We start from the raw sequence: 72089 nt of genomic DNA on the forward strand, positions 1-72089 counted from the left end.
TGTAATGACCCCATTTCCAAGATCAAATTTTATAGTAATAATCATAAAGTTAATATGAGATAGATAAATAAAAAATATTAATGATTCCTGATTGAATTTAATAAAGAATAATAAATAAGAAATAATAATAATAAATTAAATATATAATAATGATAATACTAATAATATATTATAACTAATTAAGTGATTACAATAATATATAAAGAATATATTAATAATGTTATTAATAAATACATAATAAATGTTACAATATATAACTCTAATAAATATTCAATTATAAGTAAACAGTTTTAAATCTCTATTAAGTAACCAAGTGAACTCACGACTAAATGATAATATATCACTACTTGAATTATTTACCAAATCGATGATTTATTAAATCGGGGTTTCCAAAGGCATGAGATGTGATTATTTACTAATAGGAATACAAATTTACCATCGCAACCCATCATATCTCAAGATATAATATGGTACTTAGGGGAGAAAGGAGGAAAAAATTTATTCAGGCATGAGAGACAATTTTTATTGCAAATACTAGAGCAAATGATAAAGAAATTGAAATTTAGGAAAGAAATAAGCATCTGGTCAAGCAATGAAGACTTATACATCAGATTAACCTCTGCCAGGCACTGATAATCATCAGCAATTCAAGGCATCTTTTCATCATCAACAGGGAACGTCTGAAAGCAAGCTCTCAGTCAATATATATATATCCAGTATTGAGATTACGAATGAAGTGATTGGCATGCATAGAAAGGAAGTAGTGACCAGGGTTTAGAATGAAGGAAAAAATTAGAGTCGCTGACTATAAGGAGCATGAGTAAGAAGCTTGACATGATTAGGAAGGACTAAAGGAACAATCATCACCAGGCATACAATCATCATGCAATTACAGCCAGTGATCCTTGACAGAAAAACATTATAAAGAGTGATAAGAAATTCCAGTAACACATTCACAAGAAAATAGCAAAGTAAAAGGGAAAGAACAAGGGACAACAATAATCATTTTTTTTAATATTATAGGAGTGTAAGAAGACCAGTCAAATATATTTTCTCAACATTCTTTCCCACCATGATAGAATCCATTGAGTGAGATGTGAGATATAATTTTGCATTACTACACTAGTGTACAATATCTAAAGAATTCCTATCTTACGTGGTCCTTAAATTTCACTTATTAAATCATTTGATATTTTCATTCTAAATACCATTACCCAAACTCATCCAGAATCAGTATCCAAGTACCAGTCGGTGACTATAACAATATTATTGAATACACATTTTTAATTGGAAAAGTTTCGTCACTTGAACAAGATCACCATCCTATACATACTCTCCATATCAAAGTCGGGATAGGGAACATAACAGTGGTATCAGAGCATCCATCTTCCCATCTTATGAGTGAAGGTTTATGGAAACTTACGAGAGACGGACAAATAAAACTACAATGAACAAATTAGGAAATAAAGTGAGAACATATATGGAGCAAACCAACCAGACCAACCAAACTATATGGAATCAAATGGAGAAATCAAATCAAGCCCTCCTACAAGCATTACAGAACATGGGGAACTCCTTTATTAACCTAAGGAATAACTCTTCCCACAGGAAAGATATGAGTTCAAATGAACCAGATGTTAATGAGTCATCATCATCTAGAATTCTAAGACCTCCCTTCTTACCTAGAGAAGAAACTCAAAGGGAAGAGGAGGGAATACACCAACCTATCAATAGCACAGTGGAGAATGCAAGAGCCTATGCAAACCTTGAACCATAAATTAGGGAACTCATAACTTTTGCAGATTTTTGTGAGGGTCAAAAACATGAAGTTCCTAAAAGAATAAGAAGATATGTTAATAAAGAGCTAAAAAAAAAGGTAAACAAAGTGATATTGCCCAACTTTGATGGGTCAAGAAAAATGACAAACCATGCTTGGCTTCAAAAATTAAACACATATTTTACTCTTAGCCCAATGACGGAGGAAGATGCACTCCACTATACTCGACTTAGAAGGTATGGCACATGAATGGTGGCACAATGGGCTTCTCTCCTTAGGACATCAAAACATAAACTCATATCAAGAATTCTCCCCAAAAATTGATCAAACGATTCAACCAAGTTGAACCTGAATGGTACTTCAAAGAACTAACCCATTTAAAGTAGTATAGAACAGTGGAAGAATTCTCTAATGAAATCCAAAAACTTGTAGTCATGGTCCCAGATTTATCTCAAAAGAGGCTTACATACTTATTTTTTGAAGGCCTAAAGGATTCTATCAAAATTATAGTTAACCCACTAGAAGTGGAAGAACCCATTCACAAGGCTAGAAAAGTGGAATCTAATTCATCAAAAGAAAGATCTAAGAATTTCTCGACTAAGATGAAGCATACAAATGAAGACTCATGCAAAGACCAAAAAGAGAAAGAATGTTATTTTTGCAAAGAGAAATGGAGCAGCGGACACTAATGCCAGATTAAGGAGGCCCAAAAGAAAAAGGAGGATAAATTGAAGAAAGGCATATGTTTTAGTTGCAGAGGCCCTTGGGAACCTAGACATAAATGTGACAAGAAAAGTCAACTCCATCAAATAGAAGCAACACACAAAATAAATAATGAAGAGGCTTTAGAACAAGAGTGTGAATAGTGATCAAAAGAGGATATGGGACTAGAGAATTATTGAAGCTTTAAGGAAGTTCAACTTTGGTCATACTTTGATCTGGAAATGTAAATATTAGACAATACATATATGTAAATACTTTAATAATTATTAATAGAACTTTAATATTTAATAAAAGGAAAGGGTGGCAATTAAGTGACAATTGCTCATGACACACTATTGTTAGCACCTTCCTAAGAGGGCAATAAGGGAGAATAGCTAGGGCACCTATTGTAGCAGTATGTAGGGAGAACTGTGGTAAGGACAACCTATTACACTGTAATTAATGGAGAATCACTAGGGCACCCCATTGTAGAATTAATTAAGGGAGAATAGCTAGGGCACCCTATTGCAGTGGTATGTAGGGAAAACCATGGTCAAGACACCCTATTGCTCTGTAATTAAGGGAGAACCACTAGAGCACCCTATTATAGGAATAGTTGAGGGAGAACTGCTAAGGGCACCCTATTATAGTGATAGTAAAGGGAGAATTGCTAGCAAGGCAACCTACTACACTATGATTAGGGAGAACTACTAAGGCACCCCACTACAGAAATTTTTTATAGAGGCCTTAGGGTGAGATAAAGTCTCTCCCAAGGATTATAAGATGGATGCATCCTAAAAGAGGTGTTCATAGAGGCCAAGGAAGAGACGAAGTCTCTCTTATGGATTAAAGAGATAAATGAGACCTTAAAGGATATCGATAAGATCTTGGACAAAGATAAACTCTCCCAGAGGAATTATAAGTGTGTTAATTAGGACTCATCATGGGAGGAGCCAATGCATAACATGGAGCATAGAAGTACTAAAATATATCAAGATAAGTTCTACCCTTTGAATCATTCATAAAATTCTACATTTAATATTATATTTTAAATTTGACGTTTCTGATCTCAAATTTAACATTGTTGTTACAGGACGGACAATAAAAGGAGAAAATATTGAATTGCTTGAGGACTAGAAATTTTGGGAAGGGTGGACTATAATGACCCCATTTCCAAGACCAAATTTTATAGTAATAATAATGAAGTTAATATGAGATTGATAAATAATAAATATTAATGATTCTTGATTGAATTTAATAAACAATAATAAATAAGAAATAATAATAAATTAAATATATAATAATGATAATACTAATAATATATTATAACTAATTAAGTGATTACAATAATATATAAAGAATATATTAATAATATTAATAATATTATTAATAATATTATTAATAAATACATAATAAATGTCACAATATATAGCTCTAATAAATATTCAATTATAAGTAAACAGATTTAAATCTCTATTAAGTCACCAAGCAAACTCACGACTAAGTGATAATATATCACTACTTGAATTATTTACCAAACCGATGATTTATTAAATTGAGGTTTCCAAAGCCATGAGACGTGATTATCTACTAATAGCCATACAACTATACCATCGCAACCCATCATATCTCAAGATATAATATGGCACTCAAGGGAGAAACAAGGAAAGAATTCATTTAGGCATGAAAGACAATTTTTATTGCAAATTCTAGAGTGGATGATAAAGAAATTGAAATGTAGGAAAGAAATAAGCATCTAGTCAAGTAGTGAAGACTTATACATTAGATTAACCTCTGTCGAGCATTGATAATCATCAAAAATTCAAGGCATCTTTTCATCATCAACAAGGAATGTCTGAAAGCAAGCTCTTAGTCTATATATATATATATATATATATATATATATATCTCTCCAATATTGAGATTATGAATGAAGTGATTGACGTGCATAGAAAGGGAGTAGTGACCAGGGTTTGGAATGAAGGAAAAAATTAGATTTTCCAACTGTAAGGAGCATGAGTAAGAAGCTTGATGTGATTAGGAAGGACTAAAGGAACGACCATCACCAGGCAGACAATCATCATAGAATTACAGCTAGTGATCCTTGATAGAAAAACATTATAAAAAGTGATAAGAATTTCTAGTAACACATTCACAAGAAAATAGCAAAGTCAAATGGGAAGAACAAGGGACAACAATAATCATTTTTTTTAATACTACAAGAGTGTAAGAAGACTAGTCAAATATATTTCCTCAACATTCTTTCTCACCATGATAGAATACATTGAGTGACACGTGAGATATAATTTTGCATTACTACACTAGTGTACAATATCTGAAGAATTCCTATCTTACATGGTTCTTACATTTCACTTATCAAATCATTTGATATTTTGATTCTAAATACCATTACCCAAACTCATACAAAATCAGTATCCAAGTACTAGTTGGCGACTATAACAATATTATTGAATACACATTCTAAATTGGATAAGTTCTATCACTTGAACAAGATCACCATCCTATACATACTCTCCATATCAAAGTCGGGAAAGGGGACATTATATTACTCAATACAAAAAACTAAACCAAGACCAATGTCAAATTTCCAACGATACCCTCATGAACATAAACATGACAACATAATCTTAACGATTTCAACCAAAGAGATAACATGTTTAATATGAACATACCATAGCATTTGAAAACTCTAAATTCATCTGAAGACTATACCATTACATTACAATAAAACCATCCTAACACCAAGGATAACATGTCAAATGAAAGCATAAACCACACCTTTACCAAAAAATCCATGAGTCCTCAAGATGCAACCATCTCCACACATAATGAAGATAACAGGTGCACCATGGAAATATCAAAGATGCTTCTATAATATTAGGATCTAAGATATCCTCTAACATTTTCAAACACTCAATAAATATATCATTACCAATGACTCTCATTCAACCATAGTACCAAGTCAACTATGAAATCATAAAATCCATGTCCTATATGAAGATCCTCTAGGTCTACACTGTTAGAGTAATTATTTGTTCTAACTTATTAATTAAATCAATTTGATTTAATTAATTAAGTTGCCTATTACTCTAGTTTTCTTAAGCTATCTTGTAGGTGCATATAATTAATATTTTATTAATTATATTGTGCAACCCTAGCTTTCTTAGGCTTTAGTTTCCCTTTTTGGGTTTCGTGATTCCTTTATAAGGATTCACCTCTTTGTATTTTAAACATTCACTTATTGGATTATATGTGAGATTGCTCTTTGCATGTCCATAAGATGGATCTGGCATTTTGGCCTCCTTGATTTTTCCTTGCCTCTGTTCTTTGCTTCATCCATGTGACAAGTTTATGCATGCAAGTGTTCTTGGGAGATTAGTCTAACACCTATTCTAACATGTTATCAGAGCAAGTTTGCTGCTCGCTATTTGTGGTTTGTTGAAGCATTTCAGAAGTTGCATTTTTCAGAGGGTTTCAATTTTTAGAGTTATTTTGTATTGGATTTGGAGGGGTCATTTTTTCAGTGCATTTTGAGCCCAAATGGACCTCACCGTTGGATTCGTAGCACCCAAAAACCCTTGTTTCCATATAAAATTTGTCCAATTTGGACACAGTTGAAATTTGATGCAAAAATTTGTTACCAGATTTGGGCACGCTTTCCGAAGAAAAGATTTATTTTTTTATTAAAAAAATAAATCATAAAATCAAAAGGCTTTATTAAAAAAGGGCTCATGAGTTTTTATTAAAAAAAGCGTTTGCTTTTTTTGCAAAAATTCTTCAAAGTTTTTTGTTTTTTGTTTAAAAAAGCATTTTCAAAATCTTCCAAAAAAGGATGCTGCATCAGCAAAGTATGATAGAGAAGTGACATCAGCAAGGTACTGAAGCAGGTCTAACAGCCACAGGTGCTGATGTCATCCATCTTTGGGCTGAAATTTGACGGCTTTCAAATCATCATTTCTATAATTATGTTTTGTTTTAAAAGCTGTTTGTGGTTTTTTGGCCATATCTTTGTCATACGGAGGTATTTTTTGATGAATCTTATATCGTCGGAAAGCTCTTTCCGAGCCCATCATGATGGTGCTAGTTATTTGGACTTTTGATATAGTTTGGTTGCCTATTTTGGCAGTCAAAGCTGGATGTTCTATTTTGCACTCTGGGAGGCGTATCTTGAGCTTCCGATCTCCGATTTTGGACTTCTTTATATTGTTGGAAAGATCTTTCTATGCTCTTTCCAGTGATGCTGGTTGTTGTTCCAAATTCTATTCCAGGCACATCCTATTCAGTCTTTTGCATTTTAGCATTCTGGTGGATATCCTGTTTGTTTAAGGTCTGGGGATCGATTTTGTTGCTTCAGTTGCTTCGTTTTGGGCTCTACCTTCTGTTGTTTCAGCCTTATGTCTTTTCTGATAATTGTTGATATTCATTGTAAGCATTTTTATGCAACACACTGAGATAAAGTGCCACTCTTGCGTTTTGGGATCCGTTTCATCATTGTGATTTGTTGTACTCGCACTATTATATAAAGTGCCATGGGGGGGATAGTTGTTTGCCGCTTATAGGCCCTCTTTCTCTAATTCCTCATGCAGTGTCAATGACACATGCCTTTATTTTTGTTTGTACGTCACTCTCAATGTGTTTGGCTCCTATGTTGTAGGAGATTTTTGGCCCATCTTTTCAGCTGCATGTCACCTCACCTGCCTTAAGAGGAGGTTATATTGTTGTTCTATGCTTCTTTGGTTGATGGTTCATGCCTTCTATTTCCATGGAGGTTCCTTTGGTTGATGGTTCGTGCCTTCTATTTCCATGGAGGTTCTACAGATCAGCATTTTGACAGAGTTTTGCGGTTCTTCATGCTTCAATGATTCTCTTCTGATCTCTTTGTTCCTTCTTCTGGAACATTCTTTGCTATCTTTTTTTGGAGTAGGGTTTTTCCCATGTGGTTTTCTCTATTTCTCCTCTTTATAGAGATTTTTTTGTGATTGGGTACCTGATCTGGCCTTGTTACCGGGACCCAATTCTCTTTCATAGCTGTGCTAGGTTAGCTTCCTCCCAAGCTTCGCTTAAGGGGGGGTGTTAGAGTAATTATTTGTTCTAACTTATTAATTAAATCAATTTGATTTAATTAATTAAGTTGCCTATTACTCTAGTTTTCTTAAGCTATCTTGTAGGTGCATATAATTAATATTTTATTAATTATATTGTGCAACCCTAGCTTTCTTAGGCTTTAGTTTCCCTTTTCGGGTTTCGTGATTCCTTTATAAGGATTCACCTCTTTGTATTTTAAACATTCACTTATTGGATTATATGTGAGATTGCTCTTTGCATGTCCATAAGATGGATCTGGCTTTTTGGCCTCCTTGATTTTTCCTTGTCTCTATTATTTGCTTCATCCATGTGACAGGTTTATGCATGCAAGTGTTCTTGGGAGATTAGTTTTTCACCTAATCTAACATACACTGACACAACTAAAGTGTCAATACCAAGTGAAACTAAGATCTCCAAACCAAGAAGATAGAACCTAACGAAGAACTAATCATGTACTAAAACCTTGCCACTATCACAAGATCCCACTAAATTGTGTATCCAATTTATCCATGACATCATGATGAAAAACACCATCATCTAAGCATGAGAATCAACCAACATATCAAACCATAAAAGAAATCAAAGTGCACACCATAAGCTCCTAAAAAATCAAGTAACATAATCCTCCACCAAGAAGATATATACCACCATAATCAAATCAAGAATATGAATCAATGAATATGAAGAATGTACCTATATATCCAACACTTTCATGCCAAAATCTATAGCACCATGATCACATCCATGAATCAAGCAACCAACTCTCAAAGTGTCCAACCTATCAGCATAGAATAGTCAACCAAAATCCTCTGCCATGACTATACCTAGTAACAACATATCATTGCTTCTACATAAATACATATCATAAAATCATGTGACTAAGGGCATAGACAACCCAAATCCAAGTTACCACTATGAATATGTATCAATAGTAAAATATCAATGGGAAAAGAAAACCTTATCCAAGCTATAAATGCAACTTGTAAGTATAGATTGCTTACAAAACTGTGCAACTTGTAGACCCAACAAGTCATCATACATATCCAAATCACACATTGATATCCATATCATCATGAGACTAGTCTAGAATATATTATGAGTATACAATGATATCAAATCTCAAAATCTTGAAAACATGCAATGTCATAAACTCACAATGTTACCATAGACAATATATATCATATACCATTCAAGTCAATATATCACTAAATAAATCATGCAAAACTTGTACCAAATCTAAACCAATGTGTAGATCACTCCTAGATATTTCCTTTGATCACTCGAAATCCAAACTCTAACTCTATATGTGCAAGTTATGCCAAAATAAATAATATCTAACTTTTTGGTTCTTAAAATATGAAATAATTTCATAATCATAGAACCAAACTTATACAAAGTTGTAGAGCTTTAAAATAGCTTTCCAATGATTGTAAGACATCCAGGATTTGATATCCTAAGAGAAAGTAATGGTCGTTTTACCAAGACAACATTTTTACCATTTTCACTCTAATTTTTTTTGTGACAAATATTCTAACAATATTAAATTTTATTGTCATCATGGGTTGAAACTAAAAAAATGTTTCATTTTTCTCTCAACATGACCAAACTAGAGCATATTATTTATAAAAATTTATGGAAACATCAATTGGGATCCAATGGTGAGGTCTGTCTTTTCGTAGGAGATCATTTCTACAAGCTCCTCGATAAAAACCCTCATTTAAATGAAATAGCTAGAAGACTCTTTTGACTGGCAATTTCATAGGCCCAAACTTTGCCAACATTCCATCACAACAACAAATCCAAAGTACCTAGATTTGCAATAAACAACCTACAAAACCTATATATCTTCCATTTTTTTAATTCTCTAATGCATTCCCATGGATTCAATCTTGGTTTATGACAACAAAACCATAGCTTTGATACCACTTCTAAGGAAACTTACAACAAAAAATATAACCATTTCCACATAACCCATAATAGATCTAAAATAAATATGTAATAGAAATCCACATGCAAGAGAATAAACAATATATGAAAAATGTGATGCAAGATATACCATAGGAAACCCTCATTCAAGAGAAAGCCAGCCTCTAAAAGCATCGATCACAATGTATTATTCAGCAAAAATATCAATAAAATTAACCATGGAAGCCTCCAAATCCATATCCATGACCGACCAATCCATGTGAACAAGCATGAACTCACACATCTCATGTCATGCTTCTAACCTTCAAAAATACTCCCTTAGCTAACCTATTAAGCCTTGTCTTATTCAACTTTCCCTTTTTCATCTTGTCTCTACAACTACCCTTATGGCTGCTTATATAATAGCAAGTCTCACAAAACCACCAAGTGGTATTACATAAATCATGTGCTAAAATCATGTGCTACCTAATCCATTGACCCCACATTTAATATTGGACATTTAATTAATTTTTCCAATATTAAATAATTATATCAAATATTATCGCAATGTTATAATACAACCCATCAAGTATATCACATGAGAATGTCTCCATGTTGCATGTAAATCTAGGTGATCCTAGGTGCAACATTACATAATAAAATAAAATTGAATACAAAATAAAAATGTTATGCAATGTGTGCAACAGACACAATCTCAACACATTCTTGATACATGTCCTTTTTGTGGGCATTCTAGATTTATTTAAATGGTATTGTAGAAGGGCTAAAAAATTAATGGGTTTGGATCCACCATTTTTTCTACATTTTGCCTGTACCTTTTTTCATGACATTTTGTACTCCTTTGAGATAACCCTAGGTTTCCCGTATCTTTTCTGCAACTTTGACACTCTTTCAAAAGCTTAGATGTACTAGATGTGATGCAATTCTCTTTGTTACACAAGAATATTAATTTTTCATATGTGACTTATCAATGGGGTAGAAACTCTATTTATCATCACTTTTGTACTTTACGAACATTGTATTCTTCTCCTTAATATTCTTCCACATACTATTGTGTATTTGAATATATCATTCAAAACGTTTTAAAAATGTACTCAATACACCATTACCATGGAAGTTAAACAATTGGCATACGTATTTTCTTATAGTTGAATCAAAATTATCAAATTCCTAATCCACTATGAACTTTCATACTTCTCAAATCCACACAAACATCCATAATGAAGTACAAAATTTCCAAGTTGTCTTCATTGATTCAAGAAATCCATTTAGTATCATTCGAATATCAATGGTTAAATAATGGAATGAAAATTTACTTTTTCCTCAAATGCTTTTCACATAATCTCTACTCTCAAAAGTGCAAACAAGTGTACACTAGTGTAACAAAACCTCCTCTAAAGAAAAACAATTACAATACCTCATAAAATTTAGAATGTACCAATAGTCATTATAAAAACTATTGTATAAAGCAAGATTTCCTCTCTAGATCTACAAAAACAACAAATTTTTAAATCAGCTATTTAAATCCAAAAAATACTCTTATTTTCCAAGATGCTCTAGTGTTATATGTATATCATCACTTAAAAAGACAACACAGAAAATTGTATATGCATATAACAAAATTAAACTTTAATTAGTAAATATATTATAAATGTCAATTTAATAATTAAATACAATGGAATGTCTTATGATTTATCACACACCCTGTAAATTTTCCAAAAGTTGAGCCCTCACATGCCAATTTTCATTTTGAGAAGTGCTGAGCATAAGCACAATTAAGAGAAACCGCTTAAACATCACATACTAAGCTTAATTCCTATACCAAACATGTTAAATAGTCAACTTAATTCTTCCCTTAATATGTGATGTTTAAGGGTGACTAAAATACATCTCCCAGTTGTTAATTGACGTCAACATGCCCGTCACACGACGTCCATTCTTTTTTGGCCGTCAAGTACAGATTGAATTTAAGCGCAAATAGCATCCACGTCAAAATTTGCCGGAAACAAATTGTTCGTGGATGTCGCTGATTTTACGTATTTTGTGTTGAGGATAAAGTGTACAGGATGATTGCAAAGGAGTACAAATGTAGATTATGCCGTCAAGTGTTCAGTAGGCCTTCAGAGATTAGAGGACATATGAGAAGCCATTGGCCTCCTGCACGCCATTTAATAGACCCTAATTCAGGCAAGTGCAGCGCAAATGGATATTTTTTGTTTTGTTTTCAGGGATTTCTTATCGAATGTTGTTTCTTGAAGTTTGTGGAAAGATCAGGACCGTGTTATGTGTATTCATATCAATTTTGAAATTTTCATTTTGTCTAGAGTCCTGCTGGTCTGATTTTCTTTTTCCTTAAAGATTTGAATCAGCATGAAATTCTGACTCTGTTTTACGGTGGATCTTAATTTGCATGATATTTTCTTTGATGTTTTCATGAATCTAACAGAAAAATATAGAGAGAAAGTTAAAGCCGCCTCTAATCTTCAATCAGAGCAGCATCTTTCAACAGTTCCGTGAGTACTTGATACGTGACAATGCAACATTTTATTTTATTTTATTTTTCATAAATACAAACCTCATTTCTGATTCTTTGAAAATGAAATGAACGGCGGGCACGGGGAGACAGCGAGAATGCTGTTTTGAACATGCGACATCCCATTCGCTTTATTCAGCATAGCTGTGGAGAAAAACCGGGTCCTTCCACGACATTTACAGGTACCGATTATCAATATTTTAAACCAGAGTAATTTCAAAGTTTTGCCTCGAATATTTTCCATTCTTGATACTCAAATTTTCTTTTGTATCGAATGCTCAAATTTCTTTTACAATCTGGAATCGTTTAACTCTTCTTTCAAATCTTTGTTATTTTGGTTCCAGTTTAAACAAATTTAAGATGTGCTTCGATTCGATTCATCTTTTTAATAAATTAAAACTTGTATTGTTTGTTTGTATTGTATTGTTTTTTCCTCTGTTTACAGGGCTGGCTTCGCCTCCGTCTCAATCCAAGGGCAATTTACTCCCATTTTCTTGGTCTGCATATGCAAAGGGTAAAAGAACTAAATTAAGAGATATTTCTGTGATTTCCGGCCCTGATTCGCTACGATTTCCGCCAAAAGATTCTCGGCCTTGGGGATCTGACTTGGAATTAGATCTAGCCTTTGCTGTTCATCAGAGCGACAATTTAAAGCCGGTCGTTATTAAGTACAGAGCATCTCGCAAGCATAAGAGTAAGGGCATTAACTTGAAACCGCCACAAAAACGAAATCTGATAGTACCAAATCTTTTGGATCTTTTGAAGAAAGAGGCACAGAATTTTCAACAGGAAGAAGATATGGATTTGATCTATTTCCCTGTCGATAGCATTCAGAACAATATCAGGAAAGATTCGCTACAATTTCAGCAGCAACGAGATCCTGATTTGGAACATTTATCTTCGCATAGCCTTCACAATCTTATCAGAGATGACGAGGAACAATTTCAAGAACCGGCTCAGAAGAAGGTTTCGAAGGATGATTCTGAAGAATATGAGAAACAACTTCTACATTCTTCCTATGATTCTCAGCACGCACAGGATCTCGTTTTACAACAAGCACCTACTGCTAACGTTGAAGATTTCCCTGGGGTCATTCCAGAACAAAATGAGCAACAACTTCTAGATTCTACCTATGATTTTCAGCTAGCAGAGGATCTCTTTTTGCAGCAAGCTCCTTCTGGTAACGTTCAAGATGTTCTTGGGGTCATTGCAGAAGACTTTCAGCAGCAGCGTGATGACGTTTTCGAGAGTGGTCTTAACGAAATTTTCGTGAATGGCTTTCTAATATTTGAGCAAGCGAGGGATCAAAATGTTGGGGAAGAGAGGCAGGATGGAAATGTTGGGGAAGAGAATATAGATCAATATTTGAACTCGAATGGTTCGGAGGAGGCAGAACAGAATGACGACCTTTCTCCACCTTCGGTTACCAGTTAGCGCACAGATTCAATTATTTTCCTGTTAAGCATTGTGCAGTTCCCATGGAAATATGAAGCATGGAGTCCATTGTTTGGGAATTATTCCTTACGCCTAGTGCAATGATGATGACATTTGAATATCCTTCAGCTGAGAAATTTGATGAATTGTAACAAGACTCTGTCTTTTTACGAAAGGTAACTAAAAACTCTAATTTATAACCATCATTTCTTTTGACCACATTTTAATTAGATTGAAGAGGTTGACAAAACGTGCAATGTATTGTTTGCCAGCCGAAGGAAAAATTGGAGCCATGGATGTGCATTATTCAATAGATGTAGTCTTAATCTTTTAATAAAATTTTGTGTTGGCTTTGTCGAGATGATGTAATTTATAACCATTTTTATATTAGATGTGTGTAATAATCATGTTAATTAAATGAATTAAAATTTGTTCGAAAAGTTTGGCAAAATGTAGTTATGAGTTTGAAGTTTATACATCAAAATAAATAATCTCCCAAGTATTATAAATAATTATTTAACTTATTATATTATCTTATATTAGAAGATGATGGTTGTTTATTTGAGGTATGGATATAATATAAGAAAAGATTTATCTATATGCGAATTAAGAATATTTAAACATAATTAACTATATTAATCATCTACAATCTATAAGAGACACAAGCATGTCTTATTTTGAAAAGTGGAAAGACATCTAGAAGGCCAACAACAAATTTCACATTAGACGATAAAGTTTAACCTCTTTAATTAGAATGGGAAGAAAAAATATTTTACTTAGATAAAAACTCATTTATTGACACATGAGAAGAATTGGTTTTGCTTTTCTTTAAGAGTGTGTAAGGGTGTCCATATTTGATTCTCTCTCAACTTATATAATGAGAAAATTGCAATGAAAATATGATTGAAATGTGCAACATATTGTTTGTCAGTAAACAAAACCAAATCATGATTTGCCTTGTTTTAACCATGTGTGTGTGCACCCTATTTTAATTCATGTATAAAAATTTTTATTTTCTTTTAATGATAAATTAAAATACGTTATATTTTTTGAGCATAAGTATTACATCATGGCAATTAAAACTACATTTGAAAGATTATACTAAATGTAGTCAAGTTTTAAATTTTCAAAAAAAAATCAAATAACTTTATATTAAAGTAATTGTTTCATGTTAAAATATTCATCAAATTATAAAATTGATTATATTATAATAACAGTTGGTCATGGTTGATATTTTGGGTAAGGATAAAAATATTCTAAAATATTTTAAATATCTTAACCATTCACAATTTATAGGAAGTAAAAAGGTAACTAGGACCGAAACAACTATCATTTGATAATAAAAGTATCACATCCACTTTATAGGTAAGAATTAAAGATTAAAAGTATCCCCTCCATGTCATAGATGAGAATAAAGGAATCAAGGATTGTTCTTATGTATGGAATATTTCGTTGATATATGGAAAGAAATTATTCTTCAGGTTCACTATCCACTAAGATTCCAAATAGTGCATGATATATTCCCTTGGGGCCCATTTGGTTGCTGGAATAGGACTGGAATAGGAAGAGAAAATTAGAATATGCTATATATTCATTGTTTGGTATGCTCAATCAAAATTGGGAATAGGAAGACATATTCCAGTTTTGGCCCTAAAATGAGCATATGCCTATGGCAAAAAATATCTGTTATTGGAATAGAACATTTCTATTTCCAATTCGGTTTTTTTGTTTTTTGTAAATTTTAAATTGTTTTAAAAAGAATTTTGTAATAATTTTTTAAAATTTAAATTTTTTTTAAACAATTTTTTTGTAAACAATTTTTTTATATATCGGTAAATGGCCTAAGGCTTTGATATATTTTATTAATAAAAATAATTTACAATCCTCCATTCAAACATGCACTGGTAGGAAAGAATGGGGAAGAAAACCTCCAATCTTGCTCGAGACATAAGTCCTAAAAAGTACATTCATTACTGGGGCATACCCTAGATACTTACAAAGCTTGGTGCATATCAAAATAATATTACAAATTAGCCCTTCAAGAGGATTCTGAACAATTTACATTTATGAAAAAGAGGTGATCTCTGAATTCTTAAAAGGAGAAAGCTTTAATATAGGTGGAGGAAATCCTTCTTGTATTTGCTTCACTTTTTCTTGTAAAACCGCAAAGCAAAAAACCATTGCACAAAAAATACTATATGGGAAGATGGTAATAGACTAGTTAGCCTAAGAAGAATATGGTATATTCTATTAAAAAAAATGCAATCAAGTTACTTGAAGTAAGGACAAACTTTATAAATACCATATAGAAGCAAATCTTCTGAGAAGCTAAAAATAACCATCTAATCACATCCAGCACCAAAAAACTATAGGGAAAGAGAGTGTTGTTAAAGGAAACGAAGTGCACCAAGAAAAAAATGCAACATGATAAAGTGAATAAAATCAAGCTAATGAGCCTGAAACTTTACCATATAAGTTGAGAGGGAATTAAAACCATAAAAGAGTAGTAGTTGAAAATATCATATGAGTGTGATATAGATATGCTTAAAAAAAACTCTATTCTTGTTGGTCTCAGATTGGTTTTGACAATTGAGTGTCAACATACTTAACCGATTCTTAAGTTGATGCTGAGTATAACATAGATGCCAAGCTACAGTGTGTGCCAAGCCAGAGATTCAATAGGTGCCGAGTGAAGTTCATGTGTTAAGTGATAAGTGATGCCAAGTCACTATAGATGCCAAGCAAAGTATAGATGTTGAGCAAAATAGAATTCCTATAGGAGCCAAGTGAGACAAAATTCTTATATGTGTCGAGCATTAGCAACTAGTAAGTGCCGAGTAACATAGAATCAACATATGAGTTATTGCCTTCACAAACTCAGATGTAAACTATTTTTGAGCTGACTTAGGATGAATCTCGAAGGATCTTGAAGATAAGATTGAATATTTTGCATTTGCTATGAAATCAACATGAAGCCAATATGAAAAATGGAGAAGGCATGCAAAAAATTAGAAAAGTGAATAAATTGAGTAGGAAATGATGAATGAATATTGATTGTAGATTCATACCTAACCCTAACTCTTCAAAGCCTTTATAAGGAGGAGGAAACCCAATTGTATGTGTGTATGTGAGAAGTGTATGGGCGAATTATAGCAAAGTGTAGAGGGGTGTTTAAAGACTTAGAGAGCAAAATAACATTGCAGAATTCAATTTATCAGAATAGAGTAATTAAGATTTCAAGGAGAGATATATCAGATCAACTAAGGATCAGAGAAAATAGAGCAAAAAGAGGATTTGGAATCAGCAATTGAAAATTACAAGGCATTAGGTCAAGACATTCTTCTATACTTTCTAACCATTGTATTGTGAGAATGGAAATCCTATGTTGATAGGTTATCCTAACAACTATATTGGTTTAATAGCCATGTTGTAAGCCTTTCAATAAGGTACTAAATCCTCTAATAGGGTAACATTCCAAGTGAGTGTTTGTAAATCCTTTAACTAGGTCACTCTTAACAGGTTGTAAAGTCTTTAATAGGACAAGCTTTTCATAGGGAAGACCATTGGAAGTGGTCAAAATTTGTAACCTTAAACAGTTACATATTACTGTAGTGATACTTTGTGGGTGTCATCCCCACCCCAGTGTTACCTTCTCATTTTTGGAGGGTTTTTAGGTTACCAAATCTTGTGTTGTCTATTTCCATGCATGTCATTACTTTCTTATTTATTAGATGAATTAGATGCATGCGAATGTTTTCAGTTAAAAGGTTTTGAAAAGGTTAAAAATAGTTACTTCTGATTCATGTCCCACCCCCCCGCCCCTCTCATAAGTAAATCTTCCCACTTGTAAATTTCAACAATTGGTATCAAAGCCTAGTTCTCACAAGGAGGAGCCTTACAACTTGGAGAAAAGATCTATAAATGGAAGTCTACAAACTTGGGAAGATCATACAAAATTTGACAGTTGATATAAAACTTTCTTTACATACTTTGGAAGAAGCCAGGGAAGAACTGAGAAAATATTTAAAGAGAAGAAGAGACATTGCCATAGCTGATAATGATACACAATACAAGGAGATTGACACCTCAAAATTGTTTTCAAATGGAGATTCCAAAGAGTTTGATGTAGAAATAGTAGACCTAATGGAGAAGAATAGAGCTCAAGAAAAAGAAATCAAAACACTCAAGGTTGAACAAGAATCACAAGCCATGATGCTTTGTGAAGTGACCGAACAGAAGAAAAGAGCCATTGAAGATAAGGCTATGCTAGAAAAAGACAAGAGAAACCTTGCCAACAGACAAGAAGAAAAGTTAATTAAGCTTGCAAGAATTTCAAACATGAAAATAGACACCCTAAGGAAGCTGATGAATGTACATCATGAACTAAATGTCAAGGACATTGAGATCTCTATACTGAAGATACAAAATGAACAACTACAAAGTGACCTGAAAAGAGAGGAGATTATAGAGAACTTAAACAAACAAAATGAGGCCATCAAGTACTTTGAGTAGCTACTGAAATCACCAAGAGCCAACAATGATACTTTAGGACTAGGATACAACAACACTAAACGAGGAAAGTCATCCAAGACTACAAAAGAAAGAAGTAACAAAGGTAAGAACACTAAACCTACTTGTCATCTCTATGATAAAAAGGGACATACCTCTAATGTGTGTAGGAGCAAAAACACCCATTAGCATGACAAACCTAAGAATGTGAGTCACTATCATAAGTGTAATAAGAAAGGACATCAAGCACAAGAATACAGGACTAGGACTATTAGAACACCAAGATTTGAAGGTCATTGCTACAATTACAAGAAGTATGGACATATAGCTTTTGAGTGCAGATCAAAGTCTATATGTACACTTAATCAGCCAACAAGAGGAAATAACCATGGACATCATTACAATTGGGACTACAACACCAAGTATAGGTATCATTACTATCAGGAATATGGACACATTCCTAAAAATTGCATAAGAAGACATTTTAGAGGAAACTACAGCAGATGGCTCAATCAAACCACATGTTTTAGTTGTTTGAAGACTAGTCATATCAGCAGGAATCGTCCAACAAGGTCAAAGGCACCCAACTCAAAGATTAACAAAGGAAAAGAGAAGGTGGATGTTGAACACATTAGAGGAGAAATGAATAAGACATGGGAGAGGAAAGATGGGAGTTGCACATCAAATGAATGGATCACTTCACCCAAAAGGTCAAGTGATCACACTTCAGCAAACTAAGCACAAGAAGGCATATGGAGCTGATTTACAAGACTTTATCACACATAAGTTCCTAAACAAGAAAGTACTGAAAAGAAGAGATCAACATGAAAGGAGATGCAAAGATAAATTTTCAAGATTTCATAAGTGTTGTTGAGTTGCCCTGAAATGTCGAGTAAAACTTCAATACATGCCGAGTTGATTGTTAATGACAATAGAAGCTAAATGATTAGATGAAGCCAAGTTGGTAGTGCAAGCCGAGTGAGGGATACTTCTATAGATGTCGAGTGGTGGAAAGACAATGGATGCTGCATAATGTAGAAATGCTTAAGTAGCTGAGTAGACAACTGTAAATGCACTAAGCATTTAATGCAATGAAAATAGGGTATATTATCGCATTTTAAATCCATTTTCTTCATCGTGAATGAAGAGAAAACATGAAAAACGGTGTAGAACAACTTCCAAGTAGACTACCCAACATTTAACCATATTTCTATAAAAATTCAAAACAATTTCATCGAATTCAAGGTATTTACATTTGTGTCGAGTTACGTAGTTTCACATTTTCTTTATGTTAAAACCCTAGATCACACAAATGGTTTCTAGCTCTAGGAAAACATAGGAAAAAGAACCATTTGAGGTACAACTAGTGTCAAATGAAGTAAAACAACTAGATTTCTAGCCAATACTAGAAGTGGCATATAAAAATGATCCAGTTGGAGCCCTATCTATAATACCCCCTGAAGTAGTTATGGTCCAAGATGTTAAACACTATTACAACTATAAAATTGGAGCCATAGGAGACATGGAGATGAGGGAGGCATATGAAAAATTGTGTGAAAATAAAGTATTGAAGGAGGAATATCAAATTGTTGAGAAGAAGGGTTTGATGCGTGCCGTAGAATTCCCAACAGTTTTCAAAACTAAATGGATCAAGATACTACTTAGTAGGATTCATGATAGAAGCTTATGGCTAGAGGATGGTCTAATGAAAATAACCAAAAGGGTTGTACATAGAGTGATAGGGTACCCAACCCTAGATCAGCCAAAGACCCTTAGAAGTGATGCTAAGGAAGCAATTAAGAAGAACACTAGTGCCAAATGGAACAAGAGAGGAATGAAAATAGACACCATTCAAGACCCTCTTGTTGACTTTTCTAGTAGGGTTATTGCACACAAATTCTATCAATCTAGTAGACTTAATAGTGTGCCTTGCATTGTAGTGGATGTGGGTTACAAACTAGTGAAGAAGGATCATACTTATGATCTTGCAGAACTACAACTACAACAAATCAATGAGAATTTAGCAGCAATAAGAAGAACCAAGCGAGCACAGTGCAAGTTTGGTGCTATTTTCATTTGCATATTCTTCTATGTACAGAATGAGGTTCCTTCTTTTGGCAAAGTTGTGTGGAAAGAAAATAGGTTTATCATAGCTCAAGTTAATGAATATATAGAACAAATGGGAGCTAATTTTGAGACCCTAATGACTAGCTATTTTGAAGACTTTAAGAAGACCATGAAGCAAAGGCTAAGAATACCAGTTTCATTGGTAGAAAAGCATGTAAATGATGTATGCTTTCTTGTAGATATTGACTATACCTATATTCAAGAAACTACACCAAGAGTTAGATGGTTAAGACCTTTTGGCTATGAATTAAATATAGATGAGGCATCAATAGCTATAACTACACTACTAGCTAAGGAAGTGGACAAAAGTGCACCACATTTTGGAACCTATGATGTGGTAAGGTCAAAAGTGGATATGGAGTTCAAGACTACCTCCACACTAAAGAAGAAGGATAAATATGTAAATAAGTTAAAGGCCAAATTTGGTGAGAGCACCATAGAAGGAGAAGAAGAAGGTGAAGAAGCAGAAGATGAAGAAGAAAAAGGTCAAGAAACACTTGCATTGACCCAAGGCATGGGTGAGGATGTAGAAGAAGAGGAAGGTGCCAAACAAGAAGCACCAAAGGTAGAGCCAAAGAAGAGAAAATAACAAAAATAACTAGTTGCATAGCCTAAGGGGAAGAGGAAAGCAACAAAGCCAAGCCCAGCCAAGCCAACTACAAGGGCAGATACAAGAGAAACAACAAGGTGGCAAAGGAACAAGGGAAAAAAATCCACAAAGCAAGGAAAGCCTACAAAGCAAAAGAAAAGAAGAAAATATGTTGCACCCCCAGATTCAAAGGAAGAGATAGAATTTGACAATGATCAATACATATTGGTAATACATTCTACCAAGTCTAAATTGGAAAATGTTTGTAATAACATTAAAGATAATGTAGATCTAACTAGTTTAACAACCATTAATTTTAATAAATTTTCAAGAGAAGAACATAACATAGTGGAAGAGTCTATCTACACTCTAATGGCTAAGTTTGAGACCACCCCATTTGAACTAGACAATTCTAAACCTAAGGAGATAAGCTCCATTGTAAAGGATAAATGTCATTACTGCCTTATAATGGAGAAGGAAATAAGGGAGTCAACATTGGCTCATGTAACACCCAACTTAACAACAGGTCAAATAACCAAGGCTAGAAAGAAACATGGGGGCAAGTTTGCACCCAAATAGAGAGCCTTTAGAATTTTACAAAATCAAATTGAAGATGTTGTGCAAAAATACACGCAAATGTGGAAATTGATTTATGGATTGACTACTATAAAGGAAGGGTAGGAAGATCCCTTTGTGGGGAGAAATGATGAAGAAGATGAGGAAAATGATAAAGAGGAGGAAGGAGAGAAAGAGAAAGAAGAGGAAACAGTGGAGAAGACACAACAAGGTGAAGAGGCAACAATTGAGGAGTAGCAGCTAGAAAAAAGTGTCCAAGACACTCAATTGCCACCACCAAGTCCTCCACATACAAAACCTACAGAAGCTATAATTATAAAGGATGTTCCTAACACCTCAGGTCAGAACATCAATCCACTAACTACAAAGGATCTCAAAAAGATACTTCACCAAACCACATTGCAATCACAATTATGCACAAATCATATTTTGGTGACTATGGAAGAGTTGTAGAAAGCTATAGAAGAAATTACCAAGGAGAAGGTGAACACACAAGAACCATCTTCACAACCTCCCACAACTACAATTGATCATCCAAAAGAGCAAGCAACACAAGACACAACTGCTAAGGTTGATTCTATAGTAAAAGTGACAACAACTGCCAAGGAGTTAGCAAAGGAGAAGATAGGACAAGATGTTCCTACTAGACAAAACCAAGGTGCACCTCTTTAAATCATTGTAATTGATTAAGGAAGAAATGGAAAATATAAGGAAGAGGAGAAAACCCATAAGGAAAGAGAGCAGGAAGCAATACAGACACTAGTACACTTGCCTACCTTGGGGACTCCCACCAAGTAGCCAAGCATTGATGCAATATCATTGCAAATTTCAGCACCAAGCTCAAGCTCCACTAAGGTAGCAAGGGTACTTCACTATGGATACCCTGCACTTGATGAGGAAATAGTCATAACAAGTTATGACTCTAAGACAATGAACCTATCACAGATAAATGAAGTGCAAGAGGCACTAGAGAGAAGGAAGAAGCATGAGATACTCATAAATGAGTATAGGAAAAAGCAAGCATTAGTGGAAATTAAAGACATATTACTTGATGCATTTAGCTTGCCTATATCTGATGAAACAAAGCCCATCATGGAGAAATTGTCCAACATACTGGACCAAGAACAAAATGAAGACCTTGATAAAAATGTTAAATTATTATAGTGGTCTAAAAAGAAATTTCAAATGAAATTTAATGAGAAGATATCAAGTGAGATTGCACTTTCGCAAGTTGAATTGGCTAAGAAAGTTGAAAAAGTGAAAACAGTACTTGAGAATATATTCTTATTGTACTCCAAATTGTATGACTCATGGGTATGTGTAGGACCATGGTCAACCAAACTATGCTCTTAAGTGGCAATAAACAATTAGAAAATCAGGGTTATGTCAAATTGACGTGCAATTTTCTACTTTTTATTAACTTTATATCAAAAAGTTGAGAGAAAAAAATCTCTAGCAAATTGAATCTAGTTTCTAAATTAGTATGACTTATCTCAAAATATAAAAATTGATTGGTCAAAAATTTGAATTTTAATGCAATATTACAAAAATTTCAGAACAAAAATAAGAAGTAGATGTATGTGTGACAACCTCAATCAAAATCAAATGATAATAATTTTTAATAATATTCTAGATATAAGTAGTAGACTCATGCCTAGATGTGACACATGTTTTTGGGTATTTTTATTCTAAATAAATAATAATTAATTAATTTTTGACTTTAGTATTTTTGGAATAAATAAATCTCGTGTCTGACCACCTTAACTAATTTAAAACTTTGCAAAATTCAAATTTTCAATTTTTTTCCTTATAGTAGAAGAAACATAGAATGTGATACATCTTTTGGATTTAAAAAATGTTGTACCATTTGAAAGTTATAGTTATTTTTCAAGTAGTGTGTCAGTTAGCACTTTATACGTAACTCCATTAGAAAATAAGTAATAATTACTTACTAAACTCATAATTTGACAAACCTTACATCTATCGAAAGATAAGAACATTCTTAAGAAACCCTTTTCATTTCATCAAAATTTGGTGAAAAAAAAGTCGTCAGCTACATGTTTGAAGTAAAAATCACATAAAAGTAGGCCAAAAGCACATTTTTAGAATGTTTTTAAAGTTGACCATATAGGTTTGATATCAAAAGATATAGTAGACCTAATAAAGATATTAATTGTTTTCATTTAGTATCATAGTGGGTGGAAAAAAAGTTGAAATAGATTTTGAAATGGTTTGAGATATTTTAGAACTACAGATTTTTCAGATCGCCACTTTATGGTACACCATGATCCTGCACATAACCTCATCATTTTTCACACAAGAAACTATCTAGAGAATACTAAGCTTGGAATGGAATCTTAAGATATCTAGAACATAGCTACATAAAGATCCAGCTCAAAGTGAGAAGCATTTTGCAAAAAATGCTTCACACTCAGAAGGAGTTAGCTATGTTGACAATAGAAGAGGCCAATGTCAAGGCCAAATTAATACAAATTCAATCTTCTATTACCCCACACCTTGAAGTACTACATAAGGAAATAGCTTACATAGAATTTTTTTTAAAGAAAGACCTTAAACTTTCTACTTTAGAAGGCCTAGTACATCTTGCAGCAGAGATAACCATCCAACTCAAAGCAATGCAAATAGCATTGGACAACTAGGATGCTTCTCTAAAGATGATCATGGAGGTAAATAAAACATTTCTGACTAAATATTCTATTCATTCTTAGGACCCTTTGACATAAGTGTCAAAAAAGGGGGAGATATAATATTTTGAAGGAGATAAAGATATGAGATAATAAGAAAGGGGGAGTAATACATTATGTAGATATAGAAGAGATCTATTAAAAAATGGGAAGACAATAAAATTTTGAACTTTTCAGGAGAAATAAGAGATACAGACAAAAGGATAACCTACAAGATGTATAAAAAAATGGGGGAGCAGAAACAAAGGGGGAGTACAAACAGAGCAGATATAGACAATGCAAAGAGTATCAAACATATCCAACACAAGAGATTTTGGATATAGAAATGGCACATCATGTTGCAAATATAGATGAAGTAACTAAGGGGGGGAAGGGTGGGTGGGTGGGGGGGGGGATGTGGTGTGGTGTATATCCATTACCACAAAAAATATTTATAGATCCCTTAGATGTATGATAAAACTAGTTACTGCTATCACTTGGTAAACATATAAAAAATGTTGTAACTCAGTAGATGCAGTGCATGTTAACTTTAACAGATCTTAAACATTCACAATGATTAACATGCAACCATTAAAAAAATAAAATCAACAGATGAGACACCCAATTTAATATGGAAACCCAATATGGGAAAAACCACCAAGTAACTAGCTACTGATTTTCACTCTTCTGAAGTGAGTGCTATTAGGAGCCAACTTTGTTAAAGGTTACAAAACACACTATTAGGTGTGATCTTGTTAGAAGATTTAATCACCTTATTAGGAGTGGCCTTGCAAAAGGTTTTTAGAACAATTCAATAGAACTGTCACCTTGTTAGAGGATTTACAAATGGTTGTTAGACCAACTCTATTAAGAGATTTAGGAATTAGTACTACAATGGGGAAAAAGTAAAAATAAAATGACCTAAATGAGATGCAACTGAATTGTTGATACAAATCTATGTTCTACTTCACGGGATCCTTCCTAATCAAATACAACTTTGTTGCTCCTCAAAGATATATAACCATCCTTCAAAGTTTGCTCAGACTTTCCTCTTCAAACAATCAATACACTTGTATACTCGCTCATTACATTTTACAATTCTCAACTTGACCTTTCATATATACCTTACAAATTGTCAAGTCGGCCCAATTACAACTTACAATTACCAATATTCATTACCTTAGTCAGCTACAATCATTACTTTAAATAATTAAACTTTATTTCTCAAAACAACAAAATCCTTCATTAGTCAACCTTGCTTAGTAAACACTATTCTTGAACTGATTTTCTATGTTAATCAATAGAAGCTTGGTTAACACTACTTCCTACAAAATCCTTTGGAGACTAAGTGAACTCAGTAAAAACTAACTTTCCTTCATTAACCATGGGTCTTAGTTAACACTACTTCATACCATATTTTCCTTTGATGCCTGAGTGAGCTCGATAGACACTGTTTCCATAGAGTAATTTCTAGGAATGCTTGGTATACATAGAGAATTGCCTTCATAACCAACTGAGCTTGGTAAGTACTAACTACCAACTGATATGACATTTGTGTAACATCAAAGAAAACACACGGTTAGACAATTATATCCAACAATCTACCTCTTTGGCATTGATGGCAACACAACATGTCATAGCACAATGAAATTTGAAAGCAAGTCTTTCTCTAATAGAAACTTTTCTCCCTCTTAGATTTTATACCATAAACTTCTCTAATGCAGTAATCTCCCTCCGTGAAGGAATTACATAGCTTCTTTTCCAAATAGTAAACTCTCCCTTAATTCAAATTTCAGAAAGACATGATAGTAAACTCTCCCTCTTTGACAACACATGGCAAAGCCAACACATACTAAATGAGTAAAAATGTACCTTGAGTACTGATTGATATGCAATAATTCTATGACTATGCTACATCAAATGATGGATCTTCAACTCGGTTCCTATTGATGCATTACTAAAACTTTATTTTAGTAAGCTTTAGATAGGGGAATGACCCATAACTTACCTCTTAGATACAAAAAATGTATCTTTAGGTAATGGCTTGGGGAAAATGTTTCCAATCTATTCTTTTGTATGTACACATTCCAATCTGATTTCCTTATCCTACACCAATTCTTTGACAAAGTGATATTTTATTGGAATGTGCTTGGTTTTGGAATGCATCACTGGATTCTTCGATATGTTAATTGCACTTGTATTATCACAAAACATAACAACTGGTTCTTTGATCTCAACTTTCATGCCTTCCAATAACTATTTAAACTAAACAATATTAGAATAGTTCACTGCTGGTACAACATACTCTGCCTCTACTGTAGATTGGGATGTGCAATTTTTCTTTTTGCTTGTCCAAGATACCAATATTTTGCCAAGAAAGAATGCTCTGCCACTTTTACTCTTTCTTTCACCAATGTTTCCTACCCAATTAACATTAGTAAACACTTTTAAGTCCAAATTTCCTCCAAATTTATACCACAATCCATAATCTTCAGTACCTTTCAAGTATCTCAACATCCTTTTGATTGCCATCATGCAATTTTCTCTAGGTTTTTCTGAAAATCTTGCCATTATACCAACTGCAAGAGCAATATCAGGCCTTGTATGAATTACACACTACAATTTTCTAATCATTGATCTATATAAGGTCTGATCTACCTCTTTTGAATCATCATCTTTGGTAAGCTTTAGTCCAATACACATGGGAGTTCCAACTAGTTTTGAATCTTCCATACCAAAGTTTTTAAGTATCTCCTTGATATACTTAGACTTAGTGATGTAGATACCATTCTTTCTCTATTGAATTTGAAGACCAACAAGGAACTTAATCTCACACAACATAGACATTTCAAATTCTTTGTTCATTTACTTTGAAAATTCTTTGCATAAATCATCATTCCCTATAAACAAAGTATCATCCACAAATATTTTTGCTAAAACAATATTTTTATCTGGTCCTTCCTTGATGTACAAGCTACTGTTATCATTATTTCTCTGGAAACCAATCTGAATAAAGTAGTTATGCAATCTCTCATACCATGCTCTAGGGACTTGTTTTAGATCATACAATGCCTTGTGTAATTTGTAGACCATGTCCTTTTTGTCTGGATCAACAAAACCTTTAGGTTGCTCAATGTAGACTTCTTCATCAAGAATACCATTGAGAAATGCAGATTTAACATCCATTTGATATACCTTAAATATTTTATATGTTGCATATGCTAGTAAGGTCCTGACACCTTTCAATTTTGCAACAGGAGCAAAGGTCTCACCATAATCAATTCCTTCTTCTTGAGAGTAGCCTTTACATACCAATCTAGCTTTGTTTCTTGATACTTTACCATCTTCATTCAACTTATTCTTGAATACCCATTTTGTTCCAATCACATTTTTATCTTTAGACCTAGGTACAAGAGTCTAGGTTTTGTTCTTCTCTATTTGTTCTATCTCTTCATTCATAGCCTCAATCCAAATTTCATTTTCCAATGCATCTTTGACATTTCTAGGTTCAAAATCAACAAGTAAACAAGTACCTTTTAGCTTTTTTTTTCATAGTACCCTTTGATTTGTCTCTAATAATATGATCTAGTGCATGATGCTTCCTAACATACTTGGCCAATACAGTTTCCTTTCCTTTTGAATGAATTGCATTGTCATCCTCTTGAACTTCAACTTCAGGTTCTATCTACTTAGAATCAGTAGGCATCAGCTTGGTAGCTTCAGAATGTGACTCAGATCCTTGTGACTCGGTTGGACCTTTTTCCAACTTGGTGACTGAGGAAGACTTGGGAGTAGAAGTCTCCTGATTGATAGATGTGTCTGAAAATGTATCAGGTTCAATGAAAAAAATTCTCTTGTAATCTTCTAGTTCCTTTTTTCTTACTTCTTTAGTCCTTTCTACAAACTCATCAACTTTCACATGTGCACTTTCTATGATTTTGTGAGTAGACAAATTCAAACATCTATATGCATGACTCTTGCAGGCATATCCCAAAAATATACCTTCATCACCCTTCACATCAAATTTACCTTTTCTAGATTCTTTTGAGATATAACATTTACTTCTAAATACTTTCAAGTAACTTACATTGCATTTATAGCCACACCATAACTCATAGGGGGTTTTGAATGAGTCCTTCTTCAATTGTACTCAGTTCAAGGTATGAACTGCAATGCTAATGGCTTCATTCTAGTATTTGATGACAATGTTCTTTTCAATCATTAGAGTCCTTGCATAGTCCATGATAGATCCGTTCCTCCTTTCAGCTATTCCATTCTGCTCGAGAGTTCTAGGGGTTGATACTTGTCTTTTGATTCCTCTCTCAATGCAAAAGTTATTGAATTCATTGGAGATGAATTCATCACCTATATTTGATCTTAAGCATTTCAATCTTTTTCCTATTTCCTTCTCTACTCTAGCCAAATACCATTTGAACTTCTCAAATGCTTTTGACTTCTCTCTTAGATCCATGATAGTCATCATTCTAGAGTAGTCATCAACAAAAAGAATGAAGAACTTTTCTCTAGTATAACTCTCAATTCCAATAGGTTCACACAAATCAGTATGCACAATTTCTAGAATATCTTCAAACTGATAGTTTTTGCTTTTAAAACTAGTATTTTCCATCTTACCAATCTAACAATTCTTGCATAGCCCAACATTAGGTTTCTTTTTACTAGGAATGCCTCTTACTTTCTTGAATTCACTTATCTTTACCATGTTATCAAAATTTACATGACATAACCTTCTATGCCACAACCAACTTTCTTCAACTTGAGCAATAAAACATGAGCACTCACCAAGATCTAGATAAAATAAGTTACCTTTTTTTTGTTTGCATGATCCAATTAGCTTGCCTTTGTCATCTAGTAGTCTTGCCTTTCCATACATGAATTCCACCTTGAATCCAATGTTGATTAACTGTGTCACACTCAATAGATTATGTTTTAGTCCTTCAACCCAATAGGCATTATCACATACAAGTTCTTTGGTTAATGAGATTTGACCTCTTCCTTTTATGCAACAAGGTTTATTATTTCCAAACCTTACACTACCACCATCATAGTCTTCAAAATGTTCAAACTTAGTTTTGTCACTAGTCATATGAGGTGAACAACCACTATCTAAGATCCATGTATCATTTTTGCTCACATGAGAGATAAGTGCCATCTTGTCTTCTTCATCATTATCAGATTCATCTTTCATAGCAATGTAAACAATTTCATCTTCACTATTATCAGAATCCTTAGAGTCCTTAGCCATAAAACATGTTTTCTTACCTTTTTCCTTGAATGATTTGAAATCTTTCTTGCCATTACACTTATGACCTTTCTTCTCATCCTTGCTTTGCTTGTTTAGGCACTTGACTGAAATATGACCAATTTCTTCACATGAAAAATAGATTAGGGGAACTTTACCTTTGTATTTTCCTCTGCCTTTAGAACATTTTCTTGCAAGTAGAGATCCAACAACTTCAAGATCACTATCAGAACTTTCCTCCAATTCTTCTTCAATTTTTGACTAAGACTTGTTTACTTTCTTCCCTTTTTCCTTAAGTGAAAGCTTGGCTTCAAATGGTGATTCAATATTCTTGGAAGCTAGAACATAATTGGCATAGTTATCTAGCTCAAATTTAGTCAATCTTCCTACTATGGCATCCAAATTTATCTTATGATTTGGTTCACATCTTCTTTCTTGAATTGTAGATACTCTAATTTCATAAATGAGAAGTAGAGTTCTAAGAACTTTACTTACAACTATTTCTTCCTTGATATCTCCTCCAAAAGCTTTGATTGTACTAATACTTTCTTTGACCCTTTCAACATATTTGGTAATGTTTTCATCCTCTCTCATTCTCATCTAATCAAATTGTCCTTTTAGACTTTTTTATTTGGCTCTCCTCACATTGTCATCACCTCCATAGATATCCTTCAACTTTTTCCACATTTCAAAGGCAGTTTTGTAGTCCTTGATATCATCAAATTCTTCATAGCTTAAAGTAGATGCAATGTCTATCATCATGGTGTTATGAGTCTTTTTCTCAGTAATGTCACTAAAAGATAATGTACCAAGAGGAGTTGTGTATTCTTCATCAAGGTATTTCAATCCTGTATCTCTAATGGAAGCCAAATGAAGTCTCATGAGATCCCACCATGCTAAAAAAGTTATCCCTGTTAAGCCTGGAAATTTCTCTCTTGTAAGACATCCTAATCTTTAGCTTAGGTCTTTGAAATGCTTTTTGCAAGCACCAAAAGTTTTGATACCAATTGTTGGAAATATAGATGGAGTAACTAAGGGGGGCAGATGGGTGGGTGGGGGGGTGAATCAGTTACCACAAAAAAAATTCATAGATCCCTTAGATGTCAGATAAAACTAGTTATTGTTTTCACTCGGTAAACATACATAAAATGTTGTAACTCAGTAGATGCAGTGTATGTTAACTTTAATAGATCCTAAAAATTCATATTGATTAACATGTAACCATAAAAGAGATAACATGAACACATGAGACACCAGATTTAACGTAGAAATCCAATATGGGAAAATCCACCAAGTAACTAGCTACTGATTTTCACTCTTTTGAAGTAAGCGCTGTTATGAGCCAATGTGGTTAAAAGTTACAAAACACACTATTAGGTGTGACCTTGTTAAATTATTTAATCACCCTATTAGGAGTAGCCTTGTAGAAGGTCTTTAGAACAATTCAATAGAAGTGTCACCTTGTTAGAGGATTTGCAAATGGCTGTTAGAGCAACTCTATTAAGAGATTTAGGAGTCACTACTACAATGGTGAAAAAGTAACAATGAAATGACCTAAATGAGATGCAACTGAATTGCTGAAACAGATCTCTATTCTGCTTCACTCGATCCTTCCTGATCAAATACAATGTTTCTACTCCTCAAGGATATCTAACCATCCTTCAAAGTTTTCTCACACTTTCCTCTTCAAACAATTAATACACTTGCATACTCACTCATTACATTTTAGAATTCTCAACTTGAACTTTCATATATACCTTACAAATTATCAAGGCAACCCAATTACAACTTACAATTACCAATAATCATTACCTTAGTCGGCTACAATCATTACTTGAAATAATTAAACTTTATTTCTCAAAACAACAAAATCCTTCATTAGCTAACCCTGCTTAGTAAACACTATTCCTGAGTTGATTTCCTGTGTTAACCAACAGAAGCTCAGTTAATACTACTTCCTGTAAAATCCTTTGGAGACTGAGTGAACTCGGTAAACACTAACTTTCCTTTTTTAACCATGGGAGCTTGGTTAACACTACTTCCTACCACATTTTCCTTTGATGCCTGAGTGATCTCAGTAGACACTGTTTCCATAGAGTAATTTCCAAGAATGCTCTATAGACACAGAGAATTGCCTTGCTAACCAACTGAGCTTAGGAAGTACTAACTACCAACTAATATGACATTTGTGTAACATCAAAGACAACACACAATTAGACAATTGTATCCAACACATTATCTTAGAGGAAGTTACGAATTTTTGAGGTACATAGTCTTCTACAAAATTTTGAACAAAGTTTTTTAAAGTTTTGTACATATGTAGAATAGATTGTGTATTATGCTCGTAGAGATGAGATCCATCATGTTTAGTTAAGTGTTTTTTTTCACTCATGTCAAAGGGGGAGATTGTTGGTCTCAGATTGGTTTTGACAATTCAGTGTTAATACACTTAACTAATTCTTAAGTTGATGCCAAGTATAACATAGATGCCAAGCTATAGTGTGTGCCAAGCTAGAGATTCAATAGGTGCCAAGTGAACTTCAAGTGCCAAGTGAAGTTCAAGTGTTGAGTGATAAGTGATGCTGAGTCACTATAGATGTTAAGAAAAATATAGATGCCAAGCAAAATAAAATTACAATAGAACCTAAGTGAGACAGAATTCCTACATGTGCCAAGCATCAACAACTAGTAAGTGCCAAGTAACACATAATCAACATATGAGTTTGTGCCTTCACAAACTCAAATGTAAACCATTTTTGAGCTGACTTAGGATGAATTTCAAAGGATCTTGAAGATAAGATTGAACCTTTTGCATTTTCTATGTAATCAACATGTAGCCAATAAGAAAATTGGAGAAGGCATGCAACCAATTAGAAAAGTGAATAAATTGAGTGAAAAATTATGAATGAATACTAATCATACGTTCATACCAAACTCTAATTCTTTGAAGCCTTTATAAGGAAGATGAAACCCCATTGTATATGCATATGTGAGAAGTGTATGGGTGAATTATAGTGAAGTGCAGGGGGGTGTTTAAAGACTTAGAGTATAGAACAACATTGCAAAACTCAGTTGATCAAAATAGAGCAACCAAGATTTCGAGGAGAGATATATCAGATCAAGTAAGGTTCAAAGTAGATAGAGAAGAAAGAGGATCTAGAATCACCAATTGAAGATTGCAAGTCACTAGGTCAAGAAATTCTTCTATACTTTCTAACCATTATATTGTGAGAATGGAAATCCTATGTTGATAGTTTGGCCTAACAGTTATATTGGTTTAATAGCCATGTTGTAAGTCTTTCAATAAGGTGCTAAATCCTTTGACGGGGTAACATCCCAAGTGAGTGTTTGTAAATCCTTTAACTAGGTCACTTTTAATAGGGTGTAAAGTCTTTAATAGGATAGGCCTTTCATAGAGTCGACCATTTCAAGTGGTCAAACTTTGTAACCTTAAATAGTTACATATTGTTGTAGCGATACTTTGTGGGTCATCCCCACTCCAGTCTTACCTTCTCATTTTTGGAAGGTTTCTGGGTTACCAAATCTTGTGTTGTCTATTTTCATGCATGTCTTTACTTTCTTGTTTATTAGATGAATTAGATGCATGCGAATGTTTTCAGTTAAAAGGTTTTGAAAAGGTTAAAAATAGTTACTTCTAATTCACCCCCCCTCTCTCAGAAGTAAATCTTCCCACTTGTAAATTCTAACAATTCAATGTAAACAAAACCATCTAAAGTCCTATTCTTGATCTTTATTAATAGAAACATTAAAATAAAGCTAATATAAAGTTTGTAGATTCTTTTTAAAACAGAACTGTTAGATAAAAGATAATAAAAGTTAATACTTACTACTACACAAGATAGGCTAAAGGAAAGAAACACACACACACACACACACACACATATATAGTTGGAGGAACTGCACGAGGTGGCTAAAAGGATATTGCAAGAGGAAAACATAAATGCCAACCATAACAGAGAGATTCATCATAAAATTTACACCCCTAAACCAAAAGAAGAATCACCTAGAACTATATACATAAATATAAACCTGTATGTATATGGATGAATTTCAACATAAAATACAAAAGAATATACTAACACACACACACACACACACACACACACACACACATGCATACATATACATACATATACATATATACATACATATATATATACTTATGTAGATACATACATATATACATATATATATACTTATGTAGATACATACATATATACATATATATATATTTATATATACATATATATACATATATATATATATATCTATACATATATATATATATATATCTATACATATATATATATATATATACATATATATATGTGTGTGTGTGTGTATATATATATGTATACATATATATGTGTATATATATATGTATACATATATATGTATGTATGTATGTATGTATGTATGTATATATATGTATGTATGTATATATGTATATATATATGTATACATGTATATATGTATATGTATAAATATATACATACATACATATACATACATACACACACACACACACACACACACACACACACACACACACACATATATATATATATACACACATACATATATATATACATATACACACACACACACACACACATATATACACATGATCAGAAAATGTAAAGAATCACATTGAAACATATATATATATATATGATCCACAGAACATCAATTTTCTTGAAGAAAGGCATGGAGGAGATGGCATACAAGGAGAGATAATGTTTGAAGAAACTAAGAATACTATATGAAGAAACAAAGAGTTTAAAACATGAATTCATATAAATTATAAGATAGAGGCTAGATTAGAATAAGTAATTTTGTTAATTTTGAGAAGGTTGAAACTATTTGCACCTTCATTGGCCAATTTATCTACTCTAAAATTGTCTTCTCTAAAAAGTGAGTTAATTGATATTCCTTTAATTTGTCTAGGTAATTAAGAATCTCTTCTAGTTTTGAATTTAAGACCTAGTCAGGAGTTGTAAGACAATTTTTTTAAAAATATATATTTTTTATAACATTTTTTAATTATATCTATTTATTTAAAAAAATAAAATAAATTATATTTGTCATTAACTTCAATGAATAAAATAAAAATGAAAATAAATTAACCTTTTTACCATTATTGAAAAAGTTAACCAAAAACCATTAACTAAACTAAAAAAATTTAAGGGAAATATTTTCTAAAAATACAAAACTTAACTTATTCCTATTCCATTTTTGTACAACCAAACAATGGATTAATATATTCCCAATCAAATTTCAAGTGAACCAAATAGCATTGGAATTACCCTTTTCTATTTGCATTGCCCATTTCCATTCCCATTCCATTTTTCTATTCTAATTTTTAATTCCTATGCCAACAACCAAATGGGCCCTTGGTGATTGAACATATCTTTTAGGAGTTGGAATTAATCTAAGAATTGCTAGAGATCAAATTGTTGTATATATTTTTAGATAGATATGTCACCTTATTAGTATAGTAAGTTCTTTATCATTTTACGATTTAATTATATTGAAGTGGAACCAAAAAAATGGTCCATTGAATTTGACATACATTTAGCAAGCCATTTAAGCAGTATTATTATAAAAATCACCAATCCCACAAATTGATCATTAGTGTTAAACAAAATCCACATAACATGGTGATTTAGATCTTTCCTTGATGTAATGATAGAAAAAATATTAAGGGGAAAGCAGTTAAACACATTCTCATGATTATCACCATGCATTTTTAGAATAATCATGTTTGAAATAGTATTATATTTATCTTCATATATATATATATATATATATAAATATATATATATATATATATATATATATATATATATATATATATATATATATATATTCTAACCTCTTGAAAGGAAAGTACATGAAAAAGAATACTACATTACACAAAACCCTGAATTCCCCATTTTGGCCCCTCATTTATATTTTGAGTGGGTTGAAAGCTTTATAGGGAGCTAGAGATGGATCTAGTTGAGTTACAAGTACATGGCATCTTTAAAAAAGGAATCATTCATTTAGTAATAATATGATTTAAAGAGATTTTTAAATGTTTTAATAATAAATTTTATTTATTTTTACTTATTTTCATATGAAATATTTAAAAATAATATTTAAGATCATTTATTGGCATGAGTATTTATTTTATCTATTTTATAAAGTTATTTTTTGAAGTTTTTATTGAACTAATCTAATTATGTAATGTAAAACAACACATTGTAGTTCCTTAATTAGAGTTTGAAATAGAGCTATATGCTAATGTTGTGTTGACTATTGGTGCTTCAACTACAATTTCTCCCTCCATTGGGTCCTTAGTGTCTTCTGGTTCATTACAGGCTTTGTTAGCTATTAGGGCTCCTAGGACTTGGATGACTCCTTGGGTTTCATTATATGTTAGTGTTATGCTAGCTTTTGCAACTTTGACCAGACCTTTTCCTTCAATTGGACCCTCATTATCTACTAGGTCATCATAGATTTCCTTGGTTTCTAGAGTTCCTAGGGTTTCATTGGATGTTGGAGCTTTACAATTTATTGGTGATTTGAATACTATCAAGGATTCCACTAGGTTTTTTTCCTTTGATTGAGCTTGTTAGTCTACTAGATCATTGTTGGCTTTAGCTAGGAATTTTTCTTCCAGTAATGGGGTCTCCCCATTTACAAGTACCTTAACTAGCATTTTGCAAGTTATTGGTGCTTGTTTGTCTTCTTGAGCTTTGTAGGTTTTGTGGGTTGATGGATATTCTATATTTACATCATCCACTATAACTTCAATTTTGATGTAGGGTACTCCTCGTAATACCATAAACACATAACAAAAACAAAGAAATAATACCAAATGCAAGAAACAAAATATGGACAAGTCTTATTATCACTACAAATGTGGAATTACAAATTTCTTAACTACAATATGCTAACCCAAACGAGCACCTTCATTATAGTAATCTGCAAGATAGTGTTGCAAACTATCACCTAGAGCTATCTTAGATAATGTTTGGGCCTTTCTTAAATAAGTAGTGTTATATCACTTAGGAAGGTTCTATATGCTCAAACTTAATACCTAGGGCTGACAAATCCTAACAATACACATAGAGTTGGCCAAACACATCTTTGACAAATTATTTTAGAAATTTTGCTAGCCCAACTTCCGAAGGCCATATTTCAAAAATTGTTGCTCTAATTGGCTATTATAACCACTTTTTTGAAATGCTAGCTCCTGATCTATAGGCTCAAAACCATGCTATCGCCCTTCCATCAAGTTTTTGGACCTCATCTGGGCACTCTAAGGCCTCCAATGGTGAGCCTAAATATTTTTCTACAAATTTTTCCATCGAAAATCTACAATAAATTCTCTGATACTTAAGTTGGAGCAATGAGATTTTTATGGTAGGCTTATATCTCTAAACTAAACCTTCTTGTAGAAAATGAGAACATTCTAAGCTCATATGAAAAACTTACTAAAAATAGCAAGTTCCTATAAATAGTAACCACCTTGTCTACTGGTCCATATTACAATAGAAAAGACTGCAAATAAAATATTTTTGGGTGATGCAAGATTGCCCTTATACCTAGGATGCTCTTGCATCAACTTTCTATTGGGTCATTGTAGGGAAAGCATGTTGTTGGGGATTTGGTTGCAATTTTTCCATCTATTGTATCTTCATTTGTTGGTGTATCACTAGCTTCAACTAGGGTTATGCCTTCAACTGATGCGAGTCCATGATTTAGTAGCTATTTATCTAGGGTTTTGTTGTCTAGTGGACTTTGTTATCTTCTTATGCCTTTTTTTGTGCACGAGGTTTTTTGTTTAGATCCATGCCATCTTCTAGTGCTTCTCTTTTTGCAAGGACCTTGTCATATTTTAGTATGGTTATTATTGAGGCTTTGATCATAGTTTCTAGTGGGGTTGGGAATTTTGCTGGATCAATTTTGAAAGTGAAGGGAGCTTTCCCTATTTTAAACCTTTCCTAGATCTCTTTGGATAAGAAAAATATGGAAGATATTGAGTTTCTCTAATTTTATATTTCTCCCCACGGTGTCATCTATCATTTAATGGGTTTATGGTAAAGCCTTCCAGATTTGCACTAGGGCACATTGCTCATTGGGAATCTCTTATTTATGGTATTATTCATATTTTCTCTATGGCATAGAAATTAGATTTTCTACAATCACTCATTAACTTGGTAAAAATGTTCCTTTCTAGTGTTGTGATATGGAGCCTAATCAGACTCAGAGGTTTATTCGGCATGGTTTTCTCCCCATATTATTTCTACCAGGCTTTTGGGGTAGCACTCCCAAGACAAGGTCAAGCGGCAATGCCCCAAGTGTGTTTATAGGGTGGGTTTGAGGGGTAACTCCCATGTGAGGGTTTTTGGGGGTAGCACTCCTGAAGCCAAAAGTGCCCTTAAATTGTAAAAGGTGTTGGCTACTATTTTTCTATTATTCCAGCCCTAATTTTGTAAGTGACAGAAGCTTGTATAAAAAGGCTTAGGGTTAGGGATTTCAAAATGTAATGGTGATATTGTAGCTTCTTGTGGTAGTATTGAGATGTAAGGGATTGCAGATTGTAATTATTGGATAATAATAATATTGGACTTTTTGTTGGTGTACATAGCCCAGGGATTGGGTAAACCACATTAAATCCTAGTGTCTTGTGTTCTCTTTTATGTGATCTACTATTTTCTAGCATTGGTTATATTTGCATGTAACTGTTATTTTTGTCTATGGTTAATCCTAGCAGTTGGTGGTGAAGCCACCGTAAGAATTTGTCTAAGGGAAAAATTCACCCAAGAACTAAGAACTCAAACACAAGCACAACTGTAGACCAAAAATGGAGAGAGTATGATCAGAATAACAATGTATTCAATAACTGATGCTTGAGAGTACACTAGGAGTGCCTGATTATAAAGGCTACAGGAGAGCTTCTAGAATGCATCGAAGTTAGCACCATGATGTGTCACACAAACAAGCACATGTCCACCAGATATGGATTATCCTCCATTAAGCATGGAAGTAAGTGCGATGATGAGAGGATAAGCCTAGAAGGGTGGGACACGCAAAATAGTGTTGTAGACACCATGTGCTCAAATAAAGTTGCATACTCCTATGTTGTCAACATGACAAATCACAAGGTGTGCAAACTCCTAAGTGTCTCACAAATAAAAATAATAAAGTAATGCAATATAATTAAATAATGCATTAACTTAAGTAAAATCAAGTAAGTGTAAATAGTAAAGTACTAATTTACACCAACACCCCCCCTTAAGTGCAAGTTAGGGGAATGTGCTTAAGCTTACGAACTAGGATGAAGATGCATAATGGGTCCCGGCTACTAGGCCATGTTAGGTACCCATGTACATAATGAAAATGCAATCTCCCATAAAGCAGGGAAAGAGGGAAAACCTCATGGGAAAAACCCTCCCCCAAAAAGAGAGATAGAGAAGAATGCATTGATGGATGGAGTAATAAAGACCCCCCCATTACAACATACATCCAGTATATACATAAGAGAATAAGTGATGGAAGAGAGATAAAATAGGCTCCCCCCCCAAAAGAAGAATGCCAACAGGTGAAAGTTGCTCCGATGAAGAAGCTGGTCCACGAATGCAGAATGGTGTTCCTCCCCTTAGGAAGAAATAATGCCCAAGGTACAGTCCTGAAGATGTGTGCTGGCCCAAAAACCTACTCAAGTATCCCTATACTGATGCTGAAGTTCACCCCTTCCAACTGTGCTGAAAAGAATGAGTGCAGATCTGCCAAGGATGTCTGTTGAACCTATTCCACTGAACCATCTGTCTCCTCTATTGACAAAGAGCCCTCCACTAATTGTTGTTCATAAGGATCCACAATCACGCCAACCTGTTCAGATTGATCATGTAGAGAATGGACATGAGGGTCAGAGTGAGCCCTCGCAACAACTGTAGAAGTATCATCATCAATGAGAAGATGTGTGTCCTCAAGTCTATCTCCCAAGTCAAGTGAAGCTGGAGCTGGAAGACAAGATGTACCATGCTGAGATGGACCTTTCACTGTGGCAATATATGCACATGGATTGGACTGATGTGACCTCTCACTGCAACTGTCGACAGAGCCCCACATATCTGAACCTGTTGAAGCACTATCGCTGGTGTCACTATTAGTTTCCACTATGTATGAAGTGTGGAGAGGAGTAGAGGATAAGCTTGGTGAACTTTCCTCAAAGTGAACATCCTTCTCCGCAAAAATCTCATGAGTCTCTGGATCAAGAAGTCTGTAAGCCTTCACACTGTCTTCATAACCAATAAAGGTACAAGGCCTAGGTGATGGTGCCTTGCAACTCCTGGAAGAACTGTTTGCCCATGCTGGACAACCGAAGACTCTAAGGTGACTTCCAACTGGTTTTCTACCACACCATGCCTCAAAAGGAGTCTTGCCATCTAAGGCTGGATGAGGAGACCTATTAAGTATGTGAGTAGCATTGCTAATGGCTTCAACTTCAAGTGTAGGATCGAGAGACTTGGCCTTTATCATGCAACTTGCCATGGTCTTGAGAGTCCTAATCCTCATAGCTGCAACATCTGTCTTGTGCAAACTGAATGCTGGTGAGTTCTGAAGATCAATCCCCTCAAGTCTGCAAAAGTTCTTAAGTCTTCTGTCAACATATCTGTTCTCATTGTCCACCCTTAGTACTTTGATGGCTTTCCTTGACTTATGTTCAACATGAGTCTTGAAGTCTTGAAGCTTATGAACTACTTCATTCTTATGATGAAGGAAGAAGACCCGAGTAACCTTGAAAAGTCATCAACAAATGCAAGTATGTAGTGGCCTTGGCTGACTGAAGTCACTGCAAATGGTCCTGCTAATACCATGTGAACTAGCTGAAGAACAACTGGAGCTCGAGAAGACTTCCCTTTATCATACTTCTCCTTGAGATGCATATCCACTGAACAAGATGAACACTCCCCCTTAGAAAAGCTAATGTTGGGTAGACCTTTGACCATGTGTTTTGAGCAAAGTTGCTGAAGAGAGCGAAAGTCAAGGTGACCAAACTGCTCATGCCATAAGTTGTTGTTCGAATTAGAGTGAGTTAACAAGGCTTGAGAAGAACTCTTAGGCACAAAGTGGGAGAAGGAATAAAGGCTCCTATCATCATTGACTTTCCCCACTGCTACCACTGAATCATCTTTGAGACTTCACACCATCACTAAATTGGGAAGGAACTCAACCTTATGACCATCTCCAAGGTGAATGATTTGGTAAACTGATAGGAGATTGGAGCTTAGATTTGGAACATAGAGAACATCTTTGAATTCCCCATCTTCCATTTCTACATGTCCTTTCCCTTCAACTTCCATCTTAGTATCATCTCCCATGAAGATGTGTGGTACCTTTGACAGCTTCAATGAAGAAAAATCTTGCTTTGAAGAACCCATGTGGTAAGAGGCACTTGAGTCAAGTATCCATTATGAAGAAGAATTTGAGTTTTCCATAAGTGCTTGACCTTTACCCTTTGAAGAGGTAGGAGTAGAATCCTTGGAAGTACCTGGCACTTGAATCTTATTCTTCTTGAGTAGATTTTCTAACTCATCGATTCTTTTTGTTTTGCAATGATGCTCGTCATGATTTGGCTTTTTGCAATATGCACAAAAGAGTTTGTCCTTCTTGTCATTACTTCCTTTCTTGTTTGAAGAAGAACTGCCTTGTTGAGAGGAGTCATGTTGTGTCTCAGATTGTGTTTTCTACTTCCACTGCTTCTTCTTGTTGTTGCTTTTTTCCCCTTGACTAGATTTGAGATCATCACTAGCCACCAAGGCTTTGGTCTTAGATGACTTGAGAAGACCAAAATCCACCAAGTGAGATTGTTCAACAATCAACATGTCTACAAATCCATCAAACGAAGGCTTCTGGTAAGCAGATCCCATGGTCAACTTATGAGTATTAAAACTCAAAACAAAGTTAGCGTACTCAGAAGGTAGCTTCTTCAGGATGTGATGTATCAACCTATCATCCTTCATGGGATTTCCACAATCGTTTAGTAGTGCCCTATACTCATTGACTTTGATGATATAATCCTGAATTGTGTCATAATTCTTCGGATCCAAGAGAAGTAGATCATCCTTAATCTGAAATCCCTTTTTTTCATCCACTTTACCATACAACTGTTCAAGTTTGTCCCAAGCTTCCTTAGAGGCTGAACAATTTTTAATGTGAAAGAGAGGATCGCTATGTACACAACTCCTGATAACACCTAAAGCTTGTCGGTCATGAATTTTTCAATCAATGAGTTCTTTAGCATCAGTAGGTTTGGTGATTGTACCATCAACATACAAACTATATCCTTTTTCCATTAATCTACTCCATGCAATATCTTTCCATGTAGAATAGTTGCGTGAAGTTAAAGCAGGACATTTAAAACCCATGATGCAGAATTGAAAGAGCACAAAATAGAGACACAAGAAACACTGTACACACCCCTCCTTTTCACTCAATCAAAAGACCCCCCCAAAAGAGATGCTTTGGCACTTTATAAGTAGTGCGTTTACAATGAGCCACTTGTCAAAATGATCAAAGTAGTCTTTCTGATTTAGCTTTTACAACTGCTTTATGAGGCTAAAATCTGTCACTTAAGCACTGTAGCTTAGTTTTACAATTTTGAAAAAGAATGAAAGCTATACAATGCCAAAGAAGGCCTAATTATGAAAGTGAGAAATTTGTCCACACAACTCTAAAATCTGACTTCAGATCTAGAAAGTAAACAAAAAAATATGCACTTTCAAAAAAAATAGAACCTAAAAAATTGACCAGATGTGCCCGTACGGAGCTTCTGAAGTTGCAAAATGCCGGATTATGCAGGTACAGTCGCCAAAAAATGCAATTTTTGCAAAATCTATGCACCAAAACCAGAAAATAACACTACCACTAGAAAATTCAAAAAATCTACCTGATTTCAAAAAAAATTGCACCTGAATCGGAGTTCGGATGTGCAAGTTAAGAGCTCGCAAAGTCAGGCTGCCAAACTAAAAAGCAATCTAAAGAGGGGTCTGGAGGAGAAACTTCAAGTTTAAATTTGATAGTCAAATGGCCCTCAATGCAGTTCAAGTTCACCTAGAAATAAAATTCAAATGGGCATCAAATTTAGCCCAATTAAATGATGACATCAGCAAAAAGAACGCACCGTGGGCTAATGTGGCAGACGAGTCAATAGTCCGTACTACACCGACAGATGACATGGTAAATTTCTTGGTTCCACAGGTGATGTGGCAGTCCGAGATTTGACAACTGGGCAGCTATTGTAGGTGTCTACCTGTCAAGGGTGTCACTTGGCTGACATGGCTGGGCGGGAGTTTAAAACTCCAAATACGAGAGGGAGGTCTTCGTTCTTGCGTGGGTGGGATTAAAGTCTGCCGAAAAACTGGGGATCAGTGGCCTGAAAATTGAACCCGAGCTGGAAACCATAAACCAACGGAAGGAGCTCACGGACGGATGAGTACAGAGACCATCGAAAACCTCATTAAGCGTTGTTGAAAACAAGGATGCGAACACCGAAAGTTACAGTGATCAACAGATGCCAGAAATAGCAAATCTCTGCCGGAAAGCTCTGAAACCGTGGGCGCAGGAATCTTAACCTGTGCATAACAGAGCACGGACGGCGGGAATGCTGATGTCGCTAGGAGATATTACAATCTGCTATTGCCGACGCTGGGAGACGGAATCGACAGATGGAGCCAAAAAAGTCTGCGGAGGCTGGAGATAGGCGATCTAATCGCAGATCCATTGATAATCTGTCGGAATGTCGAATGGTTAGTCCCACATTTGATGCGGAAAGAATTTTCCTAAGGGCAAAATTCCCTAATTTTTTCCTTATTCAAAAATCTTTAAAAAATTTCAATTTAGGTTAGGTTCCCCTATGTTCCTCTCCATCTTTGGGTTGACTCCCTTTTAGAAATTGTCTAAAAGTCTCTTGGATATGTCTTGATGGTGGATGATATGTCTAGTGACATTATGCATTGCACTTATGTGTGGATTTTTGTAGAGATATACATTTCTAAGGGATCACCAAAAGTGATTGTGCTAGTCATTGCTACAGCATTCAGGAGGGTCATGGATACAAAATTTGGACAATAAAGGGCTTCTTCTCATATGTATGAAGTTCTTTCCGGTTTAATGTTGATTACAAAAGGCTAAGACTAAGAGATCTTCCTCTTGGTGCAAGGCTTCCTCTATTGAAAACTATATTAATGTCAAGAGAGAACAAGGATCTGGTAGTGCTACTAGATTTGGGGGTGTTCCTTCCATTATTTCTATTCATATTAGGTCTATTTGTACTGTTGGAGGTAGTTGTGATTGTAGGAAGTCTATTGGTGTCTCCTCTACTATAACTTTTCCTCATGAATCTTTTGATACTTCTGATAGTACTCACATTGTTGTTGGTAGTACTATTAGAACTTTTGTTGAATTTTTTATTGAAAACAATATACGTTGATCTCTTCTATTGGTAATTTGTCTATTTGGTCCACTAGTTTAGTACTAGAACTAGCTTAACTATTGTGTGGGATATATATTATGATTCTATTGGACTCACTATTGAATATGGTAAATTTGGGCTTGGTGTTTTGATGTTTGGTTCTATACATAATTCTCTTGTGTGTACTAGCTAGAATTAGTGTTGGTTCTACCACATAAATTCTTCTTATGTTTCTATCATAGGGTCTCAAGATTTACTTTCTCAAAATTGGAAAAAGAAGGCTTCTATGGTGGAGAAATGGTGGACCACTTTTTTTGGAAAAGTAAAACCCTAATTTTTTATTATTCTCTCAAGTTGTGGGTTCATAGTTTCTTTCCCATTGGGTAGACTATACTTCTTATTTATTTCATCCTTGTTGCTAGTTTCTTTTGTTTTTGAATAGTGTTGTCCTTGGCACTATTCCTTGGGTATGTATTGGGCTCCTTATTAGTATCTCTCCATCTTGGGAACTTCTTTGAATATCATTTTTTCTCAATTTTTTTTAGGGTTTTAGGTCCCTTCAAGACCTAGTTTGGGTAAGTTGGTTTGTGTATTTCCAACAATATTATTCTTTGTTTTGTGGGCTCTAAATGGATATCCAATGTATTATCTTTTTAAGGGGTTTTGAAGACCCCTCAAAATCTATTTTTACCTTAATCCAAAACTTAAAACACTTGTAATTTTTATATATTTATGCAACTCTTCTCATTTATATCACAACATCAAGTGGTTAAAGGTTGATTATGAAGGATTTGATCGATACAAATCCACAAAGCTCGAAGAATACCTGCATGTAAAATCCTATCATAGAAGATAAAGATGAGAGGAGGAAAGGGTTTTTCTCTAAAAATATGCAAATTGTATTCTCAAAAATGAAAAAGATACAAGATACTTACGAATAATCTATCCTTATAAAAGGACATCAAAACTCAAAAAGGGTAACCTAAAAGGTAAATCCTATTTAATAATTACTAAATAAGGTGCATGAAGTGAAATATTAAGAAGGAAGAAAAGGTAATTTAATAAATGAAATGAAATTAACCTCTTTATCTACCAACCCCCCTTAATATGAGCAACAATGTAGCTACAAACAATGCAAACAGAGAAAGGAAGCTACAATGCAATGCTAAAAGAAAACTTGGGTCCTGACAACAAGGTCTGATGAGGTCCCCAATCACAACCAAATCTCTATGAAATGGAGAAATAGAGAAAAACTAGTGGGAAAAAATCTACACCAGAAAGAGATAGCCAAAAACCCAGTGAAGAATTGCATTAGCCTCCAACTAGAGAATTGTTCTAGAAAATAGGAACAAAGAGAAATCATGAAAAAACATCATTGAAGCATGAAGAAGTCACAAAAATCTATCAAAAGTAACTACTAATCTTGAAGAACCTCAACTGAAATAGAACCTAACCAAGTAGAGAAGACTATAATCTACACTAAATAAGGAGGCACACAAAAGAAAATAACTGAACTTGAAGATATAGATGGCATGAAATACCAAAGCTTGAAGAGTTGATCAATCAAATCAAGAAAGCATGAGAAAAAATAGAAGAGCACCTCCTAATGCTGAACTGAGAAAGTCAACCAATAACTCCTGTAAAAAAGAAAGAACCAAGAACATCAAGAGTGAGGAAGAGGTAAAAATACCTATAAAGGCACATACTATCAACACATCATGTGGCTAATGTTGTGGAAGGGACACTCACTTAACAAAGGAAGATGAAACTAAAAGGAAAAAACCTATCCCCCAATGGCACTTGATAATGTAGTGCGAGTACAATAAGTCATAATGATGAGCAAGATCCTAAAATGCAAGGAGTGACACTTTATCTTAGTGTATTTGTATAAGCATGCTTACAAATGATATCAACAATGATTGGAAAGGTAAAAGAGTTGTTACAATAGATAGTACAACCCAAAAGAAGAAATCCCATGCCATGAAAATAATCCCTAGACCTAAAGCACCCAAGATATCCACCATAGTGAAATAAAGAAAAAACCAAAATAGAAGGAGCTTGGAGAAGAATATAGAAGAAAAACTAGCATTTCTATAAAGAGAACTGAATAGGCCTTCTAGAAATATATCATTTTCAAAACATGGAGTTTAGGTGCTGAAGATATGCTCTCTAGAGTGAAAAAAAATAACAACCAACTTTCATTGCCCAAATAGATAATCAAAATGCATCCAAACCCAAAAAATCCTACATGAAAAGAACAACCTCGAAACCATATATTTGGTGATATCTCATTTGCCAAAAATGGAGTTTATATGCTTAAGATATGGCCAAAAAACCACTAATTGGTCAAAAATGGCCTGAAGAGCATATAGGTGGGATGATGCAGTGCTGATGTTAGGAGGTTAGTGCATTAAAATTGATGGTCTGGGTGCCATCACAACAAAAAAAAGACTACCACATGGCAGTATCATGTGGCTTCCACATGGCAATGTAGGTCCTCCTACTAATGTGACACTTGACACATGGTAGCTGCTTACATGGTGTTAGTGCGACATGGCAAGTCTATGTTGGCTACTAGTCACAAGTGGTTGAGTCGCTCGAGCATCAGTGATGGGTTGCCATAGGTGGTAGCACTCCCAAAATAGTGGCATGAGGATTGTGGTGAGGCCTTTTGTGGGAGGCAGCGAGAAAAATACTAGTGCTGGTGGCAGTCTAGTGGGGATCAGTGATGATGGCCAGAAAATAGAGATAGCGGCAGTGGGCTAGAAAATGATTGTCAGGGTTGGAGGATGCAAGGTGGTTCCGAAAGCGCCTTGACGAGCCAAAAAATGTGTCTGTGGGCTGGAAAATGGCTTGCGGTCTATTTTTATTTTTTTAATTATTTTTTTTGAAAACAATTGCATTGAGATGCATGTAGGAGGTTGTATAGCCTACTAGGTAATTTTTTTTTTGCCTCCCAGATCAATGTTATCCAAAATCAACAAACTTTATATAAAACTATGGGTTTTGATGCCTTCTAAATCCAACCGTGAGGTCAGTTTGGCCTAAAAGTGATCTCAATTTTAGATACATACCTAAAAAAAATTAGGTCTGACCTATAAAACCCTCATTCTCCTATTTCTCCAAATACTGAACAACCTACAATATATCTGGCTCTAATACCATGAATGATTTAATCAATACAAATCCACAAAGCCTAAAGAATACATGTGCACGTAAAAATTTGTGATAGAAAAACAATATAGAAGATACTTACAAATGATCTATCCTTATAGAATGGGATTGAAACCCAAAAAGGGTAACCTAAAAGGTAAATGCTATTTAATAATTACTAAATAATTATTATATGAGAATGCAAAAAGTGCATAAAGTGAAATCTTAAGAAGGGAGAAAAGGTAATTTAATAAATTAAATTAAATTAACCTTTTTCTTTAATAGATTACACATAATAGTGATCATTATTTACCCTTATTTTCTCATGAGACTCCCTAGACTGTGGAGACTTGTATACATGAAAAAATAAACAAATTATATGCTATTCTAGCTTAGCTAGAGTGGACAATGCAAAATACCCATGTCCTCCCTTATACTTGGAAGCTAGCATCTATACAGGAAAATATCACCATTGTGATTCATAATGTTTAATTATACAACCTATATGTTTTCTATTAAAGTTTTTTATAGGGGACCCAAAGCCCCAAAAGTTTTACTAAAAAAATAAAGCATTATGTACTTAAATGTAACAATGTTCTAACTAGTAAACATGTCCAAAACCACAACTAACCTAACCTTGAAAACAAAGTGCTAAAACCAAGATATTAAAAAATTAGTTACCTACCTAGCTACAATAACATAGACAAAAAAAAATACTTACACAAACAGGTGCTAGCTAGTCTATATCTTTGACCTTATCTTCTAGCTCCTATTGAATCATTTTAATCTACTTTGTGACCTTCTTTACGTCACTTTGGTCAATCTAAACCTCATTCTTCTATTTATTTTTCATTTTGGATGACCTCCTTTTCCAAGATCCAGCCTCTTCATAATCGATTTCTAGTTCCTCCAAATCTAGCACTAGGTTAATTTACTTAACCTTACCCATGACATTCAAAACCCTATTCAAGAAATCCACTGAAGAGTCTGACATACCCTAACATTTAGTAATCACTTCCTTTTTACTATTCTCCATGTGGACAATTTTATTTCTCATATCTTCTAATACCTCTTGATTTCCCTTATTCTCTTTCCTATTTTCCTTTTGTCCACTTCTGATCTCAAATTCTTTAATTTTTCCCTTTAGAGCCCCACATTTGAGGTTCAATACATTAATAGAATGGAAGGACCATTTCTCCATTCTTATGGAATACAAAGAAACAAATTTAGTAGTCTCCAAATTCCATGGGGAGGTTCTAAAGCCAGGTATTTGATGTTGTCTTCTATGAGTTTCACATTGAGGTTATCATCATCCACTATCTAGAGCATAGAGATTCTTCCATGCCTCATTTCCTTCTTCTCCCAAAAGTCTTTATCTCTTTTGTCAGAATGGAATTCGAGACCCTTGGTCTCAACATTAGTAAGGGAAATGGACACATATCATGTACAATAGATTCATCATAATTGGCTAGTCTTATGGCCTCCCCCATTTCATCATTATTCTCAATTTTTTCTAAGAATTAAACTTCTTTTCCTTATTTGTAAGGGAAATCATGCTACTCATCTTGCCATAATTGATTTGAGGATTTTTTCCTCTTTCATCTAAGGAGGGAAAATAATTTTCCTAAAAATTGATGAAGATGGAGTCTCCAAGTTGCCTCCAAATAGTCTTTTAACTACTTTATAATTTTCTTCTTCCTCCTTAGAAATATTCATTTCCATCTCCACATTCACCTCTTTGTCCCCTTCATTATCACTATCCTCCTCATTGTCTAATAAATTGTTTGCTTTCACCTTAGATTTATTGTTTTTATTGATACCAAAAAATACCAATCCCAATATCCCCCAAAATTATTTTTGCCTGCCACATTTTCCCCCCTAACTCCAATATTTTAACACCTTTTTCACCTATAATCTTTAGGATTGGATTTGGGATAAACCTTTTCACATAGGAATGAATCAATCTCATTAAAACCTTGTCCATAATGGGTTTAGTAGGATTAGACCTTAGGACATTTATGCTTAAAGAGAATAAACAAAGAAAATAAAAGGGGAAGGAGAGGTGTTTTTATTATAATAGAAATGGTTGAGTAAGAAAAAATGGTAAGTATGGGCCATGTCATACCTCCTATCTAAATTTATATACCACATTACCAATGTGAGCACCCAAGGCCATAGAAGCTTAATAAAAGACATACCAAAAATACCCCTTCCTCTTTGATAAGTTGACCATTAGTTTCCTTTGGAAATATACTAACAACCAATTCTGAATACTTAAGGTTCTTAAAGAAATTCTTACCCTAAGCACTAAGCCCAACTATTTTCATCACCATTGTGATATTGAGCTTTAGTATCCTTTGCCTAAGGTTTGCCTAAGGTTAACCTCTATGTTTTTCCAACAATTAATGAAAGGCTTTGTCACAAAAAGTTTCATAGGTTTTTGATGTTCCATAAACAATGTGATCCCTCCCTCAACTAGTTTATCCCATGCCTCTTTTTCTTTTCTCCACTTTTCATAGTTATTGGGTTCCCCCTTCCTCACTTTTTCACCCATTCTCAAAATTCACAAAGCCAAAAACTATGAGATACTCAAAGAGAAAATGCTTCAACAAGATGAGAGTGCAAAAAAATATGAATAAAGAATGCATATTAATTATAGCTTCACTGTTCTATCTCAAGATTAATTCAAAATAAACACACTTCATTTCCCAAAAATCTTTCGTCATGTACAAGATTACATCAAATATCTCCACCTTTGCTAAATGGCTTGTAATAGTTTATAAGAATTTTTTTCCATGATTAAAAAAATTAGCATGGCTCTAAAAAGAGGGGATTCCCTTAGTTACTTCTAGCTTAACAAGTGAGTCAACAACTTTGTTTACCTCTCTATACAAATGGGATGTATAGACTTACTCAAAATTACTAAGAAGGGCTTTAAATTCCTTTATCATATTTTATATAATACATGAGGGGGAAAAACATTTAGATACACAGTTAAAAATATTAAGGGAATCACCTTTGATCCATATTGTTTAATGGTTTACATTTCTAGCCAACTTAACCCCATAAAGAAGAACCACCATTTCTTCCAATTGGGTGGTTGGGGTTCCCAGTGGAATAGCCATGGTTTTAATCAAATTATCTTCTTCACCCCTTATTGTTGCACTACATCAGATAGGGCCAAGATTTTCTTTAGCAACCCCATCAAAATTCATTTTGATCCAACTAGGTAGAGGACGGTCCAATTTTTCATTATTAATCTTTTCTTTGATCTCATCTTTCCATTTCTTCCTTCAATGACTCTTTCCTGCTACATTGAAATCCACCTTCTCCTTATAAATAGAGTTATAATTTTTAGAAACATTGTTCATGATCCCATTTTCTAGGATCTATAAAGGCTGTTCTTCATCGGTAAACACCCTATTGTTCTTTTCCTTTTAGAGGGACATAAAATATGAGGGAACACAAGAATCCACATATTTTTGACTATGCTTCCTATTAAATGTTTCCACAACCTCCACAGATCTAATAAGTTTTCTAGAATAGTCCAACAAAGGTTCCAATCCTTTATGATTCCCATAAAATTATTACAAGAATAAGAGCAATCAATGAAGATGTTATCAACTAACTCTGCCTAAGCTACACAAAAAAAGAACCTGTTATGAAAACACATACCACTCTCTTTGAGTTTATCTACAGTTGGGATTTTATCTTTGAGAGAAAGCCATTGAATTTTTTTTAATATTGGGAATAAGATTGTTCTTCCAAACTAGGGCTAGACAAAAGGTGTATTATCTATCTCAGTTATAGACCTAATAGTCAAAGAAATAGATCAAACTCATTAAGGGTCTCTATCCTAGATCAAAGTATCCTTGAATTCTATTTGAATGATAGAACCATTAATATGGACTTGAAAATAATTAAGAATAGGAACTATATTAGATAATTGGATCCACTAACATTCTTCCTAATAGTCTTCCACTTGAACCCCAAATTAATGTTCAAACATCTTTCCATAACAAGATTATTATAATTATCAAAGACAAGGGTTTTTCCATCAGCCATTAGTTTTTCCAAAAGTCAATAGTATGGCCATATCCTAGTTTCCACCTAGATTTTAGGAAGGAAAATGATTTTTCATGTTGGATGTCCTTCCACAAGAAGTAACTTTACATCATGTCATCATTAGGAAGGAAATTTTCCAAAGAGGGGAGGTCTTTTAAGTATTTACTGCACATTGCACTATTCCAATCTTTCTTCTCACCAAAACTCCTTTAGATTTATTTAGTCATTAGGGATATAAGTTCATGGTTTTCAAGGATTTGAGACCAAGACTACCACTCCTTTTAGGTCTACACACCTTGTCCCATGCCACAAGTGCAAGACATTTCTTTTCTTCCACCCTGGACTAGAGAATTATTTTTTGGATTCTTTCAATGGAATCTTGGAATTTAACCAAAATTTTAGAAAAATCAATGCATATATATGGAGGCTTTGAAGATTTGATCATTTTATTTTTAGTAGCTTGACTTAGAAAATATTTGTTCCAAAAAGAGAAATTCTTATGGAATCTGTCAACCAAAGAGGGCCAGAAGGAATCTAGGGGCTTAGTACCAAGAGGGAGATTGAAGTATGTTGTAGGAAAAACACCAATTAGACAATCAAAAATTCTAGAAAATTTCAATTTTCTTTTGATAGTAGTATTGATGAAAAAAATTAAATCTTTTCTCCCAGTATATTAGTTTGCTAGTAATTGAGCTTATAAGTGAAGGATCCTTTTATACTCTAGAGCCTCCTTAATAGAAGACTCTCCCATTATAACAATATCATCTAGAAAAATTTCATTACAGTAGATCAGATCCTCAAAGGAAGGTTTCAATCCCTTTAGTAAACCTAAAGCAACACCAAATTTTTAGAGATGGCCTAGAGATTCATCCATTAAAGTGAAAAAAATCAGAGAAATGGGATCTCCCTTCTTTAATCCCTAGGAAGGCTTAAAAACCCTTGAAGAAAAATTATTCATAGGAATTCCTATAGAAGACATTGAAATGAGATGAGACACAAGCTAAGAAAAATGATCATAGGTGTAACGCCCCACTTAGGAACCCAAAATAAATAAACCTAATATGCTACAAAGTTTACTAAACTATTTTTTTTCAAGTTTAAAGAATATCAAAGTAATAATAATGCTAAAGCAATATATACATACACATCAATAACAAATAATCAATTACAAATACAGTTTCAATTCCTCAAGGGTTCCTTCACATTGAGTAACATTTAAGAAAGTTTCATTAATAAGTTTAAGTCTCAATTACAATGTCCATAATCATAAAATGAATAAACACATGCATAGTCATATAAGCATATACATAAGTACAACTAATAATATGAAAGAACATCTAATGAATAATATCCATTGCACATGTCATAGGGTATGTGAAAATAGATACAAGTACATCAATATACAATACAATATCCCATAGGATCTCAAAACACATGATACATAGATACATCAAATGAATAGAAGTATTCAAGATAAGAGGAAGAATGATAATGGTACTATTGTATCAAGGAGCATCCAACATTTGTCAATCTAAAGGGGACCCACATGGTAAGAATAAACTACCTCCCAAATGCGTGGTCACCTAATTAGGCTCCCACTTCCACCATGTAGGAGAGATAACATACAATCCACACACACACAATTAAATCATAAAATAATCTTAGCCAAGGAATCTTGATAGCCAAAACTGCCTCAAGGGTAACACAAACTACTTAAGAAGAAGAGATAATAAAAATCAAAAGGACACTCATTTGAATACTAACATCTCATACCAAGTCAACATACAAATACCAAGACCAGAAATATATAACCACCTCAAGATCAGTGTCAACTGTCACAAGCACAATGACTAACAAATAATAATTGTCATCAATAAAAGTAAACTACCAATCACTAAATCCAAAAATAAAAACACCACCAATGAATAACTAATCTTTCATTAATAAAAGTCAACTATCAACAATAAATGACATCCAATTAATGAGTAACAAATCACAAAAATTCACCATCAAAAGTAATATCCAACAAGTAGATCATTAGAGACAAATATAAAAAAATCATGAAGGAGACTCAGGCTACATACTATGGAGTTTCATCACATGAGCCAACTCTAAGGTTACCCTAGCAGTCTCTCAAGACCTCGTCCCCCTAGTGACTTTATGTGGAACTAGGATACCCTCTAGTGAAGACGAGGAAACTAGTCATACCTCTTAAGGTATCATCTCCATCTCATCCTTAGTCTATACAAGCACTCAAGGCATGGACAAGGAAAAATCTCTAACTTATCTCTTTAATGTATCTCAAGGAAAAGGGCTAGGAAAGATATTTTAATTACTATGTTATCACTTGTTACACAACTTACAATGAGTTACCCTAGCAATCACTTTGGGCCCTGACCCCTATTGCAAGCCACTCCCATAGACATGCACCTAGACTACCTTCCCAAAAATCACAAACCACAATAGTTTCACATACCACAAGAGTAATATTGATCGAATTTGGTTCCTTAATGGGAAGCCCAAAAGATAACATTGATTCTCTGAACCCAAGTTCTCATAATTGCTCAATAGCATAAAGCTCATAAAACATAAATCTTAGTTCAAATCATAAAGTCCATCATGACATCGAGTCAAATAATCATAAAAGAAATCTCAAAAAATGCCTCTAATGCACATCCTAACTTATTCAACTAAACAACCCTCAAAGAAAAGCAATCATGAAAATAAACATCACAACACTATAATTAGAATATTAGAAAACACATAGTTTTCAGTCACATTATTTAATTCCACCAATTTCTCTTGTTTAGTTTTGGTCATAAGGATGTGTTTAGAAATAAAGTAAGAACATATATTTAATATAAATTGTTATTCTAATATACTTATTTAAAACAATTAGTATTTAAATATCCAATCTTTTTGTGCATATAAAGTATCGTGCAATATTATCATGTTAGTAATTTTAATAATCTTAAATCATAAATGATTTAATTAATAACATAAATATATATTATTAGATTACATATTAACATCAATTTTATTTTTAAACTATTAATTTGACTTCTATTTAAGTCCAATATTAATATTTACTTTTCCTTTAATTCATAATGCAACTAGAGATAAAATTATAAATTTAATTTAATTATTTGTAATTTCTCTCATAAATTCAAATAGTTATTAACTAAATGATTACAAAGTAAGCTCTACCAAAACTTCATTTAAAATATAATAAAATTCTAAATATTTATTTATTAACTTCCCTCTTGCATTAATAATTATAAAATCATTTATGTGCAACTAAGAGTTTAATTAAACTTAAATAATCACTAATACTAACATTCACTTTATAACTAAATGGATAATATTTATTTCATTTAGAAATTAATAAATTATTATTATTATTATTATTATATTTTTTTAAAATAAATAAATCTAAAAATTATATTATATTTTTATAAAATAAAAATAAATATGCAATTAGTATTTTCGCATGTCTTTGATCTCTCAAATCATGCAAGCATACTATTCTTAGTTTTCTATTTTTAGCTTATTTGTTTTCACATACATGTAACCATACTATATTTAGCTTTCTATTTTTAACGTATTTGTTTTCACATTCTTGTAACCTTACTATACTTAGCTTTCTATTTTTAGCATATTTGTTTTCACATGCAACCATACTATACTTAGCTTTCTATTTTTAGTATATTTGTTTTCACATGTATGTAACCTTACTATACTTAGCTTTCTATTTTTAGCATATTTGTTTTCACATGCATGTAACCATACTATATTTATTTTTCTTTTTTAAGCATTTTTTTTCACATGCATGTATACGTTTAGTTACAACGTGCTTTCCTCTCAATTAATCTTTTGATTTTCAAATAAGTATTGCAATTGAATTGTTTTAGATGTAACAAAAATATTCGTCTATATTTAGAAAATTCATGATAATCACATAGTTCTAATGAAAAATTTAAAGTTGAAACTCTAACTATTCAATTATTGTTTTCTTCCAATTTTCAATAATCAAATTTTTGTTATATTAGAAAGGGGCTTATAAGAATTATAGTCACAATAATTTTCTACAGTTTTTTCTATAATTTTTCATTGTCAAGTTTTCTTGATTAAAAAGTTTTCCTTTTTCAAAATCTACAACATAATTTCTTATTCAACAATCAAGACAATAAATTGATAAGAAATATGCAAACACCTAGGAAGACACGAAGTAGACAGGTCTTTCAATAAAATTCTACAATGGGTTTTCAAACCCTACCTCAAAATCATAGCTCTAAAATCTAAGACAATCTATGAATGCATGCAAATGCAAACCCTCCAAAACTTTCAACAATTTTTTTGATCCAACTTCAAATTTTTCTCCCCAAAACTTTTGTAATTGCAAAATGAGCTCTAGATCTTTGATAAAGAGTTCTCTCCTGAATTGGGGCTCTAATTGTGCAATCACGAGAGGGAACTCACTGATCAATTATTGTTTATTACTTTATTATCTTTTACATTTTCATGCACAACTCTTTTAGATATTTAATTACAAAATATTTTAATTTAAATAATTAGCTTTCTCTCTTTAATTAATTTTCAAATCATTTTTCATAATATATTTATTAATTTAATTAATAACATTATTTAAAGCTTATTATTAAAATAAAAATCTTAAATAATTATCATTAAATTAAATAAATATAACGACGCCAAAATTAGAACTATAACTTTATCATTAAATTTCATTCTTTTAAATTTTATTTTCCTCTAGTTTATTTATTAGTGCAAGCACTAATTAAATCATAGTTTATTATTTAAAATAATAATAATAATTAAAGCTCATTGTTTAAATGCAACTCTAATTTAATTATTATTAAATAAATAATTATAATAAAATGATATTAAATCTTTAATGTTTTAATTCTCTTCCTATCCACTTAAATTAAATCTTTTAAACTGAAGTACATATTTAATTAATTAATAATTAATTAAATATCGTTATATTCTAATTTCTCTTTAACAAATTTTCTAAATTTAGACTTTTAAATTAAAGCACATATTTAATTAGTTTTTTAATTAATTAAATATTCTAATGCTTTAATATATTTTTTTTAATGAAATAATATTTAATTATATGATTAACCAAAATATTATAATTAAATCATTTACCAAATAAATCACATAGCAGAATTCACATAAAAGCAACATTACCAAAACATGCCAAAACTTAAAATCAAACAACATAGACAAAGACAAACTCATAGGTTTAAAAAGGGTGAAAAGTCAGTTACGAGTCCTCTTTGCAAGACAAGTATTTAGGCCATGGCTAGGTTTGGACCTGAATATTATCTCCCCATTCTTACCATTGAGTTATTGTGATAGGGCATGCTCATCCTAGCAATTCAGGGAAGTCAATGCATGGTACGTACATTTTACATAAAAGACAAGCATGTACATGTATATAAATATATCTAAACTAAACAAGCAATGGCAAGGAGTGGTACATTGTGTAGATCCCAACTAGTAGGTGACTATGACTCCCTCCCTTAACCACATCAAACATGACAAATAGAAAAATCAAACAAATATGCACACCATACATATGCAAGTATGAGGTAAGTACTATAATAAATCTTGGGTATAAACCATCATATATTCAAACATGAAAACTCATCATTTGACATCATCCTGAAAGCAACCATATTTATTAACTAAGAACCATTAAAGCATTATTAATGGGCTAGTAATCATAATCAACAATCAACATGTGAAATATAATAAACTAAGTAATTCTTTTTTGCTATACATATAATCCAAGTCATGAAATAATGTCATAATTATAAATCCAATCTCCTTGAAACTAACACATGTATTAAATAGGCATAAATGAGTTTGGTAAATATAATGGAAAATCAAACTATGGATGGGCATTACAACAAGACCCAAAAGATTGCATAATTTTGAGCAAAAAATCCCAGTCCACATGGTCATACACCATAGAAAAATATAGTTTAAGAAGGAAACTAGGAGTTTTGGAACAATTAGTAGAATGGATAACACAATATATTCTAGGGTTTGATGACCTTGTACAAAACCATTTTTCTTTAGAGATATCAGCAAGAAAAGTAAAACATAAAGATTTGTTGTCAACACTTTATAAAAAAAGTTGCACAAATTGATAGGTCTAAAGTCATTGACTAAAGAGGCTCCAACATTTTTTAGAATCAAGGCAATAAAAGTAGAATTGATTTCCTTGAGGAGGAGTCTAGAACCAAAGAATTTCTTGACCACATTATGGAGGTCATGTCCCATGATTTCCCAAAACCTAGAACAAGAATAGCAGGAGCAAGACCTAGAGATTTGTCCCCTTGAAGGGAGAAAATAAGATTTTTGATTTCCCCAGTGGAAAAAATATCCACAAGAGACTTGTTATTCTCCTCATTTAGAATTGTAGGAATATTTTCTAATATTTTTTCTTGGTTCTACAAAACAAGAGAATTGTCTTTCAAGAGAAGAGAACAAAAATAATGAATTCTTCAGAGATTTCTTTCTCAAAAGTTTTAACTCTAGACACCAATACACTTTTAGATATTTAGTCAGATGATTTACGTTTTGAAGAAGTGATGTGAAATTTTTTTAGTTCATATCTCAAGATTTAAGCCAAAGTTTCTCAGAACTCTACCTCTAGAATCATTCCTCTTTAGTTATGATGTCATGGTATTTAATTAAGGTAAATTTTGTCCTTGTACCTCACTCCAAAGAATTCCTTGAATCTTGGATTTATTTTTGGATCACCTCAAGCTCAAGTTTAATATCATTTTTTGTTGGAAAGTGTCCCTAAAGACCTCTTTGTTTCAAACTTTTAGCATCCCTTTAATAAAACTTAGTTTCTTCACAATCTTAAACATTGGAGAGCCTTCAATCCTAATGGTCAACCATTTCTGAATTCTTCCACTAAGATTGAGATGTACAAACAACATTTTTTAAAACCTAAAGGGAGAATGTTGTTTAATGGTAGAGGATTTAGCAACCAAGGAAATTAAATAGTCTTCAAAACCTATATGTTGGCATGTCTACTAAAATATTTATTATTTTTTTATCTAAGTGAATCGTATGAACTATTATTTGGAGGGAAATTGATACGGATGTTTTAGTGTGTGAAGTAAATGACATATTTTCTTTTTACCTTGATATGACTTTTATTAGATAATATATAATTGCTAGGTTTATAAATCAGCTTTTGGTACAATGCATATACCTTAGAAGGCTGGTGGCATATCAAAGGTGTTTGTAGAAGAATGAGATGCGATTATAATTTTTCAAACAATTGTATGGAGAATTTTATTTGGGTTATGATATTGATTCTAAAGACATTCAACATCATATTAGTCGGCGGCATAGTAGTTTTATAGCTAAGTTTAGACAATCTGAGCTCCCAAAAGATTCTAACTATAAGAGAGCTATGGTAAGTCAAAACCTTTTGGTTCTTCCTAAAGGCTATTAGACCTACATTCAAGGTGGAGAGGTTTCACCTCAAGAGGCCTATATTGACATGTATCCTAGTATTTCCTCCATTAAAACTCAAGTCAATGATTTTTCATCGAATAGAGTGGAAAAATACATGTTGTGATCTTATACCAATCTTGTTATTGATCTCGTGCCTAAGTAGATGAAATATCTACCAAAGAATTGGTTTTTCACCATGATATTTATTTGAGTTATGGGTCTTGTTTATTTGTATTATAGGTATCAGATATTGCATGGGATTAGTTAGACTAATATTCTTTAATTTATTTTGTGAGTTTTTGGGAGATCCTATAGTGAGAGAAGCCATGAACATAGATTGAGAGGTAGGCACCACATGCTAGTAGGATATTTAGCTAGGTTCTATAGCTCTACCGCAGAGTGAAAATATTAGATCTTCTCTAGAGAGGAAATCTTCTCTATATTAGATTAGGTAAGGAACAAAATTTTCTTACACACACACACACATATATCTATATCCCAAGGGTACTCTATAATTCCCTCTACACCACTACCATTAATCAGTGCCCTATTGTTCTAAGGATGTAACTACCAAAAAACTCTTTGTCCCTCACCCCCACCTAAGAACTCTACCTCACCTACCACACGAAACCAATATTTGGTTGGGTAGTCCCTAATATATATATATATATATATATCTGTCTGTGTGTGTATACATATATATGTATATACATATGTATGTATATACATATATATATATACATACAAATGTATATACATATATATATACATATGTATACATGTATATATATACATGTATATATACATGTATATATATGCATGTATATACATATGTATGTATATACATATATATATATACACATATATGTACATATGTATATATATACATATGTATATACACACATATGTATATACATATATATATGTGTGTGTATACATATGTATGTGTATATATATATAGATGTATATGTATATATAGATATACATACATATATATATGTATGTATATATATATGTGTATATATATATATATGTACATATAGATATACATATATGTACATATATGTATATCTATATGTACATATATGTATATCTATATGTACATATATGTGTATCTATATGTACATATATGTATATCTATATGTACATATATATATATATATATATATGTATATATACATATATACATATATATATATATATATATATATATGTATATGTATATGTATATGTATATATAGATATATACATATATATATATATGTACATATAGACATACATATATATTTGTATATATATATATATATATATACATATAGACATACATATATATATATATATATATATATATATATATATATATATATATATATATATATATATATATATATATATATATATATATATATATATATATATATATATATATATATATATATATATATATATATATGTAGATATAGATATACTTCTATATGTACATACATACATACATACATACATACATACATATATATCTATATGTACACACACACACATATATATGTACATATACATATGCACATATATACACACATATATATATACATACACACACACACACACACACACACACACACACACACACACACACAGATATATATATATTCATTATTGTTGCTATTGGGTCTCAAACTAATCATTTAGTTGAATCTATGGGTGTCCTTTATAGTTTAAGGCTAGAGAAGAATTATGATGGGACTATTTTATAGCATCTATTTTGATAAGCTTCATTGTCTTTTTGATAGTTTTCTATGCTCATACTTGAAGACTTTTAAGCTACCATGATAGTATAAATATACAAATCTATGAATGTCTATACTTTATGGTTTATGGTCATGATATTATAAGATAATTTTTTTTGATGATTAATGAAATTAAATATGATGTTCTCTTCTTAGAGTATAATGGGGAATGTTCCTATAGTCATGTGTTCTAATAAAATATTGTTGAATTAGTACCTTAAATGCTTTTCTATGAGTTAATATTTTTAATGTATGTTTCAATGTTCAACATTGTGCTAAACCTTTGCGAGAATGAGTCAAATTGACTTGAAGAGAGGCATGTATGAAGCACTTGGTAGTACATGCTCGCAATAATTACAATAAGTAGTTGAAAAGGAACATGTGAACTTAACTGTCAATGCCTTGCCTAAATCTATAATCACAACAATATATATATATATTCCAGGAAGACTTGTTCCATGATTAATGATTCCTTATATTTATTGTAAATCGTTGAAGATTGGGTTGAACCCACACCTTGAAGAATATTAAATCTATGAATTTTGTTTTTATTTATATAGGATAAATAAATAGTTACTTTGATATTTTTATAGTTAGTCAGAAATCCTTTTGTAATTTAACAACACCTAACAAAGTTCATACTTTTGTAATTCTAAGTTGTATTGTGATGATTTGAATATGAATTAAATGATACTATTTCTATCAAGTATTTCAGTTATGAATAGTTTCTTCATTCACTCATCCAAGGGGGCCCACATGGTCAGGGAATGCTCTCATTTGATAGAAATTAGTTTTCCAACTTGGTTTAGACTTAAGATAATATTTTTTTGTTCCTACATCATATGTAATAGAGTAGATTCATTTGCTATATAGTGGATTTTCTAGTAGAGTAGTTTATTTCATTTGAAGTTCAACATGGTAGCCTATGTGTTTCATTCCTATAGTTTAGTGATGATACTTGAAAAAGGGGTTTAAATCATATACTTTGTAGGTATTATTTCAATTTTATCTGCCTAGTTGGTAAATGAGTCCAGTAGGTCATTGGTTACTACTTGAGAATGTCCAAATCAAAAAATTATAGATCTTAGTTTTCAAGGTGGTATATTGGCCAACCATTTTTTGAATCATTGTTGGGGATGGTGTTAATTTCACCCTTTCCTAAAGATCATCTTTAGGACTCTCTTAGCATAATTATTTGTTAGTAGTTGCATATGATGAAAGTTTAGTATCCTTTTGTTTGTATGCATATAAGAAGAGACCATTTTGGGAGACTCCTTCCTCAGAATGACCCATTTGAAATAGAAGAAATTTTATACCCTAAGCAATAAGATCCCCAAGCCAATAATCAAGAAGAATACCAACCTGTTGTAGAAGAATCACCATTTGAAAACCCGTTTGTTTCTCCCTAAGTAGACTTTCCTTCACCACAATATTTTGAAGGACCATCAAATTTGAATAACCTTTTTTTGACACTAAATTTTAGGACACTCATCTTGCTCTTGTTACCTATCAGCCAAGACAAGGGGTACCACTACCACTACTAGGGATGGCACAATATACATTTCCATTTCCCATTCCTTACCTTCACGATAGCAATAATCTAAAAAAAATTCCTACCTTTGCACTCCCTAAGTTCTATGGCCTGATCATTAAAGACCCTAAGAATTTTCTCTTTGAGTTTGACATCCTTTATAGAAGCTATGACTACACAATTGATTCCCATAAGTTAAAGTTTTTTCAATCAACTCTAAATGAGATGTCCTTAAGATACTTTATGGTGTTGGATGCAATGTTGTAGCCAACTGGGATGCAATGAAAAAATTATTTCTTACAAAGGACATGGATTATTCAAGAGGATATGATATAAAGGGTGATGACATTTTTAGGATGTAATATAAAAATGATGGTACATTAGAAGACTATGTCACTAGGTTCAATTTGCAAAGAAACACTCAACATCAATTGAATGAAGATTCAAAAAGACATATTTTCCTTGAAGGAATTAATGATGAAATTATTGTAGTAGTGGACCTAATTCTTGGAGGTCAATCACTCAGAGAACTTGATATGACATTAATAATTGATGTCTTAACTATTCAAGGAAAACTATGAAGAAAGGAAGAAGAGTTAGAGATGCACCTAATAAAGTCAATGGTTTGGTGTATCAGAGAGGGAGCCTTCTAATTTGTTATCTCATTTCAATAAAGATATTATAAATAATATCTCCAAACATTTGGACACCATGCAAGTAAGAAGGAAGCATGAAGAAGCTATAAAGATGGTTGCCAATGTGGGACTCAACCTTGGAATATTCCAACTGAGTTTAAAGCAATTTATGACAATGGATAATTGGTGTATGTTTCTCAAAATAGACCATGGGCTTTGAGAAAAGGTATGCCTCAAGACCCTCTCCAAATTCTGGTAAGTTTAATAATCAATGGTAGAATTCCAATTTCCAAAGTACTAGCTCACCACATCAAAATTATTGGAATACTTCTTGGCCTAACCAACCTCAGCCCCCATAGAATAACCAAAAATGGAATTGGCCTCCACCTAACTAATGGAAAAAAAAGAACTGGAAACCCCTCGTTATAAATGGTAGTAGAACCAGTAAAATTGGTATCAATAATAAATCAATCAATGACAAGCCCCACAAGGTAACTGGTAATAGTCACCATAGTAGAACTGCCAACTAGTAATATGGTGCCTTGCAACAACCTCAATAACAAGGTTTTTAATTCCTCCTCCTATATCTTATTAAAATTCACCTAAGAAAACTTATTTACCTACTTAGCATGCCCCAAATCCTAATAATGTGGAAGCTCAAAAGGAAATGTATTCCTCTAATGGTATTCAAAAGTAAACTTATTATGTAAATCATATACATCTAAGGCCTGGAACCACTATTTATGTTGCTAAAGGGCCTATAATAACTACTGTCACCACTAAAGATGCACTAGTTGTGGAGTAAATTCTTCCAACTCCACAACCAATAAATATTGCCGAGACTCCACCATTTTCAGACAGACTTTTTTGTTGGAATACTTTAGAATAACTAAGAAAGTGGGGGGGGGGGGGGGGTTGTGGGGGAAGGGGGTGGGTGAATTAGTTATCCAAGATCTAGATGTATAAATAAAACTTTTCATAGCTTAGTGAATCCATAAAACATTTATCTTCATGCATGCATTCATCATATTATACAATCACTTAAATGTTGTAGGTTATTGTTAAATTAACTTGTAGAAATGTAAACATGAAACATAAAAAATTCATCAACACACTTGACACAATGTTTTACATGAAAACCCAATTTGGGAAAAATCGCCAGTAACATGCTACCCTTTTCCACTCTATTTAAGTGATCCCCTGTGAAAGACCAACCTTTTTAATGGTTACAATACACATTGTTAAATGTAACCATGTTAAAGGATTTCAATCACCCTATTAGGAGAGAGCCTTGTTAGAGGACTTTAGACCATTCACTTCAAATTTCACCCAGTTAAAGGATTTACAAATGACTGTTAGGTCAACCTTAATCCAAAGGACTTACCCTAGACTGATATGATTATTAGAGAGTAACAATAAGGCTTGATCTGGTAACAACTTGCAACTCCCTTTGTAGATTATAGATCATTATTTTAGTCCTCCATTTTTCTTGGCCTTCACTCATTTCAGCTCTGATAACTTGTCCACCCATCAAGCATTCATACCCTAAAGCCCTCTTTCTTAACATTCCATTGTAGACTCTTCTCTTAGGTCACTTGATGATGCAAAACCCTTGACTCCTTGTCTTCCTTAGGTTCTAGCACATGAAAACCTTTTCTTTTGACCAGCTTTTCCTATAAATAGGAAATTAAGATCTTTTTCCACTCATTCTCCATCATCTAATTTAGGGTTAGGATAGATTAAGTAGTATACAATGAATCTACCACATATTTCATATCTCTTCCAAAAAATTCTCCTTTAATCCTCTTTGAATTCCCCTAAAAATAGTTTACCTTGAATTTTGTGCCACCAACTCATCAACCTTATCTTCCACCTAGTTCACATAGTCCAAGAAAACAAACTTGTCATCTCAGATCCATCAAATTCATGATCTTTTAAATAATGCAACCACTCAGCATTAACTTGCTTCTAATGCTCAGCATATACTACATTTTTTGACATCCTCTATAAAATCACTTGGTGTGAAATAAAGTTTACTGGTGCTTTAAAGTTTACTGGTTCTTAGTATGAACTAAAATTTACTTGGTATCCATTTATTTGCTCGACATACACTAGAAAAAACTTTTACTTGGCTCCAACTGATTTTCTGCTTGGTTTGCACTATCTTTTCTCAACACCTACTATCCACTTAGTCAAGCGTGGCAGACAAACTTTGTGTAACTTGTTCTTCTAAACTTTCTTAGTGTAACCAACCTTTGTAACCTTAAGTAGATTATCAATACATAATGTTATCACTGTCTTAACTGATTCTTGTACTTCTTTACATAACCATAAATCAACCTTTCCTCTAGGTACTATTGTTACATCTTTTGATCAAATCCTATTCATCAGTCAAATAAGTGGTATAGTACTTAAAATCATATAAGCAGTTGTCTAACCAAAAAATAGCAAGTTTGACATCAATGACAAAACAATAATCGAAACATATTGATCATAATTCTTCAGCACTCTTCTTCAAACAATCTCCCTCTTTTATTTTTTTCAATCTAGTCTCAATATTTTTCTCATCCCATAATCCTATTAGGAATCCTTCTTTGAAGAATTACTCAATCAATTGAAGGAAATTATTGTGAAGATACCTTTGGTAGATGCCTTCAAGGAAATTCTATCATATACATAAGCTATTGAGAAAACATGCATAAAGAAACCATGGAAAAATGGAAACACCCACATAATGCTCATGCCATGGGTTAGTTGTCTGAGATCATGTTAAATATGTATTTAGTTCCTAAATATTCTAATCCTAGAAGTATAGAGGTCAAAGTCTATATCAATTGAGTTCAAGTTCAAAATTCTATGATAGACCTAGAAGCATCCATCAATGTAATGAAGGTAAGTATTAATGCACTTAAATATTATTCACATAAGAGAGATCCGTACCATACTTCAACTTGCTGATAGCTCTACTATAAAGCCCAATGGTATGATTGAGGATGTTAGCGTCATTTTTTATTCCTAGGAATATCTAGTATATTTTTTTATCTTAACACCCAAAGTCACCTTAGGAGGATACCTTTTAATTCTAGGAAGGCCTTGGTTAGCCATTGTAGATGCCTTCATATCATGCCATTATGGAAAGATGACCATCTCTAATGATTCAAACATTTAAAAAATGGCCTTATACTATCTTGCTAGACCACTTTTACAAGATGATCAAGTTGTGTGGCATAATTTAGGGGATGCAATGAAACAAAAGTCAATTCAATAAGCCAATTCATAATGATTGATAGAAATACATTTATAAGATGATGGTGTTCTCATAGCCATCATATCCAATGAGTATGGTTAAGATTCTCCTATTTTTGGTGAGGATAATTTCTCCCTAGAAACAATACTTGCTCCTAAAAATGCAAGTAATCTTCCTACAAGAATTAGTGACAACACCAATGCTAATTTTTTTTTATATCAATGCATAGTTTAAGGATGAACCGAGTGTGCATATTCTTATTATGAGGTTAGAAACTCTTCTTTAGATTGTAGAAAAATTCTAGACTTTGAACAATATAAACAAAATTAAATGGAAACCCCCACAACAGGTGTAGGCACCTAAATTTGATTACATCGCTTTGGTAATCCTATTTAGTTATCTCTAAAGGCATCATTAATTAAATTCCTATTTAATTAATCCTTTGCCATCCCCTAGCTGATTAATTTAATTAATCATCTATAGTCCTAATTGATAAATCATATAACCTATTATTTATCAATTAAATCCTATTCTTCTATCTAAATCCAAAATTTTCATTTATTAAATAAACCTATTTGATAAATAAAACCCTCAAATCTAATAACCCCTAACTTATTCCTAAACCCTCTTTTTAGCCTAATCCACCCCATCCACCCATACTAACCAAGCTTAGCCACTAACTCACCCACCCTCATGAATGCCATCCACTTGCAAATCTCTAACATCCCTAATCTAATCCTAAACCCAAGCCTAATCCACCCCCTAATTTTGTCACATTCCCTAAACAAGCTTAAGACTTTCTTAAGCCAAAGAAAGTCAACAATCTCAACTCCCCTCAAAATATCCCAACCACCCAACAATGAATGCTCTTACAAAAGCCATAAAGACTCTTACAAGCTCTTACAAGCCATAATGAAGGGTCTTTATGAAGATATTATCCTTTGAGCCTCCTTTTTTGACTCATCCTTCTCCTTTCCTCCATCCACTCACCTTGTGACATGTGTCACTCCCTGATTGGTGCTAAACAAGCACAATCCATGTGTTCCCTTTTGAGTGCATCCTAGCCCTCCTTAAGCTTTCATCTTTCCTTCCATCTTAGCCCTCCATCTCTCAAGCCCTTAGCCTATAAATTGGATCCCCTCCCAAGCCTTTTCAATCACAATCCATCAAGTAAAGTTATAATGCAATTTTGAAGCCAAATCCATACTTTTGCATGCATCCACACCAAAAATCCCAAAAATCTCCATTGAAGCTAGTTTGAAGCTTGAGCATACATCCCAAACTAATCCATTAGACTCATCCCTAAATCAAGTGACTATCCTCATTGGGAGAGCCATTCTATGGCTCATATTCTCATTTGAGGGTTTCACTTTGTCTCTCATATATGTTATGTCTTTTATGCTAGTTAATGCTTTGTTCTTTTGATAGATTAGTATTACTTGCTAACATATTTCTCATATACAATAGGAACAATGTAAGCATCCACATTCGATGGTAATTGAAAATCAAGAAAGTTTAATTGTTTTAAGGACTAGAATACTAACTGATAAAGGAGAATTAGGTCACCTAAGGGTTCCAATAGAGCAAGGTTAGATTTATATAAAGAGGAAGGGTCTAATCCCTTCATGTTATCTATCTACTCCCTTATTAGTTGGGCTTAGTTTGTATCAACACTTGCTATTAGAGAAGGCTAAGTGGAGGGAAGAAAAATTATGATTACAAAGAACTATTTATAATCAACAACAAGAATTAAGGAGTAAAGATGATGAGATTACAATGCTAAAGGATAAGATTCCTCAAATTACAAACAAGATACCTAATTTAATTCAATGTCTTCCACCGACTTAGGTATATGCCCTTTTTTCTTAAGAGAATATGTTGAATTTCCAGTTGACTAGAATAGTTCAAGGCCTTAGTCCCTCCTTAATTAAACATCATGAATTTTATTTTTCCTTCATGCACTCCCCATTTTTTTAATTAAGGATATTCTTTGTGAACTCTATCTTCACAACCTAAGAGTACCAGATGATAGAGAATGAAATCCATTGATGTATGTAGGAGATATTTAGCTTAGAGACCTCATGTCTTGCATACAAAATGAATTAAGTAGGGGAAAACAAGCAAGACCTTATAGGGGAGAAGACATGACCATGCCCCTTCTCTTAAGGCTCAAGGATAGGGATCCTAGGAACTACTACATGGGTTGGGTAAAAGTTGTTGATTCTTAAGTAGGAAGTTAGAAAATCAATCCTTAATGGAGGTTGCCTATGTAGAATTTGAAAAGTTGGTTGATAGGAAACTAAGGGAAGCTAGAAGGTCCATCATGAAAATGTGGATAATAATTCCTCATGATTTGAAGGTGAACAAACCTCATTCACCATAGAGCCTCATCATGGAAATGGAGAGAGCTCCTAGGTATATCAATTTGGACCAATAAAAAAAGAGTTTACGGTTTCCTCTACAATTTTGACCACCTTTTCTCATTCATATATTATTTGGTATGAGTCTAGATCCTGCTGAATATAAAATATCTGTAGAGGAAAGAGTGTGGTAGAGACATGAGGGAAATAAAGGCTACTTCTAGAATTATGACAAAGGGGGAGTTGGTGAAAGTATCTATATTGAATTCCATGTTAATGGCTAGGTGAAAATTTATATGCTTGTTGGAGGACCAGAAAGGTCTTAAGTTGGGGGGGGTTGATGGGACCATTTTATAACATTTTTTTGATAAGTTTCATAGTCTTTTTGATAGTTTTTTGTGTTCATACTTGAAGACTTTTAAGCTATGATGACTATATAAATATATTAATATGTAAACTTCTATACTTTATGGTTTGTCGACATGGTATTATAAGATAGCATGTTTGGATGATTAATGAAATTAGATATGTGCATGAAAAGTAAATATGATGTTCTCTTCATGTCGGTTAATGGGGAATGATCATGTAGTTGTATGTTACAAGCAAAGATTAGTTAGTTAGTACATTAAATGATTTTCTATGCATTAATGTTTTGAACTTCATATTGTGCTAACCCTTTGTAGGAATGAGTCAACTATACCTAAAGAGTGGAATGTATGAAGCACTTTGTAGTACATCATCGCACAAATTACAATAAGAAATTGAAAAGGAATGATTCACCTTAACCATCAACACCCTGCATAAAGCTAGAAGCATAGCAGGCTATATTCCAGGAAGACTTCTTCCATAATTAATGATTCCCTATATTTTCCGTAATTCATTTAAGATTTGGCTGAACCCACATCATGGAGAATCTTAATGTAGGAAGTTTGTTTTCAGTTAGATAGGGTAAATAAGCAGTTTCTCTAATCTTTCCATAGGTAGTTAGAAATCCTTTTGTAATGTAAGAACAAGTAATCGAGTTCATACTTTTATAATTCCAAGTTGTACTTTAATTATTTGAATATGAATGGCATGATACTATTTATGTCTAGTATTTGAGTTTTGAATAGTTTCTTCATTCACTCATCAAGGGGAGCCCACTTGGTGAGTGAATGCTATCTTTTGATAGACATTAACTTTTCCAATTTTTTTTAGACTTAAGTTAATATTAAATGTTGGTATTGTAGGATAGGAAATAGAGTATATTCATTTCTATATCATGGAGATTGAGTAGAGTAGTTGCTTTAAATTGAAGTTCAACATGGTAGCCTATGAATGTAATTACGATAAATTAATGATGATACTTAAAAATGGGTTTAATGCATATACTTTACAAGCATCATTTAAAGTTTATGTCTATGGTTGATATAGTAAATGTATCTAATAGGTCATTGGTTACCACTTGAGGATGTCCAAATCCACAAGTTACAAAGCTTAGTTTTCAAGTTGATATATTGGCCAACCAAATTGTGACTATAATTAATTATGGATTAAGGGGGACTCTATGAATATTTTGAACTTTTTAAATGAAAAGGTCAAGGAATCTTGATTATTTGAATAGAATGTAAAACTATGGTTAATAATTTAGACTTGGTGGTTATTATCCCATGTACAAAGAAGCTAATAATGTGGCAAATGTACTCACCAATGTGGTTGTCATTATCTTGAAGCTCATTCTTTGGGATGATAACAAGAATGGTAACATAAATTTAAAACCCAAGATTGATCATGACAAAGTGCTATGTAGAATGGAGGATTTAAAAAATTTGTTATTAATGAAAGACAAGATTAGGGACATGTGTAGTAATGATGGTAGTACTTATGGAAAGTTATTGTTTTGATTTTGGAAAAAATTTCATGCTTTAAGGGAGATATTTTTTTTCTCATGCACTAGTCTAAGCAAAGAGATTTTCATTTGGTAAAAAATTGTAGTTAAGGAAAGTTGGAGAAACATTACTATGGGTGAAGCTCTAAAAAGGCAAGAACTTGGGGACTATGATAGATGGAAGAAAGAACCCAAAGCTTGGGATAAATTGGAAAAGGGTGGTTTGCTACCATACATGAAGAGAATGAAGGATGGAAAAATAGAGATCATTGAGGTATTTATTTATTTCTCAAAAGTAGGTACAATCATGTTGGTAATGAGATGTCCCAAGTTGGACATCAACATTATAGTGTTGATAACAGGGCTCAAAGCTAAAGTTGTGAACTTTTGCCCAAATAAAGAAATATTTGAGGATGCAGCCAAGCAATTTTTGAAGTCTAATTATGGGGTAATGGTTAGATAGTTTATTGAGTTTTTTTATATTCTTATTCTATTAAAATGTTGTGGAAATTGGCCTTAAAAGCATTAATCTAATACAATACTTTGGATGAGAGGTATGATAGACCTCATAATTACTATTTTGTTCTATTAAATTATTTTAGACACAAAATTAGGGTTTTCTTTCCATTTTAGTTATTTTTTCCCTGTCACATAGGATATAGTATTTTTATGTGAAATTGGACAAGATTATTCTTCATAAGGCTTAATGAGATTAATTTTTTAGTTTATGATGGATAATGTTAAGGAGAATCTCCCCAAGTTTGTTTCTTTTCAAAGTCAAAAAATCCCTAAAAATCTTGGTAGTAGTAAAGGTAGAGGAAAGCATTTGATCGAAGAGTTGGGATAAGAAAAAATGGAGTTTGTCAAAAGGAACAAGAAGAATGTTAATTAGAAATAAATGATGATTAATTTTGAAGGTGCTAGTGAGGAAGACTTGAATAGTGTGGATACATAGGAGGATAAAAAGAGTAATTATTCAGGTGGGTTAGTTGAAAAATTATTCAAAGTGCTAAGTACATAGCCCTCCCTTATTTTGGTTCATCCAGAGAAACTTAAAGATAGTGTACAAAAGGAGGATTTGGTTGACAAAAAGGTTGATACTAGGGAGAAAGATGAGGATTTTGATAAACAAGTATTTTGTTTCAAATGCTTTGAAGAAAACATTACCCATGAAGTGTTTATCAAACTCAGTAAGCTTACTCTTAAAGCCTCCCATAAAGAAAAAGGAGAAAACAATTAGGAAAATAGAGAAATGATTTTCCTAGTAGCCAATCTAGTCAATTTGAATGTGTTTAATGTGAAGTTGCTAGAGGGTGATCTCAAAGGGATAGATATTTAGCCTCCTCTGGGTGTTCTCCAAACCACAAAGATAATATTTATGTATACCTTTAGAATGGAGCAATAAAATTTTAATTCCATAAAAAAAACTCAATATAAATAATAGAGCTCTAAATACAAAAATAGAAGAAGCTATATAAATAAGATGAATGAGGGTCCCAAGATTGGTGATATGGGAAATGATATGGAGAAGAATAATTTTTTGCAAGGGTTGGTAAATATAATTGATAACCTAGATAGAACTACCAACAATATGTTTAATAATTACCAAAAACTAATGGAGTCCTTGATGGAGAGCATGATAAAAGTTACAGGTAATGTTGACTTGAATGCAGACAAAATAATGGTGTTAAACTTGGATGAACCTAAGGGTGCAAAAGAGTTTCCTAGTAGGAAAAGAACTAAATCAACAACAAGGAAGTTGAAGGCAAAGAATGATGAGTTGATCAAAGAGGAGGTCAAAGTCATCATGGAAAAGATCAATGAAAAGTAGTAGGAGATGGCTCTTGAGCCAACCTAATGTTTGGTTAATTGTCTAGCTTACTGAACATATATGCCTTTTGAGTTTATAGTTTAGGTGTGTTGTTTCATTTTCTTGGCATTCTTGGTCTTTTTTTTCTTCTAGTTCTATGGTGTTTTTAAAGTTGTTTAAGGGTGCTAAATTTTTCCTTTTCAGTACACTTCAAATTGGTCAACTTTTAAAAAAAATTGTATTAACTATTGGGGTTTTGAGTTCCCTGTAAAAAACCTAATTTTAACTATTAGTAAAAAACAATTGGAAATCAATTAGCACATCAATACACATATCTTTGATATGTACCATCAAAATTGATTAACATTTATTTGAGATATAGGAAGAAGACAAGTTGTAGACCTTGTTCTAATAATCATC

General features: G+C 32.9%; 1 protein-coding gene across 1 annotated transcript; it reads left to right on the forward strand.

Moving 5' to 3' along the window:
- Positions 1 to 11509: 11509 nt before the first annotated feature.
- Positions 11510 to 13834, forward strand: LOC149531642 (uncharacterized). The gene is made up of 4 exons (XM_089811892.1): positions 11510 to 11698; positions 11958 to 12024; positions 12138 to 12226; positions 12490 to 13834. Exons 1-4 carry the CDS (start codon positions 11578 to 11580, stop codon positions 13476 to 13478), a joined length of 1266 nt encoding a protein of 421 aa, XP_089668018.1. The 5' UTR covers positions 11510 to 11577; the 3' UTR covers positions 13479 to 13834.
- Positions 13835 to 72089: the final 58255 nt, after the last annotated feature.

Source organism: Cupressus sempervirens, chromosome 11 (genome assembly GCF_028749045.1).
Source record: "Cupressus sempervirens isolate cs-2001-9-10 chromosome 11, ASM2874904v1, whole genome shotgun sequence".
In the NCBI taxonomy this organism is placed as follows: domain Eukaryota; kingdom Viridiplantae; phylum Streptophyta; class Pinopsida; order Cupressales; family Cupressaceae; genus Cupressus; species Cupressus sempervirens.

Coding starts and splice junctions, on each gene's coding strand:
- LOC149531642 (XM_089811892.1), top strand. CDS start 11,578: ATGATTGCAAAGGAGTACAAATGTAGATTATGCCGTCAAGTGTTCAGT. Junction 11,699..11,957: donor TTTAATAGACCCTAATTCAG/GCAAGTGCAGCG, acceptor TGAATCTAACAG/AAAAATATAGAGAGAAAGTT. Junction 12,227..12,489: donor TCCTTCCACGACATTTACAG/GTACCGATTATC, acceptor CTCTGTTTACAG/GGCTGGCTTCGCCTCCGTCT.